Source organism: Aquila chrysaetos, chromosome 4 (genome assembly GCF_900496995.4).
Source record: "Aquila chrysaetos chrysaetos chromosome 4, bAquChr1.4, whole genome shotgun sequence".
Taxonomy (NCBI): Eukaryota; Metazoa; Chordata; class Aves; order Accipitriformes; family Accipitridae; genus Aquila; species Aquila chrysaetos.
This window is the reverse complement of record NC_044007.1, coordinates 16,968,592-17,040,680: the sequence shown is the minus strand read 5'-3', so window position 1 is coordinate 17,040,680 and position 72,089 is coordinate 16,968,592.

Genomic DNA, 72,089 nt, shown 5'->3' with positions numbered 1-72,089 from the left:
AGGCCTGGGAAAAGAGAGGAGTAGGGGGAAGGTATTTTAGTTTTTGTCCTTGATTCTCACCATACTACTCTATTTTTAATTTGCAATAAATTAAATTAATTTTCTGCAAGTTGAGTCTGTTTTGCCCACAACAGTAATTGGTAAGCAATTTCCCTGTCTTTATCTTGACCCATGAGCTTTTTCATCTTATTTTCTCCACCTGTCATGTTGAGAAGGGGAATCAGAGAGAAGCTGGGTGGGTGTTTAGCAGCCAGCTGAGGTCAACCCACCACAATGAGTGAAGTAGATGAGAAACTGCTAAGTCAAACTTAAACTGAAATGATAGAAGTACAAAAAGAAATAAAAGTTACCTAAGGAAATATTTAGTAGTATCTTCTCCCTCAAAAGCATCCCCATTGCATTCATGGAACATTTTCATATTGATTGCTGTGACGGTCGGACAAATTATAGCCAATGTCTCAAACATTCGTTAAAGAACTTTGGTGGAGAAAACGGCCTCTGTAAAAATGCTGGAGTTTTGTGACCAGGACAATGTGGCCGGAGGAGAGGGCCCCCCGGAGGGTGGGACCGCGCTTCTCCAAAGCCACAATTCCTTATCTTAAGTGACCAGGAGAAGGAGCACAGCATATGTGCCTGGAGGAGGAGGCCCCACGGAGGATGGGACTGTGCTTCTATCTTAAGCGGTCATGCTAGCAGAAAAAGAGAGGCAACTCTGCAATGAACCCCCCCCCAAAGCTCTCCGACCGATTCCAGAGAACCCCGGGAATGGGACTGCGCATGTCAAGACCATCGACTAACACGCTATAAAAGAAGGGAGAACGAGTTCTCAGTGCGCGCCCTCCAGAACTGGATCTCTACGCTGGCTGGACCAACGTTGGACCCAGGACTGGTGAAACCCTTTCCTTCTCTCTTTCTTTCTTTCTTTCTCTCTTTCTCTCCCTCCCTCTTTTCCTTCTCTCTTTTCCACAGTCCCTACACCTCATCCTTTTAAACATAAACCGTTGACCAAGTCTGAGACTAGGAGTGGATCTAGCCGCCCCTGGGCTCCTCTCTGAGAAGGAGTCCAGAAAGCAAGGGGGTCTGCTCTGAACCTCGTGACTCAACGGGAGGGCTCTCCTTCTGACACAGTTTCATGTTCCTTTTTCAATTTCATTTTTCTATACTTCCCTTCTCTTCTCAAACAGCAGCTTAACGACATGTTGCAAGGTTCATATCGATAAGTTCACTTGTACTTGGGCAAGGTTATCTAGGTTGAATAAATGTTGATTGTTGTTTGAACTCCCCTGGTGTCGTTTCACCTTAATTCTGACAAAGGAAATCCACGAACCTGAGTCGCTCCCACTCTGGGACGCGACATTGCAAACATGGTACCAGAAGGTAGTATGAAATTCTCCACAAGAAATAAAAATAAAACTGTATTTGGTATTTTTTCTCTTAAAAAATGGATTCTGCTTTCCTGTAAGAAACTAAACTTGTTTTCTTTTCAGAGCAGGGGTACAAAATGCATATAAAGGACAAAGTAGGTCATTATTTAAAAAAAAATTAATAATCCCTTTGGCTTTACCGTCTCATCATCTTTATTATCTCACTGGATTACACCACAGGTTCCCAATGAATTAATATTATGAAAATTTTATCCCATAACCTTTCTTAAATATCAAGTGATTCTACAAAATCTCTTAATATTATAACTGCTCTTTTCACATCCCTATCAGAAATAGTACATTCAAAAGTTTAGTTCAGTCAACTATTGAGAAAGATACCATTTTCTTCATTTCCACGGTTTCTCATCCAAAAACAGTTAGTGAGAAATTTATGCTGATTATCTATCCTAATGACATGTAAGAGCATAATATTTGACATAGGTCAGTAAGCTTCCTTTATAAGAACCATCTATGAGGCATCAAGCACATTTTGACACAATATAAGTGACAGAACAATGTTTTCTTTGCTAATGTCATATTATTCATTTTAATCTTCTGCAAGTTAATCACTTAATGCTAATACAGTACTTCCCTCTCCCTACCAGCTGTGATCTTATGGTCTTTTTACTGTGTATGAGCCCTCCCACACATTCTTGCTAGGGTTCATTTTTCTCATATGTTTTTTTCTACCCTGTAATTGTCAGGGAACTTAGAATTAGATGCTGGTATATTAAGAATTCATTTACTGACCTAGAGGAATCATCTAGTATATCATTCAACATGCAGAAAACAAGTGTGCTGTGAAAGAGTACTACAGTGGAACTGAAGTTCCCTTACAAAAAAAGTCCCCTTTGCCCTGAAGAGAACAAACATTACATATAAGGGATTTATATGAAATGTATGAGTAAGAGATGAATAAGACATGATTATATATGAATAAGAGATTTCTAAGATTTATATGAAAATAACAGCTACATTTAAGAAATCATGAGAATTTATCTAAAACTGTGCTTTGTGGCCTTTCCAATATGTGGGTAAGAATATTTTTAACACGTGTAAGAAATCAGTAAGACTGTGTTCATCTTGAGTGTAGGCAGCAATGTACATATGTTTAATAGCTGCTTCTTCTTACAAGTAAGTCCAGTTACTTTGTCTTTGGCCAGTCAGTTAGACAGTCTGAATTTCTCTAGAAACTCAATTGTTCTATTGGTCAGTAAGTTTTGTCCTATCCAGTCTGGATCTTCCAATGCTGGAAGCTCTCCTCTCAAGTAAGCTACTTTCTCAATTCTAAACAAGCAGTATTTTCACTTCCTAAAAAAATTCTACCCCTAGTTTAATTCAGCTTTCCTACCATAACACTGAATATATTTTTCAATATATTCAGTGGAATATTGATTATTCATGTGTCATATGAAGATATGCATATAATATTCATATATGAATATAACGTATTCAGTGTCAGCATCTGACAATTCTTTGTTGCCTTTCTTCCTTTTCCCTTCCTCTTCCTTTCTTCTCCACTAAAAAGTTAGTGATTAGCATAAAAACATTTATCTGTTTTGTGTAAGAATGAAAAAAAAGCTATCTGTAAGGTACAATGCTTCTTTTTATTTTAAAATTTTACTATCAAAAAAAGAAATCTTCAAAACGTGATTAGTGTAAATCAACAAATGATTCATCAGTTCCTTCTCTTCTTAAGGGAAGCAAAAAGTACTGAAACTTTCAGTAAAGGTCAAGTTCCCCATAGCTTTTCTGTAGAGCTTGCAATCATATAGCTCCAGAAAATATACAAAGAAACATGATTACCAAGCAGAATGAAATTTATATTTTTGTTGGTCCTATCTCCAAGACACAGAATCTCTAAATTGCACTTAACACTAAGAGTCACCAAATCCTTAATATGGTAGGCTACTCTTTCCCTCTTCTGAGACTATTTTTGCTGTTGTCAGTCTGAAGTCTGGTTTAAGTTCCTAACATGTCCTCATAGGTACCTTCATAAAAATATTGTTAGGAGATTACCCTTGGCAAAATAGAAGCTACTGCTACCCAGAATCAGCTGTGATAATCTGTATTGGGTCCATGTGGCAAGGTTTTTGTAGTGGGGGGGCTACAGGGGTGGCTTCTGTGAGAAGCTGCTAGAAGCTTCCCCTATGTCCAATAGAGCCAATGCCAGCCGGCTCCAAGACAGACCCGCCACTGGCCAAGGCCGAGCCCATCAGTGATGGTGGTAGTGCCTCTGGGGTAAGATACTTAAGAAGGGGGAAAAAAAAGTTGCTGCAGCACAGAAACTGCAGCCAGAGAGAGGAGTGTGACCATGTGAGACAAACAACCCTGCAGACCCCCAGGTCAGTGAAGAAGGAGGGGGAGGAGGTGCTCCAGGCGCCGGAGCAGAGATTCCCCTGCAGCCCGTGGGGAAGACCATGGTGAGGCAGGCTGTCCCCCTGCAGTCCATGGAGGTCCACGGTGGAGCAGATGTCCACCTGCAGCCCGTGGAGGACCCCACGCCGGAGCAGGTGGAAGTCCGGAGGAGGCTGTGACCCCGTTAGAAGCCCGCACTGTAGCAAGCTCCGGGCAGAACCTGTGGCCCCATGGAGAGAGGAGCCCACACTGGAGCAGGTATTCTGGCAGGACTTGTGACCCTGCGGAGGACCCACGCTGGAGCAGTCTGTGCCTGAAGGACTGCACGCCATGGAAGGGACCCACGCTGGAGCAGTTTGTGAAGAACTGCAGGCTGTGGGAAGGACCCACGTTGGAGAAGTTCATGTAGGACTGTCTCCTGTTGGAGGGACCCCACGCTGGAGCAGGGGACGAGTGAGGAGTCCTCCACCTGAGGAAGAAGGAGCGACAGAGACAACATGTGATGAACTGACCGCAACCCCCATTCCCCATCCCCCTGCGCCACTGGAGGGGAGGAGGTAGAGTGAACCGGGAGTGGAGTTGTGCCTGGGAAGAAGGGAGGAGTGGGGGGAAGGTGTTTTAAGATTTGGTTTTATTTCTCATTACCCTGCTCTGGTTTGATTGGCAATAAATTAAGTTAATTTTCCCTAAGTCAAGCCTGGTTTGCCAGTGACGGTAATTGGTGAGTGATCTCTCCCTGTCCTTATCTCAACCCATGAGCCTTTCGTTATATTTTCTCTCCCCTGTCCAGCTGAGGGGGGTAGTGATAGAGCAGCTTTGGTAGGCACCTGGCGTCCAGCCAGGGTCAACCCACAGCATAATCACATCAGTTTCTCACACATCTTTATACAGTGGATGTGCTTTATGAAGAAGGTAATGCTAAATTTACAGTATGCTGTGTCATGTGACAGGACATTTGCAAAAACATGTTTTTTCAAAGCTATAATCATATTTTACAGACAGTAAAATGTCTGATGTCCAGTATTAAGCCTTATCAATTTATCTAAAAAAGTGTAGAAATATAAAGATAGATTGTACATCTGAAACTTTCTTATTCGGCAAGTAAAGAAACAATCAACCTATGAAGCAAACCCTTATGCAATTAAGGAAGTTAAGTATGTTTTTATAGTTCCACACATTTTCACAAAGATCCAAAATAAACTTTTTATTACTATATTGTACTAAACATCAAAAGTAAAGATCATTTTTTTAGAACCACAGAATCACTTGAATTCAGTAGATTTAGTTCAATAAAGTTTTAGAAATAGGTGAGAGGTGAGTAGGAAGAAAGCATTTGAATGAACTGGTGAAAAGGGATACTTCAAATTGAGGAAAGCTTTTGTTAGATTAACTCCTCTGATTGGAAAAGAAAAACAGAGAAATCTTCATGGACACCAAGCCCTCTCCCTAGGTACTGCGAACAAAATACTTTGCTGAGGCACTTCTCTGACAGGAATACGTTCTTGGTTTGAGTGGCTTTTGTATAAGCCAGAGATAAACTTACAAGTTTTTTCCACACCACTTTTGGTAGGATCACTTTTCTATAGGTTGTGATCTGTCTTTGATTCCCTTCTGTTCCCTCATGGTTTTCTCACATCTTTATTACTTTTCCATATGTCATTTTAAAGATCAATTATTTTGGTTGAATTTTTTTACTATGGTTTGAGATTATAACTTTTGGGGGGGGGGGGGGCAAAATTAGTTGTGAGCTGCTCTCTGCTATCCATGGCTTCTGTTGTGCTGAACACTTTGTGTTGTTACATTGTGAAACAAATAGGGAAACTGATTGATTTAGGCGGAGAAAAAAAAAAGTGAAGCTGTATTTCAACTGGATCATCTCCAGGTAGGAAGAAATGTCAAGCCTTGTTCTTTGGAAATAAATTAAGATTAATTTTGTTGGTCAATGGTTATTTAGTTTTAGGTAAATAAAAAAAGAATAAAGTCTGGACATCATTCTAATGGATGCTTAAGAACACCAAAGTAAGAGGAAAAAGCTCAGATTTAGAGATTCTGTGCTTGTCCACTTCTTATGCTTTCTCTCTGAGATGAAAAAAAGGTCAGAGGAAGCAAAGAAACTAAAAGACTCCCTAAATCCCAGGAATTAAGTAACAACTTTCAGAAAGAAAAATATTGAAATAAATGGACTGAGAACATGAGGATGCTGAAAAAGGATTGACTTGATCAAAAAGAGATCATGATGCTAGTAAGGATAGTCTGTACAGATGAGTAGCACAGCTTTGTAGCAAGAAATCAAGAGAGAACTCTAACCAATATTGATAATAAAAATATTAAAGATAAAATGAATGACTATTTCTTGTGACAAAGATAGGATTAGAAAGAAATTGCACACATCTACAGTTTACTCCTTCTGGCACGTATAGAAATCAGACACCACAAGTAATCCTACAGAACGAGTAGACAGTCCAATTCTTGGTGATCTGAAAGTGTTAAGTGCTTTGCCTTCATCTTTTGAGCTGCCTTCAGAAATATTTTAAGATCTCCGTGAACTTTATCAGCATTTACAGCAAATAGAGAACTTAGTTCTGTTATCTACACTGAATTTTCACTTGGGGCATGAAAATCAATACTGCCTAGCTTGATTAGATTTGGACTTTAATTAACCTTTTGACTTGTAAGTTACCAGATTTGGAATTAATCCTTATCACACTTTGTATACATTTCTAGGATTAGTATTTTTATTGCTGTTTATTTGTAATGTAGGAATGCCTAAAACTGCACTACATTTCCCTTACAACATTAAGCAGTCTCCTAAAAACAAAAAGAAAAAAAAAAAGACTCCTGTCTCAAAGGGTTTGCAAATTTAATAAAGAGAATGTACTTAAAGCAGTTGTTCAGATGATATAATGTGCATAAACTAGGATGCAAGAAAGTGTGACAATGCTGCTTTATTTTTTCCTTCCTTTTTTTTTTAAGATGTATATTCCTTTTGTAAATCAAATGTAAAGCATTGAGGGGACTGTTGCACATCTTTTGATCCTTCCATAAAGGATCATCCATATAACTGATGAACTATGTTATATATATATAAAAATAGGTATGCATTTTTGTAATGACTACATGGGTCCATGAAATTATTGAAGTATTGACGCAACCAGTGTAATGAAAATTCTTATAAAGAAAAACTGCTCAATTCATGTGTTTTAAACCACATCCAGAACAAAATGTTTTATTGATTTATTAATGACACATAATTAGCAGGCAATCTGTGATTCATTCAGGATCAATATCAGCAATACAACATATAAACCTACATATTAGAAACTTATAAAATGCTAAGAAACACCCCTCTATAACCAATTCCAAAATACTGTAACCTCACACCCATACACATGTACACGCAGAGTTATGTGCACACAGTCTCACAGGCAGCGCAGGCTACAACCACACACGTCCCTTTCCTGGGCGTATGGATTCTCCCACTTGCACACACCTGCTGTGAGAGAATTGTGTGCCCCAGCTTTATGTGCACTTGTGCTGCCCCGCAAGGAGTCCACATGCACCCACAGATGCCAGAATTCAAGCTTGTCACAACATCCGATGGCTCTGGTTGGCCAAGGAAAAGGTCTTGATGCTGTTGGGAGATTTCTAGTAGTGCATAAACAGATTTTGATTACTGCTGTTTTCACTTCTAGGTCTCACCCTCACAAATTTTACAACTTAAAACTTTGCAAATTCTCATGCCTTTTTTACACTTTTTTTTCTATCTCTAGTTCCTCTTCATTACTAAAGTCTCAGTGTAATTCCCAGGCTACTCTTTAAGCTGTCCAATAGTCATCTTCATCTGTAAATTGATCAGTTTGGGCAAAGGCTCTCTCAGGCAGTTTAAGCTGTCCTTTTCATAGCCAGTGTCCACATACCTGTCTTAACAACGGTTATTGCCAGGCCAAGGGTGAGCAGTGCAAGTATCCCACAGTGGTGACTAGTGTTAAATGTAAGAAATCGCTTCAACCTACCTTGCAGGGAAAAGAGACTGAAACTTTAAAGATTCGGTTATGTTCAAAGTCAACTAGAGATTTATTTTAACTTGTAATATTCAACCAACTAATCCAAGAAACATAAAAAAAATGCCACTAGTATTTTGTAGTTATTATTGAAGATAACTCCTGGAAATCAGTCTCAAACAATCAGATTTTGCTTATGCACTGAACTGAGTTGAAGGGGAAGGAATGGCAAGGAGATCAACAGAGCTTCTTCCCATGCCAATTGTTCAGACACAGTCCATGAACTTATCACAACTTCCAAATTTTCTGAGGAATTCTTTAGCCTTCATGTTAGTCATCAGCCATGCTGTAGTAAGAGATGGCTTGAATAAGCTTCATGTGGTTTATCCTAAATCCAAATTGTGTCTAAAGTTCATGTACTCAATTTAATCATCCATGCACTGGGAAAAAACACTTTGGGTTTATTCATCAGTCAGAAATATTACAATAAATAAACCCTAAACTCATTCATAATTCAAGTCTTCATACTGCTTGAGAATGAATAAAGGAAAAATGATCAAAAATTTTTGTTTGTTCATTGATTTTACTGAAAATAATAAAAGCCTTTCAACCTTGTAGAAAATTATTGGTATAGAGATGTTCAAGACAAATCATCAGGCACACAGATAAAGCATTTATTCTGCCTGACATGTACCGCTACTAGCAATAATTTAGGACAGCCCAGAGGTCACACTCAGAGAATCTATAAGGAGCTAAATAAGAACTATTAATCACACAGGAGTGTATTTTTTGACTAATGGCTTCTTTATTTTTTCTCCTTTTATCTGGTTTCAAGTACCCTTCACTCATTCAAATAAATTGTGAGAATATACTAATAAATTATATGGCATGTACAATTGCAGTGTGACTATAATAACAGCTGCCTATCTTTAAAAAAGGGGGTGGTATTGGGAGTAGAATGGGGACTAGTAATCAGATACAGAACCTTTATTAATGCTTACATACACTAGTAGATAGATCTATGTTACAATGAAGTAACAGTAAGAATGGAAGCAAGTTTCATTTACAGAGTTTATTATCTAAGAATGAGATACCAAAGTAAATAAAATAAGTTAATGAATAAGCATGGGTAGACACAGAGAACAGAAAATACTAAAGAAAATATACACAGCTACTTCAGGTACTGGGTGTGGCAGAGACATCTGAAGTAAACCTGAAACTGAATACATAGAAAACAGCTTCTTTTTTATTCCAAAAGTTTGTGAAAAATTTTCTTAAAACATGAAGATGACAGAACGCATTTGGTAGAAGAAAAACATGTATTTCAAAATTTCTACATAACTTAGCTTTCTAAATGTAGAATTTTAGAGTGATCGTTTTAAAACAATATCTAATATACCTTTTAGATAAAGAGCTGTTTCTTTTTCATTCACAATTCAGGTCAACAAAAGTTAAGTTAACACCGAATTAAAGTTCCATAAACTGTGACCTTATGCTGAGATTTCTGTGAAAAGTTCTATGATTGCGTCACCGTTCATTCACAATGCTACAAATCTCATTGCAATTGTCAGTTTTATATAAAGAAAGCTCTGTGATACATTAGAGACTAGATGTCAGTGCTTACAGCAATACTGGCATTACAAGTTTATTTCTTTTCTATCTGTCAGTGTAATTTTTAACTTGTGGTGACTAAATAGTGGTATACTGTTCTGATAAAAACAGCATGAGATTTTTCTTTTCTTCAAGCAAGCTTAAGCAAGTTAAAACAACTGGTATGGCTATATTACATATATGCATAGATTTGGTAGCAACTACAAAATTCTGAACAAATTTTCATGATACAAACTAGTAACTTTTAGTCACCTCCTTCAGGATATTGTCTGACATCAAATGGGTCAGGAGATACAGTAGCATATTCTAAGTGCTGTTGCCTGTAACACTTTATCATCCTGGCTGCAGACAATAAAGGATGATCCAATATGTTGCAACTGACATAAGGAGTTTTCTGGTTGACAGCTAGTCCAAATGTCAGTTGAAACGATGCACTTTCTCTTGTATTGCAAACTGTAAAGCAGTTTCAGTTTCACTCACACAATGTGTTTTAGATTTGTGGCTTGCTAATGTTTGAGAAATATGCTTACAACGGTATATGTGATGTATTGTGGTTTCAAATTCTACATAACCTTAGTTAACCCTGCATGTTCTTCTATCATGTATGGCAATAAATCAAAAGGTAGTGTCCCTGTAAGCTTCTTCTCTTTCCCAAAATAACCTTATTCTTGCTATTATATCCTCCATGGTCTCTCATCCTACTACACTTTTCTCTCTTACTTTCCTCCTCTTCTTCTCTTCTACCTGACACTACACTGCAGTAACTGTACACTTTTTTTTCTTCTGGTCTTCTGAAGCATGTAGCAGAGAATTAATTTTGCTAGGTGTATGAGGGAGAGTTGCTATTGAACACGCTAATGTAAATTAGTCCTATCAAGGTTTTTGTTTTACACAGAAGATTTAGCTTTTTGGCCTATCAAATTTTACACAATTTGACGTGTAGAGTTGAACCTCATAAAAACATACTTTGAGGACTGATTCAGTATCTGAACACTTTCCACCACACATCACCAAGAAATGAAACCTACATTTTAACTACTTTTTGGGGACTACATGTTTGTTATGTCTTAAGATGTCTGTACTTTATCAGCTGATGTGCTCATTCTAATGGAGTAATTATAATGGATAAGGACCAGCGTGTTTGCAAGACATAGGCAGGGTTGGAAAAACAGGGCCTTGTACATCAGAATATAGATGTAACCTTCACATATGAGCCTAGTGTTTTCAACCTCAGTCACAAGACTGATGTATTGCTCTTCCAGTTACCTAGAAATGTATGCATTCTGACACTTTTTAAAGAGCAAATCACCCTTTGATCTTGATCCATTGAGGAATAGCCAGTATTCACTGAGTTACGTCTGTTACAGATACACGACTAACCAAATCCAACAGGTGTTAAAACTCAGATTTATTCTTCAGCAAAAGTTAGTTAGAAGTCCGGTAACATTTTATAAAACCACAGGCTCAATGATGTAAAGAGAATTAATACTACACGGACGACTTAAGAATCCCCAAGATTTAAAGTGATGGCTCAAAATGCGCATATCACTCATCTAAAAGCTGAGGGCTCTCTAACTCGATGAGTTACCTCAGGTGGTGCCCCGACCCGAGGGGGAGTCCCCAGCTGCAGACCCGCTGCTCCGAGGAGGACTGCCAAAGTGTTCTCCGGCAGGACCCCGTTTATACCCCTGTCGAATCTGAGCTGTGGTCATTTAATCCTATTGGCTAGGAGGGTCACCTTCGTGTACCTGGTGAATCTCGATTGGCCAGTTCAAATTTCAACCTGCAGCCTCCAGGGTTTCCTTCCCCTTCTCCCTTCCTGGAGAAGTTTTGTTTTCTGCTGGTGGGATGGGGGGGAATGTACTGCCACAACCTCAAGGATTCTGTTGAGGACTGCCCCTCATATGATGATAATTCTGCCCCCTAAAGTCTCTTCTTGTCTTATGATTATGCCCATGAAACCGTCACAGTGAGAAAGCGGAGAAGAGTTAGCTTTCCCAGTTCAAGTTGCATTTTTTGTATGTACACTCTGAACTGTCGATAATATGATGTCAAAGCAGACAGAAACTTAAGGTTGAGTAGGTGTAAAAGAAATAAATCATAGACAGTTTAAGCTTCATACTGAAACAGGCTCAGTGTCATTAATCATTCAGTCAAGAAACATTAACAAACATTCAAGAGTTGAAGAAATAACCAATGCCAAGCACTGTATGTGTGCCAGACTCTCTGTTATCCATCCTGCAGGAGAAGAATTCTGAAGCAGAACTACTAGTAGAATCCAATGTTTATACAGTAGTTAAAAAGTCTAATTTAAGGTGCCTAACATGATATTTATGTATTTGGTTTGTTTGTTTGTTTGAAGTACAGAATATAGGTTAGATGCACACAAGCACAAGTTAGAGAATGGAATTGTTTGAAAGAGGGAATGCAGTTACTCTGGACCTGGACATGATTCCAGCACAATACAAGGACTACATACTGCATACTACAAGGACCACTAGACATAAAGAAAAAAAAAGAAATTGGAAATAGAAGCTTCCTCATAGTCTGTAAGACTACTAAAATGAAGAGTACTATTAATTCTGAAGGAATTCTTAAAAAGAATATTATGGATGATCTGCTAAAGATAAAACCATTGAAGGGAACATTGAAAAGAAATCATAGTTTAGCTCTCCATTACTTATGATCTGGGACATAACACCTGTTTCACGCAGGCTGAGTGTTTACTTTTTTGATCTACCATCTATGCTGTCATACTGAACCATCCAGTGTAATAATACTTTCCGTGAATGACAGAAAGTTTACTGTGCCACAGTGGAGGCATACAACAAAATTAGAGAGTGACAAGTAGCTCCCTATATCTGTACTGGGTTTGCGTGACAAGGTTTTGTAGCAGGAGGGCTACAGGGGTTGCTTCTGTGAGAAGCTGCTAGAAGCTTCCCCTATGTCCAATAGAGCCAATGCCAGCCGGCTCCAAGACGGACCCACTGCTGGCCAAGGCCGAGCCCATCAGTGATGGTGGTAGTGCCTCTGGGATAAGATACTTAAGAAGGGGGAAAAAAAAGTTGCTGCAGCACAGAAACTGCAGCCAGAGAGAGGAGTGAGACCACGTGAGACAAACAACCCTGCAGACCCCCAGGTCAGTGAAGAAGGAGGGGGAGGAGGTGCTCCAGGTGCCAGAGCAGAGATTCCCCTGCAGCCCGTGGGGAAGACCATGGTGAGGCAGGCTGTCCCCCTGCAGCCCATGGACGTCCACGGTGGAGCAGATGTCCACCTGCAGCCCGTGGAGGACCCCACGCCGGAGCAGGTGGAAGTCCGGAGGAGGCTGTGACCCCGTTAGAAGCCCGCACTGTAGCAGGCTCCTGGCAGAACCTGTGGCCCCATGGAGAGAGGAGCCCACACTGGAGCAGGTATTCTGGCAGGACTTGTGACCCCGCGGAGGACCCACGCTGGAGCAGTCTGTGCCTGAAGGACTGCACGCCATGGAAGGGACCCACGCTGGAGCAGTTTGTGAAGAACTGCAGGCTGTGGGAAGGTCTCACGTTGGAGAAGTTCATGTAGGACTGTCTTCTGTGGGTGGGACCCCATGCTGGAGCAGGGGAAGAAAGCAAAAGAAACTAGAGAGACAGCTGAACAAAATTATAGGCGGAATCAGGACTTAAAAAGTGTCTTAGTCTGTGACTGATCTGAGATAGGACAGTCAGAAATGCATATATTAAAAAATATATATACATGCAATAAAAGAACCAACTCAAGACAATAAAAGGGTAACTACAAGATGGATACGTGTGTTATTAATAGTAATAAAGCAAATAATTAGTAAAAGATCAAGAGGTGAACAAGCTACTAAAGAATCAACCAGCTCTTTAAAGAATGCATGGACTAATGTATGGTAATGGTGGCAAAGGTCATCCTTTGGGTGTGATCTATATACTTATAAGCTCTGCTTCTCATTACTTGGCAACAATTACATAAAAGAGAAAATAGCAAGAACACACTAACGGAAACATTATAGGAGAAACACAGAAAGTATTTAGAGGAGGTACCAGAAAGTTAGTCTAAGTACAAAAATCTATATACAAGCATACAGGTTTATGTAATCAGTACCTAGGGCATTCACTGCCTTTCCTGGTAAGAGGAGACATATTTATAAGAGGCAATGGTATAGCGCTGAACACAGTTTCCTGGCTCACAACTTCCCATCTGCTTTGCAGCCTTCCTGTTACCCTGAAGAACACTCTCCCTAGAACCACTTTTAGTTCCTACTCTTTCTTTCTGTACACTTTCTTTTTTACTTTCTCTCTTTCAAAGCAAAGAACCACAATGAATATTCTTGTGCTGGTAATTCCAGTTGGGGAAAATTCTCTTACTCTCCGACTGTAACTTTGAACTGATGGTTCCTTTTTGAATGGCGACAGTTTCCTCTTTCAAAATATGACAACATTACAAAGTGACCCATTGGCCCCTCTGCTTAGCCTGAATGAGGGCAATTGACCTATTCATCAGTTTCAAACTGCTACTGGTGTTGTCAAATACTACATTCCTTCTGAAGAGTATCTTCCTTGTCTTCTGCAATTGTAAGCTTTTCAGAACACAGACTGAGTAGATCCCTGTACCAATTTTGGTCATTATGACAAAACTTACATGTACTTCCTTGAGGTCAGGATCTTCCTCTAGATAGGCGTTATGCAGTATGAGGGCTAGGTTGATAACAAATGCCAGCCTAATTGCCATATTTTAAGTTTGTGGATCTACATAAAAATGAGCTGATACTTGAAATGTTGCAAGCATTCTTTTATGGCTGGAGTGTTTCTAAAATGCTTTGTTCAAAGTGTGTTCAATGACGGCTGTGATAAGACTTCTGAGCATAGAATAATGTAATGTTCATAGGTATAATCCTTATAATAGCTTTTGTTCCATGAAGTGTCTGGACTTCATTTAAGCGGACATCCTGTCTCTAGGTCAGCCTCAAACATTAGCAATTTCACATGGAGTAATCTGACTTTATAATTTGAACTCTTTAGAAACATAACTCCATCAAGCCCTTATACCATTCTGATTTAAGGTCAAAAGCATTTCTCCAGTGAGTTTGCCCTTTCCTCTAAGGCAGAGCTACATATCTCTTCTGGATGATCAGAGGTACTCTTTATTTGCTCAATATGCTGAGCTATGGAGAAAAATTGCTTAACCAAGGGGAAGGCATCTGTGGCTGTGAAAAACACTGACCTGCCAGTTAGGACTCAGAAAAAAGGAGTGTTAGATCTGGTAGTATTAGACACTCCAAAGGAAAGGTAGCTTGTGTAGTTTCACAGTCATCTAGGTATGAGTTTTAGGCCTTGACCAGTACAGTCTTTAAATTAGGACTTGGGCATTTGTCTTAAAGAAGGGATGGCAGGCACTGGACTAACCTCACATTGGTTAGCCATAATTCCTACTAGCCATGTGAAGCTTCATTGTTCCTCTCTTACAGTCTAACGTCAAATTTTAAACAATCACAGGTACTTTTAGTTAATCTATTTATATTTGAATTAGAAGGGAAGCAGATATGTGTTTGTACAAGTAGGCTTACTGGGAAGCATAAAGAGTTTATCTTAGACCAGGGCCTGTCTCAGCTGTTTCTCCATCTCATTCTTTCTGCTGAGAATGCAGGAAAAACAGCATCAAGCTGAAACATCCTGCCTGCAACTTGCTTAACTGGAGGTGACAAATAACGTCACTGTTACTGTTTGGAATTCCCATTCCTCAGCCTAGAACAAATAAAGATATAGCAGCTACAGTATCAGATCTAATGTCCACCAGCACAATTATCTTGACTCTGTCATTGATCAGGAAAAATTCTCAGGAAAAAGATGTGGCAGGAAAAAAAAAGAGTGAGCTGGCACAAGCACTGGAGTCCTGATTCCAGTACTATTCTACAACCTTTAGAGTGGACAAATAATAAAACATTGCATGTGACATTAAGGTTTTTAAGTACTGATGTGATAGAATGTATGTAAAATAAAACCTGTAGCACCAATGGAAGTTTAGAGAGAGTAAATGTCATTACTTGTACTGTCACCCACTTGTATAGCTTTCGCTGAGATATAAACTGTTAAAAAACCACTTTTCTCCCCCTCTTGTTTGCACGCCTCAGGAAAATGGCAACAGCTTGTTAAAATCATAAGTATCTGAAGCTTGGACACGTGACCATCAAAGGAAGAACCAGCACACCATCCAGGAAAGTCCAGGACAACAATAAAACATGACTAGAGATCTACTGTCAGAAAGTCGAGCTGTCCCAGAGATTCATCAGTAGTTAGTGGTTATTTTACTCTGTGTGTTGCAGTAAAGCAAGCTTAAGCCAACAGTATCCCGCCAAAAAATTGTGTTTTATTTCTCTAAGTTTCCTTTCATTTTCCTAAATATCATTGATATTTTAAAAATATACATACTTATAAGACTGCAGAATAGCATGTGCCCATAAAACAAATAAATTCTAATTTCAGGCTTACACAAGTTCAGTCTGATCTTTTGCTTAAGTTCCCACATTAATAAAATATGCTTGCAGAGCATTTCAGGCTTTCTAATTACATCATCATTGATCAACACCTTTCTAGTTAATGAAAATAATCTGTGATGGTGCTGTATAAGAATGTGAAAGGATGGCACCACAAAGTCAGGCCAAAGATTTAACTTTGTCTCCTTTCTCTGAGAGCACCAGCAGATGTACTTACTAAAAAGTGTAAGAGGACAAATATAAAAGGATACATGCCTCACTGCATCCTTCAACAGCTTGCAATAAGCAATCATCATGCTTAATAATCTTGATGAACTTTTTTCCCATTAATTCCCTTTTAATTTCATTTATATTATTGAGACTTAAGACACTCTAAGCATGTGAAACATGTGTTATGTGAAAAAAACCCCTCTTTTCACTTTATTTTTTTCTCCTATAAATTTCATTGGGTGTGCGCTGGTTCTTGCATTTGAAGAAATACTGATTGTTTCTGATTCAAATTCTCTGTAACCTTCTTGATTTTGCAGACCAGCGTCACATCTCCCTTTTACTCATCTGTTTTTTTTCAGGCTACCCTATTTAATCTTAATCTTTACTTATCCTATACTTCCAGTTATCTCCCTTACCCTTCTCTTTGCCTTTCACAGTTCCATTGTCTCTCTGTCCTTGGGTGACCTTGGGAGATGGGATAATCAGAATTACATTTGATATTCAAGATGTTGATGCATTATGGGCTTATATAGGGAAAGAAGGATTTTTTTTCAGTGTACATAGAGAGCTGCATCGTGGACCCAATTTTCTTCTCACAAGATTATCTCTTTACATTAGAATAAAAGAGAGGAAATTAAATACATGGTAACTATAAGAGTAAGTTCCTACCTGGTTTTTATCAGATCTTGGGGTTTTAAAAGCAGAATTTCCTGTGAAATAGAGCTGACAGCAGGAAGTTAATGGGAAATATAAAAAACAGTCTGGTCTTTTTACTCACAAACAAAATCTATATCATAAACAAAGTAACAGTTACTGACCTTAATGCACCTACAGAAAAACCAGGGACTGTCTGAAGAAATTTCTCCATGGGGTCCATAGTAAAAGAGAATAGCAACATTTAGAAAAAAACTTGTTTCTTATCTAAGGATATATAAATTAAAGAGAGCAAAATGCATCAGATGAATAGAAGTGACTTACAGTTGCTGCAATCTCCAACTTGTGCCAACCTCCAGTGAATTCTCAACAAGTCCATATCTTTCAGAAGAAGTTTCTATTTTCTCTAGAAGTTCATATATGAATACACAATATTCATAAATATTATAAATATAAAAGTATAACATCTTTACATTAGATATTGGTATAATACATCTTGATATATAATACATTACATATATAATTATTATATTATTTTTGTATAGTATTTATTCTATATTTACATAATGTGCTCATGTATATGCACAACATGTTCTTGGGCACTCTTGGCCCAAGAGTGTGGATTCTCATGTAATGCTTTGCTCATAATTTATGTGAAAAGTAGCAGTAAACTTAATATAATGATCAATAAAACTCATTTAACCCTCCAGTACTGACTGTGCAGTGGCAGCTCCACTGCTTTCCAGCTGGTGGAAGTCCCACATGACGATATCTATTCTGATTCAGTGTGTACTTTCTCTTTGTGTGTGTGGTGCCAGAGTTGGTACTGGTATTTGAGTTTTCTCTGCTTAGTGCAGGAGGAAATTGAGATTAAGAAAAATTTCAAAGAGGGTTGGTTATAGTGTTATGCTAGGGATGGATTTCACTGTTCCCAAGGAAAAAGTAGCCCAGCAATCAGAGAAGAGTCAAAAGAAACTAGCTTGACTAGAAGGATGAATTTTATAAGACATTAATTGCATATTTTCATTATTTTTGTTCATGTTTATTTGGGTTTTATGAAGAAATAGATCTTCATTGATGTGATAAACTCACAATACATTTTTTCAGAATTTCCATCCAGTACCTACAAAAGAAAAGGAGGAAAGAAATGAAGAAAGAAGAGGAAAGATGGAAAAGGAAAGGAAAGGAAAGACAGAAAGAAAGAAAGTATGTTTAATGGTGCTGCTGTTTGTGAGTACAGCTACAACATTTACTACGAAAACAGTTGTTGTATATGTTGCATGCTATAAAACCATGCTGACCACAATGTTCTGTTGTAAGTTTCATTTCTGAAGTACTTTAACTTCAAGCTGTCATTGTAAATAAATAAGAAACCTCCCAAAACCAAACTGATAACATTGGTCAGAAGGCTATCAGTTTGGTTTCAGATCAGGTTCTGAGGTTTTCAGCTTGATGCTGGAATACCAAAACCCAAAAGATTTCAATTTTTTTTTTGGTATATTGATTGTGTGTGTGTTTGTTTCCTTGCCAAAAAAAAAAAAAAAAAAAAAAAAAAGACATTAACATAGTAATTTCTTTTGGAAAAGTTTTTAAATTTTTTTTAATGTTTTCCTCTTACTCTGCCCTGTCAGTCATATTCAGAAACTCCCCAAGCCCTCCTAATCAAATCTCTGTGAAAACCTGACCTAAGAAAATTACTTAAAAGTCAATGGAATGTACCAGAAGGCAATTACATTTAATTTCTTTTATATATGTATTATTTTCCTCCTTACCCTTCTGTTTCCCCTCTGATAAGGAATTACACATCACTGCCACTCTATCTGCAAGCTCAGGAGAGCGGTAGCAATAGACCAGTGACAGGCTGAAAGTATGAAGTCTTGTAATACTCAGCCATGACCTTTATGTCCTGGAAAAGGAAGAAGTGCAGCTTTCCAGCTGGACCCAGTACCATCATTGTGAACGCTGATCTCCCTGAGTCCTCCCACACCACAGGGAGAAGCTACAATGGGGTACAGGTTAGGGTAGTGAATTATTTTATAAGACCCATGAAATTTAGCATAAGGTAGCAGGGAAACAGGTTTGCTGGGGGGAGATACAAAAATGTATAAGCAAGAATAATCAAAGCCACTGCTTAAATAGCTTCTCCCATGCACACACCCTCTTGTAAAATACGTGGTATTTGTGAACACATGGGAGCTACACTTTTAAAAGTTATTGGCAGATGTTTTCAGATGGCCTGAAAAACTTATTTAAAGTTCTGTTCCTGATAAATAATAGCCAAAGTCTTTCTTAAGCCTGCACAGATCATTAGGCAACATGGCTAAAACATGCCAAGGTCTGCAAGGGTAGAGAAGGGAATGGTATTTATACTCAGGGCCATCAGGGTCTTTGTTTCCTTACCCAAGAGCTCAGCAGTTACAAGCTTGGGCCAGCCTTTGCAATAAACACAGCAGTAGCCTCAGACTCACCACTGTGGATTGATGTCCTGCCTTCACAGTCTCTTTAAGTAACACGGCTATATCAAACTCAGAAGCTTTTGGTCTTACTGCCAGCTGTTCAGTGTTTGAGATATTATTGAAGCCTTTCTAATGCAAGTGAAAAAATTACAGTGGAGGTTTAAGTCTTTTCAGCAACTTTTTTGTGCATTACTGTATTGGATATCCATATCCAGGTTTTGGCAGCGGGGAGTCTGCAGTGGTGTCTCTGAGGAGAGGCCAAGGCCTGCCCTATGCCGGACACAGCTGGTTCCAGCCAGCTCCAACCAACCTACCGCAGGACAGAGTTGAGCCCATCAGCCAAGCTAGTGGTGCCTCTGTGATAACACATTTAAGAAAGGGCCTAAACACTAGAAAGCACAGAGGAAAAGAAGTGTGAGACAGAACAGTGAAAACACCAGGGTCAGAAAAGAAGCAGGGGGAGGAGGTGCTCCAGGTGCTGGAGCAGAGAGTCCCCTGCAGCCTGAAGGAGAGACCATGGTGGAGCAAGTGTTTCCCTGCAGACCCTGGGGAAGTCCATGGCGGACCAGATATCTACCCTGAAGCCCATGGAGGACCCCATGCTGGAGCAGGTGGATATATCCTGACAGGAACTGTGGCCGGTGGAGAGCCCACTCTGGAGCAGGTTTGTCCTGAAGGACATGGGAAGGACTCGCACTGCAGCAAGGAAAAGTGTGAAGGAACAGCAGAGAGGAACAGTTATGAACTGACCGCATCCCCATCCCTTCTGTGCTGCTCGGGCTGTGGGGGAGGATGCAGATGAGTTGGGAGTGAAGGAGTTATGTGGTGCCTGAGAAAAATTGGGGGCGGGAGTAAGGCGTTGTTTTAATTTGTCTTTATTTTTCACTATGCAGCTGTATTTTAATTGGCAATGAATTACATTAATTTCCCCCAGGTCAAGCCTGTTTTGCCAGGGATGCTAGTTGGTTACTAATCTCCCTGTCTTTATCTTCACACCGAACTTTTTAGTCTTATTTTCTCCCCTTGTCCTCTTGAGGAGGAGTAGTGAGAGAGAGAGCAGCTGGGTGGGCATTTGGTAGCTGGCCCACCTTGTAAGCAAGGCTTAAAAAAGCTCTGACAAATATGGGTTATATGTATCAAGGAAAGCTAAATACTGATTGTAAAATTTTCAGCCTTCACATAACTGTTCCACATTTGCAAAACTCCAGGGAAGAGTGGAAACATATTTTTACAAGAAATGATCTGTAGTCTCTTGAAGTTCAAAGTTATTAATTATTGGCAGATGGCCAAGAAGAGGCAGCATGATCCTTTAATCTGTGGGGGAATCAGATTTTTTATCCCAGCCTTAGTATTCAATGTCTGTAAGTGTGACTGATTTTTTTTCAGATTAGTGGTTAAGTATCTTGAATATTTTTGTTCCTAGTTTTGTGATAAATAAACTTTTTTATAGGTATGATATGGGTCACATTACAAAGGCCAAGAAACAATATTTTTAAAAATAACCTTTCATTCCATAGCATATGTCCCTCTACACTACCTGGAACTGGTAATAAAAGTATCCAAACAATGAGAAGTTAAAACTCAGTAATAGAAATTGCTTTCACTGTCCTTTGAGTTTATTCAAACTTTCCCATCATGCCTTTCTCTCTGGCTTTTACCACAAAATAGTGGAAGTTCAGAGCTTTAGGCATATTCCTGAGCTTCTGCCAATATCCTATTTGTAAGTAATGGCCTCCATTTCCGGTCCCCAGTATTTTTTCCCTATGCCATGAACCTGAAACCGGACAATGGAAACCAGTTGGTCATGTAGACCTACAAAAGACTTTCTGTACGTAAAAAGTACATTTGTTGTAGAACAACATTTTGATTCTGTATGATACATACCAACCCTATATTCCCTGGGAACCTCTAAATCTGTGTTCTCCTCACTTGATTATTTTCCCTATTGTTGTGAATGGAGTTTCGTTATTGTCTTCAAATTTGGCTAAATATGTATAGCACAGTGGAAGTTTATAAAACACTCAAATAAAGGATAAAGTGTTGCTTATTTTGTATTAGCAATTCCAGTAAGAAAGATGTTGACATGTATGTGTGCATTTATATAATACATCTATATAAATGTGTGTAAAGAAAAATGTCCAGATCCATCAGGTGTCTGTCTACTAGATCCTTCAATATGTACTACTCTGTTCTTTGTGGAATACACTGCTCCTACCAGTAGTTTTGATAAAGATTAATTTCTATATGCAAGTATTTTTTCTAAAATATTTGCTTTGTGGATAATTCAATCTAAACAGAAAGGATTTCAGTTTTGCTTACTATATTGTTTCTCTATTTGTATCTTCAATTTTCTAGTATTGCAAAACACACAACAGCATACATTAATCAGGAATAAAGTTTCTGTATTACACTATTTTGCATTTCATTTTACATCTGAATATATTCCAAAGTCACTCAAAGTATCTCTTTCATTGTCCCTAATTACCTTGTGTTCGTCACATTAATATGTTGCTATAGAAACCATTGTGTTACCAAAACCCATGTTCTTTTTATTTCAGTGGTCCTCTATAGCAAAATCTGTTTGGAATGGAAGAGAAGTATTAGATTTGAAAGAGAAAAAAAGAAAGAATTGTCTTATACCTACAGAAAATAATTTTGTAAATGTCATGTTTCACTTTCAGAAGTGATTGGATTAGCCTCAGTTTGGTCTTTTATCTCTGTAGCTGAAATATCCTTCTAATGAACTTCGATTGATAAAAGTGAATTTGATTTATGTTTTGGTAATACTGGAGTAAGACTGCTGATAAAAAGAAGAAAGCAGGAAGCAGTTCAGCTATATCTCTTCTAAGTAATTTTCAAAAGATAAGATACAAGCATCTATACAGTCTGTAAAGTGCACATTTTACTAGTTAATTTGGTTCTAATAACTGAAAAGTTTGATATTTCCCACGTGGTTGTCCCTCTGCATAAATTAAATATAGTAAATCTTTTAGTTACGGAAAACATTTCAGAGCCTGGTTTGCACAATATTGGTATTAAAAAATGGCAGAATAAGAGCTTATTCAGCATGCAGTCACATTTCTATACTATACACCTCTGCAAAGTCTTATAAAATTCTATTACGAGGCTATCAAATTTAATCAGCCAGTCAGTTTTGAGCCAAAGTCTTGCACTCCCTACATCTTAAACCTGTCATACTAATATGAAACAGGCACTAGCTGTTTCCATTTTTGAAATCTTATTTTGATCACATAAATAAGTAAAGCAAAAGATTGCCTCAAGCCAGGATGTTTTTCTTTCCTGTCATTAAAGCAATCAAACCAAAGGAATCTTCCTCCTCTTTACAGTTCTGCCGTTGCAGCTACATTGAAACTACATGAAGATGTGGAAAGGTGCACATGACAGTGTTTCAGTGGAGAGATACAGGCTTTTTAGGAGGAGAGGCTGGGAAGGTGAAGAGGTGGAGTTGCCCTTTATGTGGAACAGCTGGAATGTATGGAGGTCTGCCTCCATGATGCCTCCAGGAGTCAGTCAAGAGGGTATGGGTAAAGACTAGCCAACAGACCAACATGGGTGCTATTGTATTACCTGCTACAGACCTCCTGATCAGGAAGAAGTAGATATGGCCTTCTTCAAACAGCTGGAAGAAGCCTCACATTCACAGGTCCTGGTCCTTATGGGGGACTTTAACCACCCTGACATCTGCTAGATGGGCAATACAGCAGGACTCAGGTAATTTGGAAAATTTTTTGAGTGTATTGAGGACAACTTCCTGGCACAGGTAACTGAAGAACCAGCAAAGAAAAGTGCTCTGCTGGACCTGATACTTATGAACAAGAAAGAACTATTCAAGGATGTGAAAGTCAGGACAGCCATGGCTGTGGTAACCAGGAGATGGTGGAGTTCAGGATCCTAAAAGGAGTTAGCTTAACCTCAGTCCCTGGGAGTATGATGGAGAAAATCCACCTGGAACGCATTTCCAAACACATGAAAGACAAGAAGGTGATCAGGAGTAGTCAGAACGGATTTATGAAAGAGAAATTATGCTTGACCAACCTCAGTGAGGTGACTGGTTTGATAGGCAAGGGAAGAGCAGTTCATGTTATTTACCTCAACTTCAGCAAAGCTTTAGACAAACTCTCTCGTAATATCCTGATAGATAAGCTGACAAAGTATGGTTTAGATAAGTAGACAGTGAGGTGGATTGAAAACTCATTGAACAATCAGGTCCAGAGGGTTGTGATCAGTGGTGAAGGGTTCAGCTGGAGGCCAGTGACTGGTGGTATACCCCAGGGGTCAATATTGGGGCCAATACTGTTGAAACTTCTAATTAATGACCTGGAGGAGGGGATGGAGTGCACCCTCAGCAATTTCACAGATAATACAGAACTGAGGGAACTGGCTGGTACACCAGGGTGTTGTGCTGCCATATAGAGCATCAACCTGCTTGACAGGTTGGAGAAACAGGCAGAGAGGAGTCTCAAAAAGGTCAGCAAGGGGAATTACAAAGTCTTGCACATTGGGAGAAATAATGCCAGGCACCACTATACACTGAATAGAATAACAGCTGTATGTTGGATAACCTCTGGGACAGTCCCTTTTAGATGAAAATAGTAAAACGTTTGCTACTAATGTAAGCGTCTTAACTGCTTCTCCCAGTTGTCCTCCTTGGCTCTGAGGTAGAAAAGGTCTTTTGTGCATTGTGTGCACTGGTGCAACCTAAGTCCTAAAAGAAATACAGTAAAGATGTTGCCATGTCCAAAGTTGTTCATGCCAAACTTAATAGATATGCTAGGCAAGGATGTCAGATCATCTCAACAGACAATGCAAAACATGTAAGATGTGAAACTGACTTCACCCTATTTAGATCAGTGTTTTACTCACTGATGTCTAATTGCAATATATATTTTTAACACAATGCCAGAAGCAAGATTTTACTTGATAATAGGTTTCTCATACTTGGTCAGGAGGAGAGGAGAAGGAATCAGCTGCAAAGTTCCACACAGGTGGAGGAACTTATGGACCTCCTTTCTTCCTCCTTTCCCTGTCCTCTAAGGCTCTTACTTAGACATCTTTCCTATATGCTGTATTAGCACAAAGGTGTAGGAAGCTAGTGACAGTGAGAGATGACAACAGTGTCAAAGTGTATTAAGCTTGGAGGCAGGCAACAGAGCTGAGCTCAAAAGTGCAGCAAGTGGTTTTGGAAGCAATTATCATTCTAATAGCTGATTTGATTGAACTCGATAAAATTACATCCAGTGCATTCAGAGCATTCCTGTGCAGTATGCAATTCTTAGTTAATTATTCAAGGAAGTCCAAACTAAAACAGTCAGGCCACCAAAACGAGAAAGCCTGGGCTGGAAAAGACAGACTATTAGTTTCAACAGCTGTGCAAGACAAGCAGCTATCCTTTTTTCTTTCACTTGAGAAATTTTATATGATGAGCTACTTAAGGATGCAGAGAGGGAACAAACGAGCTAAGAGGAAAAGAAGGAAGAAAAAAATCAGTGTACTAGAATAGCGAAATTGGAAAGTATGTATTATTCTCTGCTAGGCACTGAAGCCTAGGAAACCTAGCAAATAAACTTATACAACAGCTGTTCCTAATCTTAACATTTCTGCTGCTATCCAGACTTAATTTAAAACTACATGTTATCACACACTAAAGCATCCCCACTCATACTTAAAAAATATGTAAATCTGAAGGTGATGCCTCATATCGTGCAATAATGTGTGGTCTGGAGGCAGAGAAGATGAAACTGAAACTCTCTGCATTCTCAAAATGAACCTTAAATCTAACCTGAATATTATGTGAGTCAACCACGAAGAGGATTTATTCTTATATCTGTCAGTTCCTTTGGTCTTATTTTTCAGCCAAGCAAAAGTTTTCCCAGAGTACCTATTTTAAAACAAGTATCTATTTTTTACTTAAAAGGAACAGTTATCAACTGTTTTGGATATCTATGCTCCTTTAAAGTCATACAGCACTAGTTACCACAGCTCTAGGGAAACAAACAATTATTAGCTGATAACACCTCTCAGCTCAGTAATGGTTTGGGAAAAGGAAATTTCATACCCAAGCAAGCTGTGGTAACCACATATTTATGCTAGTATTATTTGATGTTCCCAGTCTTAATTCTGCCTCCATGAGATATTTCTTAGAGATATGAGGGACTGAAGAACTGCTATTGTTGTCAAAATAAAAATTATTTTTTTTTTTTTACATAGTAAGAAATAATTCTTGATTAGTTAATGTTGATTTCTATCTCCTGCAGTATGCTCACTGCTTAACCAGATGCAGTAAGAACACATTTCTGAGAGAAGCATAACTTTCACAAGGAAATAATCTAAAACCTCCAGCATCATGCTGTCGCTTTAGATTCACACAGGAGGAAAAAACTGACTATGAAAAGAAAATTCTTTGGGATGTGTTAAGATTTTCAAAGACAATGCTAGTACCTGGAAGAAGAATATGGCCTGGTCTAACCCAGTTCCTATCTTTCTTTCTTTCTCTGCCAGAGCAGTGGTCCAAAATCTTTCTAAACTCACCTTTACACCAGCTTTGATCGGTATCCTGGTTCAACCAAAATAAACAACAATAATGTAACTCAAAAATTAAGACATTCTCAGAAGTGGAAGAAAGCCATGATTTAAAACCATTTTCTCCTGGACTTAAAACAGGGCTTCAGAATAAGGCTTCCTATGTTTCATGTTAGGCCCTAACACCACAGCTGTGGATTGATTCTTATTCTTGTCTGTGGGGTGATCACCTAACCCATTCCAGGACTTAAAATGACCCAGTTACTGATACATTCTGCCAGAAAGGTAATGCCTCCTCAACATCTCTCAAGCGGCAATGCTTCAGTGTGCTTTATAGTGAGATACTGGGTAAAAAGGAATACACTTAAAACCAGCAAGATTTCTAAGAATTTAAGGTTTTCCCTGCTATAGTTTGAATTTACCCCATCTAATAGCATGTCTTGGTTTTTTTCAGTAGAAGGTCAAGACTGTCAGACTGATATTGGTGGGAACTTTAATGTGTTCTTATTTTGGTTTCTTTATTTAAATTGCTTTCTAGTAAGGAATGGATAGGGAATGGGGGGCTAAATTCTGAACTGTTCTTCCATAGCTCAGTGATCAACTAACTAGTAACAGCTTGTAAATAATGTAGTCTTCAGCTTATAATGGCTGTAATTTATGTCCAATTATCCTATCTTTTCCATCCTGTGTAAATAGCATTGACAGTATAAATTAAAAATTGTTCTTGGCTCCAGACAGAGAGACTGAAATATCAGACTGTGAATCATATCAGTGAGTTTGAAATGTAAATGTCATGGAAAGCACTGGATGGTCATTCTCTGAAATGCTCCTGAGTAATTTCCAACGTCTTCACAGGGAATTGTGTGTCCATCATACCAGAGACTGATGCAAGTGTAAGTGATGTGGATGACCACCTCTCCACATATTCAGAACCTACGATGAAAAAGTGAACCTGAGTTTTGCTCTAGAGGAAATGCAGGATTCTCATCTGTCACCTGCATGCTCAAGATATACACAATGGGTCTAATTCTATCTGACACTTTGCTGCAGCCTGCTTTGAAAACTCTCGGATAGCCTTTCCTATCTTTAATCCCCTGTTAATTGCTCATAAGTATTTTTGAGACATTATTCACTTGCTGTTGTCCTCTGTATGTGTGACCCAGTCATGTGCCAGCATATCAGATTTCTCCACTAAAAGCAAACAAAGATTAATATGTAGTAATATTTATCTAAGTTTCATTAGCAGTAATTTCTACAGAATTACTACAACAATAATGTATCTGTAGGATGCCCTCTCATTTACTTACATTAAGTCTGTTCTTGTTCCTTAAATTTAAATAAATGACTGATCTTGTTATCCAAAGGACCATTATGTTCTGCATAATAATGTTGTATTTTAAATAATCATGTATTTTGTATTAGCTACATTTCTTTTGTGTCTGTCATAGTATTTTCTCTTTTTCTTATTCCCCAACTAATTTTTCGTTTTAAAAAAGCCCAAATCTCTTTTGAATATTCTTGAATTTTCTAGAAATATTTTCTCAAAGCAAACACGGTTAAAAAATAGTTATTTATTATTCCCATGATCCAGTTACAGATATTTTGACAGCAGATCAAATTACCAATAAGTGGATTAGATGGAAGTCATTATATGTAAAATAGGAAAGTTGCTCCGTAATACAATAAGAAATAAATAAAATTCAATATATGACAAAGTTATTTCAGAGACAATTGCTGAATTCTGAAAATAAACTTTACTTAAATATATATAATTATATATTACATTTTTATGGGATAGTTAAAGAAATATGTATCAAAATCTCTTCTTTCCTCACAGCCAATTCTGCAAAAACACTCAGTAAGATTTTTCTATTTATTGATTTCTCTATGAATATTTGATATATGCCAAACATTCAGAAGAAAAGTCTAGAACTTAAATACAATCTTCAGTACTGCTGTGTATGACTTTTTGTAATACATAAATGCATTGCACTATTGCCTACTCCGAACATTTCCTTTTAACTGCTTCTTATAGCATCAATGAGGAAAGAGAAAGAGTGACTTGGGTTTTTCCAATAGTTCCACTTTATCCTTCCAAAAGTGAATTGGCCGCTTGTGTGTATTGTATAAATAAGGAGATAAAGTAGAAAGACTGATTTCCAAAGAGAACTCCACATTTTCACTTGCCTTTTTGTTACCGCAAGTAATTATGTTTGCAAATAATGGTGGATGTTCTCAAGCACTTAGATGTCTAAATACCAGATTGGGCCCACCAAAGAAGTAATTAGACTCAAATGTACAATAAAATGAGCCCTCAATTAATTACAGATTTAAAAATACAAACACAAATGTGGAAACAGAGCTACAACACTATTGAAAATGAGAGAGAAAAAAAAGAAATCCTTATACGGTAAACCGCATATTCCATTATTTCTGTCTAACCACAATACTTTTATTTAGACATTCCACTTAACAGCAAATAACCACAAATCCCTATCCCAAGATTCTTCCAGGAAAAAAATAATTCTGCGTATTAAAATAATAAAGCATAAAACATAAATAGTCTTGGCATTCCCATAGGACCATGCAAGATTCTAACTAGAAACAATTGCAATTTTCCCACAGTTCTCAGCAAAGTGGTCAAGTGATTAGATTCAGAAGTTGCATGTGATATTTTTATTGCCCTGTACCTGTGAAGTTACTGGCACTTCCCCAGAGTGGTTGTGAAAAAGTTTCCATTCCAACTCAATGATATTTTATTCTTGATTCATATGATTACTAGACAAAGGATAAGAAAGAGAATTATCAAACCACCATACATGTCTCCCATGCTGTTGTTTTCTATCTGTAGGGACAACTAAATCAGCACCATTTTCTGAGATTTTTAAGGAAGCACAGTACCTGAATTAGAATCCTTATACCTATAACAGGGCTTATCTCCACAGGTTTCTCCTTTGATCTGTAAAGGTTTCTCCTGTATATCATCCACTTTATTCTCAGAATCACCTACTATATGAGCCAACACATTAATCTGCCTGCCAATGTTTCAGATGTTTCTTCTTCTGTAATCACTTTGCAAGAAAATGTTGCAGTTTCTCATTTCTGGAGATGAATTTCTCAGGCTGTTCTACTGTTGAATGATCATGAACTTGCCATGTGAGCAGACAATGTTAACTTCTTTGAATATCATACTTTAAGGAAGTTATTATAAATTTCTTGTTGTTTTACAGCATCCTGGTTACCACATTTACTTCCTAGCAACAGAATAATATTTCCTAGTGAAATGAAATCATCATCAGGATTGGCAACATTTGGATGACAGAAAGCTGATCTGAAAAAAGATTTAAGATAGCAGTATCAAGCAGACTAAAAGATTTTAGGATCAGAAGTCACATTGGCTTCCTATTGCTTATTTTTGAAAAACTTCCGTTACTTGCTCATGATTTTACTTTGGCTCCAGGCTTATTTCACTGATTTTCCTCTGATCATTCGCTGAGATTGCTGTCCCGCTACACCCACCACTTCCTCTAACAGTTTAAAAGTGTGATGTGAAAACAGAAAGGAATTTTTGAAAAAAAAAGGTTTTCCATTAAATAGCACTGAAATGTCAACTGTAACTTTTTGCGGCAATATGTCTGTTTTAACAAAAATGTCACTAGAATACTTCACAGGTCTGGAGTCAACTCTTAGAGCAGAAACAGAGGAGACAAGACTCCTTACTCTAGAAGAAGCAGCAACCTAATGTTTAGAGCTAACATCAATGTATTCATGTGGGTGTGGGCATTCTGCCCACTTTATCACTGGCAGCTCCCATCAGCCCAGCGTTTGCCCCTGGCACACCAGCCATGGAGCAGGAAGGAAGCCCCTGGCTGCAGCGCTGTGTTCCCACCCCTCTCACATTACACAGCTGGAGATGTGGGGGCTATTTAGTCCTCACCTTCCAGGACTGGCTCCGGAGCATGCAGCTGTGCAGCCCTCCGCACTGCAGATGTGGACACTTCTGGTGGAAGCACTCCATTTGGAGGGGCTTTGAACTTGCTCCTATTGTATGCCAGAAAAATGGCTTAACCACAGAGCTAGTGACTGAGGGGAAGAAGAAGGAGTGGAGGAGGCAGTCTCATTTGCTTGTTTGTTTTTTGGGGTGCCATTGAAAAAAACAAAGAATTTTCTGTGATACCAGGTATGGTTTTGGGTTTTGTTTTTGGTTGTTTGGTGGGGGTTTTTTTCCCCATGACATAGCATTCCTGTTATCTAGCCAGCTGTAATTCATATGAAAGACATACTGACAGCCAGTACTTCCCAGACATTCAAATCCAAAAAATAACACCTCATGCAGTATAATCCACTGAAAACATATCCTTGAGTTTATGAAACATTTATACACTGCCATATTCTCACACTGAACAAGGAATTGCTGTACCGGATTTGGATGATAGATACCATATGTAGAGATCTGTCTACAGCCATCTTAACTTCCTAAAACTATCCTGTCTTACCTGCTTGCTCTCTGTAGTGAGGTACAGCTGATGGATTCAGTTGGCAAATGTGTTTCTATTCACCAGGTGATGGCTGCACTCAATTAGGAGATTGCCCTAGTGCCTGCAAGAGCAATTTGTAAGGTATATAAGCTTTGATCCCAATACAGAAATCAGAAGTACATTTTCCACTGTATTCAAGGGGCTTTAGATAGAGTGTTCATTGCTGACAGAGGATCTGGCACAATGAATTCAAATGGAAATGGAAAGTACAACAGGGCCTGGTTAGAAATATGTGAATAACCTGTGGAAAATGCAAAACGTTCCAACTAACTGTGCCAGTAAGCCAGATGCTGAACTTGGAATAAATTTAATTATTACTAACCAAAAGAAGAAACGAAGGGAGAGTAATGCCATTGATCCAACAAGGCACTTTAAAAATTCAACATAATTTTCTATTCAAGTTTTTCCAAGAAGTTTTTATAAATAAACACTATTATTATTTATATACTGTGAAAATTATTCCCCTTCCTCTTCTTTTCACCTGACCTAATACTTTAAGGTTGTGTCAATGCAAGACCAAAGCTTCTCACTTGGAAAACTGTGCTGAAACACGAAGGCTTTGTGCTTCAAGGGCACATTGATGCAGAAGTCTAGTGCAGTACTGATGCTGAGATAAAGGCATTTGCTGAGGTCATCCACCTTGGTACAATGTTATCCTATAAATAGGGAAACATGATTAATTTACTTATGTCTGAAGTAGCTGATAACCTGTAACTATAGACATAAGCAGAACTATGTCTCTGATGCCACCTGTTGCTGAACATTGACTGCAATTATTATAAGATGGTGGTACTAAAAACAATGTTTGATGTATTTTTTAACTGTAAGACCAACCACTTCAACAAAATGTCGTTTTTTCAGAATTAACTGGTAAAAGCAACCTTCCTAAGACACTGGTTGTTTTATATGTATGCATGTATATTTTGTGTGTGGAACATCCATATTACACCATCACTGAAACTTTCATCTTACTACAAACCTATAAACAGTTATTTTTCCAGGGACATCATTTTCAAATCTCAGTAACAGCCAAGGAAAAGGTTGAATCTGGTATTTACTTGGAACAGTGGACATAAATTGTTATTCACAGTCCTTTATGTTTATATGTATATAATTATATATGTACATAACTATATATGTATATATGTGTATATATGTGCACATATGTGTAAATTTATACACATATTAATTATTTAATTATAAATTTAAACCTAGTGGAAAGTATAAAGCTGATCTGGTACAACTCAAAACAGTAGAGAAGTACAAGCTCTAGTTATCCAGGATGATGCTCTTGTAATCCACTCCAATTTTGGTGCTCTATAGTTTGTTTCCACATTAACTGCCGGTCCCAGCAGTACCCTGTATAAAGCAGCTTAGCTATTGCTCCTCTAAGCCAGGGCTACAGCATTGTCCACTCTCCAACTACTTTGATATGGTACCTCAAAGGAAGTCCTATGCTGTAGGACTGAAGAGGATATAGAGTTTGGAGGGAAAGCTAGTAACAGATGGGGGAAAGAGAAGAAGGCATAGCAACAGGAGAAGCAAGAGGAAGAACTATCCACCCTTAAGAATAACTTCTTTTTTTTTTCTTCTCATTTTTTGTATGGCAACATTTAATTTGCCAATCTTTCTGAGAAGTCTTGAGCTAAGCCTGTGTGAACTAATGGAAACAAAATAATTTGTTTCAAATGTATTTTAACCTTCAGGCATGGAGTATTTTGATTAAAATTAGTACTTATTGTCACTGACATAATGGTTATCGTTAGGAATGGAACAGTAATATCAGTCTGACTACAATCCTGTTGTGCTAGAAAAGTCAGTGCTTTTTTGTAGAAAATATTACTTAAAACTATAAGAAAAATATCCCTTGCAGAGAACAACTAATTCCTTACTCTTTAGACAACAGGCAATGGATAGCTAAGACAGATAACGAGTATCATACAACCAGATCTTTGAAATAAGTTTTATGCTTAGTTTTACTGAATCTATAGCAATGGACAGTTGCTTTGTAGCTGCATCACAAGCGTCTTGCAAAAACATTTAAAAAGGACCAGCATAATAGCTCTTTGGATGTTTGCTTACATGCTTCTGAGAAGATATGGAAAAATGCACAGTGCTGCTTCTCAGGAAATGGAAAATAAAGGACAGCTTCTGTCAGAGAGGGGAAAGAGTCTATAGCTATATACTGTATAAGTGAGAATATGCACTGATTAGGTTATTCAAGGTCTTAGGACTGAAAACTAATGAAAATGAAAAACTATATGCTTCCTAGGCCAAGCTACTGAAGTCTTTTTCTTTACTGTCCTGTTTTTCTTGATTTAAACAGTGAGCTTTACCTAGACCAAGCCGATTTTCTGTACAATAGTGAAACACATTTGTGAGTATAGATTTGTCCTGGGAAAGCCTGCTGCAGTATTAACAGCTATATTTTTAGGGACTGAAATACCCAAAGGAATTCTTAAACAGAGCTAAAATCTTGTCATATGCCCTTTGGCATGCCAACATCAACAATATATTTCTAGTTTACAGTAGTGCTGAGCCTGATTCCTGGGCTCAAGCCAAAAGTTTTAGGTGTTTTAGCTCAATGTGTATTTGTTCATATTCTTGGTTATTTTCTTCTACATCTTATACAACAAGTGAAAAGCCTGTACATACATTTGCCTAGTCAGAAGAGAGTAAAATCCAAAGAGAAATAAATTCAAGTTAGAAATGACTGATAAAGCGAAAAACAAATTACTTGGCAGGGTTGCTATAGGTATTTTTCACTTTTGCTTTTTATAAATAAAGGAAAGCTTGCCAAGTGGACAGCGTTAAAAGGAAAAGGAGGGGTAGATGTCCTTGGAGAACTGAGGAATGTCTCCACAACATGCTTTCTGCCATGTGAAACTTGCATGCAACAATCAAGAAAATGTCATAACATGAATAGCTTTTAAAGCATCATTTGCTGCCGGCATGTTCTGTGATGTTGAAAGTCTCATGCACCGCAGTTGTGATTCAAGAGGCTGATGGTCTCAAGGTTTCTCAGGCTTCCATGGCTAGGAGAGTGATGGCAGTACGAGGACAGAAAGACACTTACTATTGTTCTTAGATGCTATTTTACACCAAGGTTTCCTGCAGGCATTACCTCCTTGTCTCTTTGCTATGCTTCTGCCAGCTCCTACATTCCCATCACAGTGCTGCAGTTTTTCTCTAGCTTTTCAAGATGTAGTGTGAAATGCAGGAGATCAGCTAGCTGATGAGCTACATGGGCATGGGAACTTTCAGAGCAGGAAAGATATAGCACTGTGCCACAGACACAAAGCATTTGTTTCTCTCCAGTTGAAGTCCCACAATGCATTTTCCCTATATTTGTGTACCCAGGAGGGATATGTGGCCACTAGTTCATGAAATAGCACAGCTGCAAATATTCCCCCTCCTTAGTCCCTCTGGTGTACTTCCGAAATTAACTTTCTTTGAGAATCAATCATACTCCTAGCAAACTCAGAGCACAATAGACTTTGTTTAACTCTGCTTAAATTTGGGTAATGCTGTGCAGCATTTTGGATTCCTCTTGGAATCAGTGTTTATTCCTGTCTCATTTTGCTTAAAAGCAGATGTGGATTCTTCTTTATATAACCATTTTTCATTATACTTCACCGTGGATAAATTTGTAGTAGCTCCACTTATTTCAGTTAGGGTAAGGAAGAGGAATATTCAACCTTTAGTTTAAAATTAAATTTGTTTCCTGTTGTATTCAATGTCATTCTAAATTATGCAGAATTTTAGCTGAATATCAAAGGTGAGTTGTCAGGTTCTTGTGGCATGAACTGTGTTTTCTGTCCTATCCATAAAATATTTAACACAATGGAGGTCAGTGATCCTAACTGCACCCTGAGGCACTATCAGGACACAAAAACTAACTAATAGTATGAGTCACGTTTAAAATCTTTCTGTAGTCAATAAAAATACTCATACTAACTTCAAGAACTCTTGCTTAGACTCTTGTTTTTCATTAGAGATGCCTAATTTTTACATTGACTTATATTCACTTAAAAGTACTGTGTGCAGTGCTTCTGGCTGTTTCACATTTTTCTCTCCTTACTGATCCTGCATTTGTCTGCAGATCATATTGTATGTTAATAAATAGTGCTGAAATGCTAACAAATACAACATAACCTCCTTTGGCCTCCCCTTTTTCCATTGTGTAATTTGATTTAATTATATAGTTTTAAAACCAAAGTCAAGTAAAGTAATAGTTCAATATGATAATCCTTCAACAAATGTAAAAAATTGACTAGGACTGGCTTTCCTATGATTGTTTTCAATTGTATATTGTGCAGATTGGCTCCAACCTTCCATCTAAATGGCTTGCTGCAGAAGATGTCCATATTATAAAGTGTGATTGATTTGCTTTTAATGGCTGCAGTTTGTTTTGTGTGACTGTTAAATCAGGCCATGAAACAAGGTTTAACTTTCTGATATAAAACATCCTTTAAAAGAAAATTAATACAGTCTAAAATGAAACCAGATTAGATGCCAGCTCAGAATTTAGTTTGTCAAGGGGGGGAGCTTACCGTGATAAAGTTTAGCAGTATTCCACCAAAGCACCATATATTAAAACATTTGGGATCCAAAGATCCGACAAAAGTAGATAGCTCTCTCATTTACTCCAGTAGAAATCCAAGCACTTTGAATGTTATGCTGACCCTCTTTTAAAGACTTTGAAAGTACAAAATATGGTGGGCTTTCATCTCATATGAAGCCTAAATCATAGGAGCACTCTTGTCTAGATGGGAAAGGAACTAGAAAGAGAAAATATGGTTCCCCAAATCCTTTGCCCTTTTACAGTTCACTTATTGCTCATACACAGAATAAGCTTCTCAAACTTTGTTCATTAGCAATATATATAGAATGCATGGTCTGGTAATATTCAGATTTTCTCCTTTTCATCCTGAAAATCTGTTGCTCTGCTCTCTCAGTATCCCCATAGACAGAAGGTGGTAACATATCCCCTCTATATTCCTTTTTATTTTGAGAGTGGAAAGAAAGAAAGGAAGAAAAAAGGCACACCTAACTTACAGTTATGTCCATTTTGAAAGGGAAGAAACATTTTTGATTTTTCTACTCTGTGACTGAGCAAGTTTGAGAGAAGACTATGAATGGCAAATTCTTTGGTGTGAGGTCTTAATCTCTCTTGAATGTCCTCTACTAAGCCTCCTTCCAGTCTGGATATCCAGCCTTTGGAGAAGACACTGATATTTTCCCAAAGGAGTGCTGGAGTCTGGAGATGTAGGTTTTGATATTTGCCCCAACTGGATTATAACAGAAGAGTAGCTGGTTAGTGGGTCTTGAACTGAAAAATAATACAGATTAAATATTGTGATGTTTTGCCTAAGGAAGAAATTTATTTGGAGTCATATGGTCCACAGGGGAGACCTGAGCATAATTCAACTCTGGTTCTCATCAACTTCTCATAAACCTCAGAGTATTTTACTCTCTCCCGGGTTGAGTCCAGAATATACTACTTGTAAACAAAATCCATTTGTTTAATTTTCCTTCTAGTAGCTGGTATAGTGCTATGTTTTGGGATCAGTATGAGAAGAATGTTGATAACACAATGATGTTTTCAGTTGTTGCTAAGTAATGTTTAGACTAAGTCAAGGGTTTTTCAGCCCACTGGGTGTGGGGCGAAGTAAGTGAGCAGCTGCGTGGTGCTTAGTTGCTGGCTGGGGTTAAACCACGACAAGCCAAAAGACATCTTTAGGCCAGTTGTTGTCCTAAGCAAATTAGGACAGATTAAGATTTTTTTCAGACCCAAATGTGGTCCTGCTCTTAAATGACTTTCAGTCTCATAGCCTTAGCAAATAGCAGCTCATTAATCCTCACTGCATTTCTTGCAAATGAAATGTTGCTTAAGAGATTATGTAGCTTACTTAATGCTATACAAAAAGTCTATATCAGAGATAAAATGGGAATTCAAATTTCCTTTACCCCTGGTATCCAGTGGGAAAACTGGAGTTTATTTTTTCTAATTTTAAAATTTTAAATTTAGTGATATCTTTATTTGTATTATAATAATAACTTTTATTAGGGTTGTTTTATTACAATAATAGCATTTTATTTAAATCTAACTTTTTCACAGAAATAGTTTTAACAACATCTGAATATCATGAAAAGGGGTGAAACAAAATTAATTAAGCATTCAATGTTTTATGAAATGTGATAAGACCTAATTTAAATTAAAAATTTATAATAAAATTAAAAAATCTTATTGTAATCAAAATGTTATGTATTATCCACAATGAAATATATTTTTGTTCATCTTTTTCATATATGAAAGAGATTTTTTAGTTTATTTTTTGTTCCATTTAAAGATGTGACTAAATTAAAAATCTCAAAGTTTGCCATGTAAAGGGAAAATAATTTTCTGTCAGGCTTAATGAATATCTATTAGACCCAGAATGTTTTTTTCACATTTCAGCATGAAAAGTTGTATTTTAAATTCATAAATGTATGTATTATAAAGAAGAAAAAGTGCACTGTTGCAGGTCTATAACAGGAATTCATGGACTGCTAGTTTCTGAAATCAGAATATATAGTATAGTGTTTCATGTAATCATTATAGAAATCTATAAAGTCACAAAAAGTGTATGCAGCCAATCATTGCTATTGAATTGGTGGTGGGGGAACAACTAAAGAAAGCTTTTAACCTTCTCAAATACGATTCTCACAAGGCAAAAAAAGCTGTCAATAAATAAATGTTTAGCAAGGATATATTGATTTAACTCTACGAAGGCAGGCAAAAAAGCTGTCAATAAATAAATGTTTAGCAAGGATATATTGATTTTAACAAGAAAAAGGAGAAAATAGTAAATGAAAGATAGGACTCATTTTTTTTTTTTTTTTTTTTTTTTTGGATGATGGCAAGCAAGCATTTTCCTCTTCAGTTCCTATGGCCAATACATAATTATTAGGACAGTCTCCATTGATGAACATCACATGGGTTCAGACATCAAGTTTAAGTAAGGCAAAGCAACAATTTGAAGCTAGGTTACTTGTGTTCTAAATCATGAACTAAACTCTGTATTATGACCGTTCTGGGGTAGTGATGGTTTGGCAAGGAGGGAGGGGTGTGGCATTACAGAAGTAGTATTTTTCTTTCCATTGCTTGTCTTAATTTCAGTGCAAAGCAACACCCTTGAAACCATATTATTTTCACCACAGGCTTTTATTATTACAAATGGAACTGTTAGGGTTTGTTCATTTCTATTAGATAGTATTTTTTTTTTTTTCTAGATGTTTAGTCATGCAAAGTTTATTGAGGTTGTGAGGGCTTAATATTGCCCATTCAAGGGATATCAATGACTGGATCTGATATCAGTTGCAGTTTTTTAAAATGAAGTTTCTCTCATAAATCTAATTTAACTGACATCAAAATCAAGACTTTGGTATCTATAAAGAAAATCATTGTCCATAGTTGGACTGAATTACAAATTACAATCACATTTTCAAAATCACATTCTCTAAACCACTTTAATAGCTATTAAATCTTTATTTAAAGCTTAAATAATATATGAAGAAGAATAATATATGTGGTCTGTGACTCTTTTACAAAATTTGAATATAATATTAAATCCTTCTTTAGATGGTAGCAAAATAAGCAAATCCTGTGTAGAGCCCTGTAAAATTATGCAGTAATGTTATAACACTATTCAAAACAGTTTACAGATAAAGTTATCTTCTTGGATATTTCCTACATAAATGAACATTTCTTTTTTCCTCAGAACCAGAATAAGCTTTATCCAAAAGCAATTGAATGAAATGATGAACTGATCCCAAAGCCTGCGCAGTTTGTCAGAGCGCCACTGACTGCAGTGAAAGTGTGACAAATAGTAACAACCTGAGGACCTGTCAAACACATACTCAGCCAAGTTCACTGTCACTTGTAAAGTATGGGGTGAAGTACCAGCTTCTTTCAAAGCTAAAAGGAAGAGGGAACATCACCATTATCTGAACAGAATGGATGTAAGCGTTACAACAGTTCAGTGGTCATTCACAGCATGCATTGGTTAGGCTCTGAAACTTCATGCCATGGGACATTGTTCAAGTTAAATACTTTACATAATTCAAACAGCAGCTGGATAGTTTCATGAAAAAAAAAAAAAATGTTGAGAGGGCTATGAACTACTAGATATCAATTCTAGCTCAGGGAGTACCTGAGATGCCTAACTCTGAAAGCTAGCAGAATATTCTAAGGAAGTACTACTTTATGCTTGCCTCATTGCTATACTTTTCCTTACACACTGTCACGACCTGTGCTGGACAGACCAGGCAGGGGTTGTGGTGAGTTTGGAATTCCCTTGGGCTAAATTAAGGTGAAGTGACACCAAACAATCAGTCGAACATTTTATTCATAGCAGAAGCAGCCTGTACTTGGAAGGTGTAACAGTAGGTGGTGGGGTCTCTCACAACAAGAACGGGCATGAAACTACCTCAGTAAACCATGTAACCTGTGGCAACCATATACATCAATTCAGGGAAGAAGGAGAGGCCTCCCATTGAGTCATGAGGTTCAGAGCAGACCCCCTTGCTTTCTAGACTCCTTCTCAGAGAGGACCCTAGGGGTGACTGGATCCACTCTTAGTCCCAGACTTGGTCAATGGTTTACGTCTAAAGGAAAGAGGTGTAGGGATTATGAAAAAGGAGAGCGAGAGCAAGACAGAGAGAGAGAGAGGAAAAGAAAAGAGAAAGATTTCACTGGTCCTGGGTCCAGCGTTGGTCCAGCCAGCCTAGAGGTCCAGTTCCAGTGGGTGTGTACGCACATGGGGCTCCTCATGTCTACATCTTTTATAGCCCAGTTCCCGCCTTTCCTCATGTCAATCACACCTCTCTTGGTCGCCTGCACACCGCCCGTAAGGACTGATGTAACTCCTGACCTTGTGCACAGGTGCCGTTCGGGGGTGGTGGTTCTGAAGGGTCCCTCAGACGGCCATGAGCCCCTTCCTCAAATAAACTTTGTATGACCTTTGGCCATACATGGTGAGCTGCCCCGCTCAGTGTATCAGAACAGGGAAGTGCGCTCCCTCCAGCACGTCCTCCACACCGGTTCATTGTTATGCAAGGTTCGTTGCTAGGCAGAACTTGCCCACCAGTATGTTTGAGACATTAACTCTTTCAGTCTTTCACACACATCCATTAATGGACAGTGCTGGAGATGGCATAGTGATCTAGCTTAAGACTTAACTTAACTTCACCCTATATGAGTGTTCTTATTTTCTTATGACCCAAGAGTGCTTTAAAATTCCTAATACATGCGCTGGCTAGATTTCAGAACAGAGTACAGCTCTGGCACACAGTTCACTTCTGCTTGCCAGTCCCTGGTTTTCACAGAGGAGAAAGGCAGAGGCAGCATCCAATAGTGCCAGCCAACTCTTCTTACAGCCTGAGTAGGGATACAGAGTCCCAGCATGTACCTCCTAGTGAAGTTAGACAAAATTAGACCTAGTCCATAAAAGTTTGTCTTGATGAGTCACAGGATCGCATGGAGTCACAGAGTGGTTGAGGCTGTCAGGCACCTCTGCAGAGCATCTGGTCCAACCCTTCTGCTCAAAGTAGTGTCAGTGAGAGCAGATTGCTTAAGGCCATGTCCAATCAGGTTTTGAACATCTCCAAGGATGGAGACTCAACAACTTCTCTCGGCAAACCTGTTCCACTGCTTGATCTTTCTCACAATAAAAAAGTTTTTTCTTATACTTAAATGCAATTTCCTGTCTTTCAGTTTTTACTCATTTGCTCTTGCTCTGGCACTGGGCACTACTCAGAAGACTCTGGCTCCATCTTCTTTGCTCCACTCATTAGTTTTATATATACATGGATAAGAGCCCCCTGAGCCTTCTCTTATCCAAGCTGAGCAGTCCCAGCTCTCTCAGCCCCTCCTCACATGAAGAATGCTCCAGTCCCTTAATCATCTTTATGTTCCCTTCCTGAACTCACTCCAGGATGTCCTGCCGTTCTTGTACTGGGGAGCCCAGCACAAGTCCCACTGGATACAGCACTTCTGATGCTGAGGAGGCGGGGGGAGGATCACCTCCTTCAACCTGCCTAATGCATCCCAAGAAGCTGTTGGCGTTCTTTGCTGCCAAAACACATTGCTGGCTCCTGGTCCACTTGTCCACCAGGACCTCCACTTTTCTGTAGAGACTCTTTCCAGTCTGTTGCTCCCAGCATGAACTGGTGCTACCAGGTGCAGAACTTTGCATTTTCCTTCCCTTGAATTTAATGAGATTCCTGTTGGCTCATTTGTCCATTGAAGGTTGAGAGATATGAGAGAATCTGAATACAGATAATCTTTGCAAATATAAAATAACACATATGATTAAGATTTATTTAAGACTGAAGTTAATGTGGGTGTAAGAGTCCATGTATATAGACTGTCTATTAATAAATTTAGGAAATAATACATTTATTCCAGAACAACCTTCCCATAGAGTACTGAAACTTACTGAATTTTCACCTATAGTATGATAAATATATAAGCTACATTCTGTCTTGTGGTTGTCAGAATTAACAGAAAGATGGATATAATATGCAGATCCTTTTCATTCTTTATGTACTATGAGACCACAATTTGTTTTATCTTCACTCTAGCCAAAGATACTATAACTTTTTTTTCCACCTCAGTATCCAGTCTAAGGCTTTGATCTGATTTTATTCTACATTTGTCTGATATACATTTCCTAAGAAGCACCGCAACTAACTACTGTTCTTGTGGGTAAAAGTTCAGCTAAATACAAATATACAAATATGAGCCCAAATTCTAAAAAAAAAAAACAATAAAAAAAATTAAATTAGTTATCCTATTAATAATACCAGTATTGTAGTGAACGGTGTTAATGAATCTGTTAAACAACCTTGGTTAATTTGCACCAGTATCTACCATGTTAGTAGACATTCTAGCACTGATAGCAGAAAAGAGAGTAACTCATCAAAGGCTCTCAACTTTAAAACCTCTAGAGAGCATTGCACTGTTATTTTAAAGCACTGATTCTTTACTTCATTTTTCTCACACTCTTGTCAACAGAGTCTGGAATCTGAAACAACATGATTTTTAAGACTTTACCTTTATTGGCAAAAAGTGGTGACGAGTTTCAGAATATATAGATAGATATTTCTTTAAGTTGCCATCTTGCTTTTTTCTAAGTCTTGATCGATCACTGTTCATTGGCAAGTTGTTCAGGTATTGTATAAATAGACATTCAGCTCAAAATTTTTATGAGAGCTTCTGTACCCATGAATTTATTTTAAAGTCCAAACTTGTCTGTTGTGGGAAAAATTGAGGTATGTAGGTTTGCACAGATTTTATGCCCATGATACAATTTAGTGCATTCTTTGTCTGACACCTGCGAGGAGAGAATCCTCTTGCAACATCTCAATTTAGTTACTTTTTTTGTAAGGGAATTATGCACCTTATTTGGGAAATCTTGTGCTACTGGACAAAAATAGCAATCAAATGTTCCTTTGAGTATATAAATTTAAAAACAACAGTGCTCATTCTTGAAAAATCTAACTAGTGCTATTAAGTTATTTTTTTCTTTACCATGAAAAGCACTGCAGGATCAAATAATTTCCTTTCAGTACATGCAGTTCAGCCAAGATATGTTCTCCTGTTCATCATCAGCACAAAACATCAGTGGATATGAATCACTGAATTAAATCTTATTAAATTCTAAGAGCTTTTCTTCCAATAACACTTACACTGCAGTTCTTAATGCATAATCCAAAAGAAGTAGAATAATTGAATTGGTTTAGAGTGTCAGATACTTTGAAACTATCTAAACATCACTAACGTTGTCAAGATTTTGAAATTAAAGAAGGTTTCTAGTTTCCCTTGGGATAAAAAAACTTTAAAAATAAGTTTGCCTCCTGATTTTTTTAAATGTATCTGTGTTTGTGAACAGTTTCCAATGCAGAGCTTATAACCTCATTTCAAAACAAATTCACAGATTAAAAACCACATAAGTACATAATGTTCCCATACATCATTCTATACATTAAAAAAAAAGCATCAAATATTTTAATTTGATAATAATATTTAATATGTTTCCAAAGTAGATGATATGAAACAGTCATCTACAATAGGCAAAGAACTCAACTCAATCCCCCACAGGGTTTCTTTTCAGTTCTAAACCACCAATAAACAAAAAAGTGAAACCACTACATATAATATTTACTGTTCTCTCTCTTTTTTCTTTGCTATAGATCACTTTACTAAGTAAGTGGCTTATACCAAACCATTCTTTGGTGTCTTCTGAAGAGCTCAGGGAGAGATCCAAAAAACATTTATATGCAAAATACAAAGTACTTGGGATCTATACATGAAAGTCCAAAAACTGATCAGCAATTCCCAGCTAACTACTTAGGTGCCTAACAGTCTGCAGGCAACCAAAGTTGTGCCAGAAAAAATGTTAATGCCCAAAGTTTGGCATTGTACATATTTAGAGGCTCTGCCATCTTGGCTGAACCAAGCAGCTCAGGACCCCATCCAGCCTTAAGTTGTTTATGATTCACAAAACCAGTATCGCTGGGCTTCAGGCCCCAGGGGAGCTAAATTGATATGCACATTCTTTGCACATTTAATACTCTCTTATAGCATAAATCATAGTTACAGTGATTTTCATTAAAAACACAGTCCTTGGAGGAAGGGTTGCTGCCTACCTTTTCAACAGTAACTTAGAGGTTAGCACAGATGGCCACAAAGAGCGTGGTCCAAGTTCTTGGCCATCTTTACCCTACAGAGCTAAAGCTTTTACTTCAGAGAAGATCTGCTGTAACCATCATGTGGTTTACAAAATTGGAACAGAGACATTTCCCATGTTCCCATTGAAGCTGTGCCACTCTTCAGTTAAAACTGTAAGTAAAATTCAATAACTGTAAGGAAAAGATCCATAACTTTGAAGCCTAGAAGGTACTGCATTTCTTTGCAAGCTTCTGTCAACACAAAGAGCAGTGACTGGGACCATCTCTTGTGGGCTCTGGGCTTCAGTTCCACACATACAGATTCAAGTAGGTTATTATTGCTGAGTAACTCTCAGGTTTTAGGCATTAAACTAGAAAATAAGGGATTAAAAATAATAACTCACAGTAACTAATTACAAGTAAGAATGGGCTTTTGAAAAACTGATACCTTTAACAGGGAAGTTCTTGCTCAAAAACTAGCAAGAAACTGCTGCATAGTAATGGCAGAGGTAAAAACTCATGCACCATTTCTCAATGCATTTCTTAATTGGGAAAATTTGGTTCACATAACATAAACATAAACACAGAGGTTAATCACATAAATATTGTGGCAATGAAACCTGGATCTCTGCTTCAAATGTCTTTTTGATTATATTTGTACTATTTTTTTATTACATTCAAGATATCCACTAGCATGCAAAATGTTCATGCAATGATTTAGTAAAATAGTCACACAGATATCTCTGTGTGAAACATAATTGTGGTACATCATATCAGATAATCTATGGCCTGGAATTCCCTCTGCTAGGAATTTTTTTATGATCCACCTCTACGTTGTAGGCACCTAGAAGTGAGCCAGTCTTCAAGACTCCTTTCTTAGTCCATGCAGAGAAATAGGCTACTTACAATCAGATTCATCACATTTTGCTACTGATGTCTAAATTGAGGCAGAAGTACCGCACTGCAAAAAATACCTGTTTCTCACAAGCAACTCTAATCTGAATCATACTGGAATGATAAGCTCTTTGCAGATGAATTTGAGCCCAGCCATCTAGTTTGTCTCACAGGTGTGGACAAAAATGTATTGGTATCTTCCATGTAAAAGTCTTTGTAGCGTCCTATAGTTCTTGTGCAATTTAATCCTCTGACTGCAAAGAATAAGCTATCTTTTTCAGACAGCTTGTAGCAAAACAATGAGGTGGGATTTGTACAGTATTTACACCTACATGTTTAAGGAGCTTTTTTTCATATGGGATCTTGGATTTGTCCTTACCTAAAATTAAAATACTATATGAGCACTCACTGTTTACTCTTGCACTGAGATTTTAAGGTCTTACAAACTACCCTCTGTTCTTGGAAGATAATATTGTTCAGTATGTTTTTCTTTTTCAGTGTTTAGCAATCTTATGACATGGGCTGGTAACCTGGGGAGTGCTTTGCCTGACAATCAAATATTCAATGTATTGTCATAAGCAGGCTGCAAACCTCATTGTAAGAAAACACATCCTTCCAGCAACTGTTGCTAACATAGATCATCATAAACATTTTTCCAGTTAAGAAGAGAAGACCCGGGTTTGTTAACAAGGCTCCTCACCATGCCTTTCTTCTGTACATTGCCTTCAGAAAGCCCTTTGACAACTAGTGAACAAAACATGTTTCCTGAAGCAGAAAATCTTAATCACCAGCATTTGTCCTGTTGGAATATTGCCACTGTAGCCAGCAGGAAAGGAAGCTGTAAGCTTATCATGGAGACTAGGGACTGGAAGTATGCCTCTGCCCCATGGCTTGTGATGTGGAAAGAAATTATGACATTTTATTAAAAAAAAAAAAAAAGTATGCAGTACATCAACACGACAACATGTATAGCCCAACCAGAAGACAAAGCTGATAATCCTAGAATGAAGACTGAACCATAGAAAAACATTTATTTACACAAGTTGAAGTTATCTAACCTGGAAACTAACACCAGATGGCATAAATGTTCTCCAGAGATCACCTGTTCTTCTCTCTGCAAATCAAATGCCAAGGCAAAAATGACTGTTAGCTTTTCTATCCTCAGAGATATCACTCATCACTGCCCTACAACACACCATTTTTCTTTTATAGTATTGGATACAGGACAAATAAATGCAATTTTCATGCCTGAATATAGCAGTGAATTCCTGCCATGGCAAGATCTAACAATCAAACAATTGTACAGAGATGAATAGAAAATGATGTCTGTCTAGTACGCTGACCACATCACAAAACTGTTAAAAAATGGAAAAACATCTGAACAAATTAATATTGATTTTTTCATGTTCCTCTTAAAACCAAATGTGCTCAGCACTTGTTGAGAGTACACTTGGGTAAAAAAAGAAAAAGTGAAATTCAGAAGTTGATTTCTTTAAGGACTTCATTTCAGCTGATTTTGAAGAAGCTGTTATAAAATAAAGGGAAAAGATCCAGTATTACATTATACATTGACAAGGAACTATAATTTCTTTTCTCATTCTGTTGCCACTGAGGAATAACTTCATTAAGTTTTAAATATTATGATTTGACTGGGTTAATCTGACTAAATGTTGGTGACTGCAATGTTAAAATCACCTGACGTCCCTCACTGCTGGCAAAGAGCTAATCAGTGTGGAAGCTAAGGTGTAATTCACCTCATTCTAAATTAAAACTCTACATCTGGTCAACAGACTTAAATCTAAACCCCAGTGAATATATTGAGTAGATCTCTGTTATCTATAATGGGAAACTAGACAACTAATTCCAAAGGAAGGCACCTGCTTTATTGATACCCAGGTTTGAGTGAAATGAATCCCATCCAGAGGTGAATCTGAATTCATATACCTTTTCCATGTCATGAGAAAATAATTGAAATAATTGCATTATAGCGACTGCATATTATTTCCTTCTTTCAGCATTTATGTCTTTTGTGTTACCATTTTCAAAAAATGTCTGAGGGAAGATAATATTAGGAGCCAAATGTAAGCAGCAGAACATTCTTGATTTTCTGAAGGCCTAATCCTGCAAAGTGCATGGATATCCAAACCATTTCAGGGACATTCACTGATTTTTTTCCAGCTTTGAAGATCATTCCACTTCTGCTTGTGTAACTGACTCTTAACTAGGGATTTATTTACCCTTCCTAATTTTAGGCAGTCAAGTATAAAAATTTTGGACATAAATCCTTATTTAGTCACCTAAATACCATTTTAAGCATTAATTTAGTGATTTACTTACTGCAGTGAAAAGGCATCTTACTTGGACAAGCCTGAAAACTGGTCCTTTAATGCCAATGGAGCAGCAAACTGGAGTCAGCTGTTTATGAAACAATAAGGCAACTGACAGAGGCTCTGCTTTTTCAGAGGAAAAACAGCCAAGCCACTGCACTAAGAAATTCCCTTTATTAATTCTTTTAAGAAGCCAATGATCTTAAGTACATGAGATTTTTATTACAGTATTTTTAAAGAATTTATTGAAAACTGAAACGCTGTGCTGCTCTTTGGCTTTTTTTTTTGCTGTTAGTTTATCTTTAATTGAATATAAATCCATTAGCTAGCAAGGGAATTGAGAACACAAAATATAGCAAATGTGCCCTGACTTCAAACATCTGTTAGGGATTGTTTTATAGTGTTCCAATGAAAAACTCCATGGGTTTGAGGAAAAGACACCTTCCACATAAACAGCTTTTTTACTGTATTTGTAGCTGAAAGGATGATAGGACTGATTCTGCAATGTGATGTTGACAGACGCACACTGGTCAAATTTCTCAGGGCCCCGAGGACACTAACAATCCTTCTTGGCCCTGCCCAGCCCCACCTGGGGCGTCCCCCCACCCTGCCCCATCAACACTGTAGGAGTGCCAGTTTCTAGCCCTGTCCCTGTCTCCTGGATGGACCTCTTGGCCCTACCCTATAGATCCTCTCCTGGCCCCTTCTCCTTTTGCCCCCAGCTCGGCTCCTGGAGGGGTCCCAGACCTGGCTGATCACTTGCCATGTCAGGGGCTGCCAATGGACCCTGTTACCCGTCCCCGGCTCCGGCCCCCATCTTCAGCCTCTGCAGGACTGTGCATCAATGGCGAGAGCACAGCCTGTGCGGTGTCACCCTCAGCACCTGGCTTGAACCCCTCATGGGGCAGCTTGTCCCTCAGTTCCTCATCACACTCACTATTGAGGATGTCTGTGACATGGGGACACACTCCTCCACATGAGGCATTAATACTCCTTTGGATCTTTCAAGCAATGCCATGTTTGATTAATTTTGGCACAAAAATCATGTTTTTAAGTAAAAACATTTAATAGTAATGTTTCTGACACTTTCTGAAAAGAAAAACAAGCAGGCAAAACAACGATGGTTCATTTAACCATGTGTAAGAGGCTGAATTGTTATCTCGAACCATTTGCCTCAAAGATTGTGAGGTATGAGGGACTGGGCTGTCATCAAGGAACTGTGAACTGCTCATCCAGAGCCCTTTGTCTCCAAGATGGCCGGTTTAAGCGGGACACTCCTCTGTCCATAAGGACGATTACCAGGCCATTGAGGCATTCAGGGGAGGAAACTGGGCTGGAGCTGATAAGATATTGGTTTCTGGTATCGATCACGCGAAGGTCGTGTGTGATGAATGAAACCTGCAGCGCATGACATCATCGAAATATGCCCTATAAAGAACCCCTAGAAACAAGTGGTGAAGGGGGGCCTTTTCTTCCTCACCAAAGAATTGAAGATTGAGGACCAACGGGACGCCGCTGGATCCGTGCTGGTGACCATCCTTGCAACTCGCACCACCGACTGCTGGCCTGAGGACCGACGGGACGCCGCTGGACCCATGCTGGTGACCTTCCTTGACCGACTGCTGGCCTGAGGACCAACGGGACGCCGCTGGATCCGTGCTGGTGACCATCCTTGCAACTCTCACCACCGACTACTTGCCTGAGGACCGACGGGACGCCGCTGGATCCATGGTGGTGACTATCCTTGCAACTCTATCCCGACTGCTTGCTTAATTTCTACCTTTTCTTCCATTCTATCCTATCGCTACCATTTTCCGCTTTTGATACTTTTGATAATAAAAACTCTTTTGACTATACGGCATTTGACCTCGTTTGTGTCTTAATCTCGCTCTTGGGATCATATCGAAACCTTCCCCGACATTGGATCGGGACATTTAAATTTTTGCTATTACAATGAAATGCAATTACAGCTCAGGTTTCAGTTTTTACTTGTCGTTCACAGCAACGGAATTCACAGTGGTAAAACTTGTTTGTTATAGAGATGACAGTGCTTTAGAATAGTATCTTTTCCAGCTAAAATAGCTAAATTTTTTAAATCCTTTTCACACTAAATTAATTCCTTTTTGTCTGTTAATAAACATGTCCATATTTTATAAAAAAAAAAAAAAAGCAAAATTATATCTTAGGAAACTCAATTTAATTACTGGGTTTCTTCTTACTAATATTCTACATATCCATACTTTCTGCCACTGACGGATATAAAAAGATTGTTGCTATGTATGTGATAAATATCTGCTGGTGTTTCCGATGCACCTGGAAAAGAGGTGGAAAAGAAGAAGTTATTAGGCAGTTGAAGGCTCTTTTGATTAAATGCAAATCCATTATCTTATTCAACCTCCCAGCCTTTTATGTAGGTATGCAAGCTATCAAAATGCAGACAATCCAGGTCCATAGCATAGCCACTACTGTAAATAATATAATTTCCCTGGCTCCAAGATATAATGAGTTACAATAAGAATGTCACAAAAGGAAGGGTAATCTGGTGCTAAGAAAGATGTTATCAGGTGGAGATGTCTTCCAGTCTCCTGATCAGTCAAAGCTAAAGCAGCTTTGTGTTATTGTTGCCCATTAATTTACAACTGATTTTTTTCTATTCTAAGAAATAAAACAAAGTATCAGGAAAAGAATTTGAGGTTACCTGTAACTAATTCTTCCTTGGATGGTCAGCCTGTCAGACAGTTCTTCTGCTGAAATTGTTAACTGTTTTGAAGGAAGGCCTTGGTGGCATTTAAACAGAAGAAAAGTAAGATCCAAAAAGCAGCCTTACAGAAGACTCAGTAAAGCAGGGCTGAAGAGGGAGGACCAAGAAGCAAAGGAAAAATAACTCACTAAGCTAAGGATTTTCTGCTTCTCCGCCCAAAACCTGTACAAACCATCAAACATACAAAACATATTGTAGGAAAACATGAGTGGATATGTGTAAAATCTGATTACAGTCCAGTGCTAGGCTTTCATTGGTTGAATGGATTTGAGACAGATTCTAGCATTTCTGTAAACATGAAGGTAAAGGAAAATGTAAATGTCTGAGGATTTGCTTGCTATTTCAGTATAAAGTTCCATTCTTTTCTTGTTCAGTTTCCTTTTGTGAATTATTTCCTCACTCTTTTTTTTTCCAAGTTAAAATATTTTCCTTGCAGACAAAACTTTATCCTGTATTGTTATCAGACTTCTGCTCAGAACAAGGCAGAATAAGCATACCAGTTTGGAGGATGATGAATGCAGAAGGAAATCTAGAAGAGGGCAAAAAGCTCCATAATAAGGTGAAAACGTATAGAAGAATAATAGCTATAAATATGGTTCTCTTTTAAGCAATATTGAATAAAAATACTGGCTTAGTTGCAATAGCAAATCTATACAGCCATACGTTTAGAAACTAAGAACACCTTATAAACAAGACTCTGAAGAGACATTTAGATAGTGACAGAGATTAATGCAAAGAAATCAGATTGTAAATCAGCCTCTAAGAAAACCACACCACCACCATATTATAAGTAGCATTTCTTTCTCCTTTTGTCCCACTGATTAAGTGTTGCATACAGATCTCATCAATTATTAAACACAGACCACCTGCAGTTGTAGACTTGCATTGGGTGAGTCTTTAATGGCAATTAAAACTATTTGATGATGCAGGTAACTGTGTTCTTGGATCTTATAATCTTGTTGAACCAAATGTTATAAGATCATTGGATCTATCTCCAGTTTAACCAATAGTTGATGTAACAAATTGTGAGAACACCTAAGAGAAGTTAGTCATCAAATCATCAACCATGTGAGGAACCAATTGCTGAACAGAATTCTGGAACTTCAAGGCATCCTCAGTACTTGCCGTGGTTGGTTTGGAAACTACATGTTCTGTACTGTGCCTGTATTTTCTTTATGGCAATATCTGACCATATCAAAGACATCAATGAATTTTATTAGCACTGCTCCTTTTTAATAGATATTATAATAGTTCTTGGGAAGTTTTGATTTTTTGTTTTGTTTTGTTTGTTTTGTAATAGACAATGGAGACAAAAAGTTTAACAAGCTGTCCAAAATTACACAGGAAACCCATCCAGGCTTGGAGAGATAGATCTCTTGAGGTTATGTCCTTCATTGTCTAACAACAAATCTATTCATCTTTGCAATTATTGTAGATTTACTAAAGATTAAGAGTAAGATTCTTAAAAAAATAATATCGCAGTCTTACTTATGTTTCTAATTCCACTTTTTCTGCTTATACTGTGTTTTCTACTGCTATTTCTTCTTCTACTGGCAAAGAAAATGCAGAAGCCAAAAAGGAGACTTTTAAAAGAATAGGTAAAGCCTTACCCTGGTGCTCCTCCTGAAGCCAAAGAAATTTTATTACATATTTTTATAGGAACAGAATTGGGCAAATGATGAATGTTTTTGAAAATGTCACTTACAGCCTTTATCAAATCTACAGTGACCCTGGTGAGAAAAATACTAAAACATAATATTGATTAAAAAAACCCAAACAAACAAACAAGCAAATAATAGTAAAAAAAAGAAGCATCATTTCAAGATCTTCATGACACAAATTCACAGACCAGAGTCAAACATTATTTTACAGAGTTTTTACACTGTGTATAAGGAAATTGTCAATATTTGGAAAGACTCACACATTCCAAGTGAAATGGTCCAAGAAAGGTAGCTTGCTTTAATGGTCAACAAGGAATGAAAAGCTGTAATTCCAAGATGATAATTAAGTGATAGTATTTATCCTGCTGTAGAGTTCTTCCATACCTAAGAGTCTGTCACAAAACACAGCCTTGATATTTTAAACTGTATTTCCTCTATGCAATTCACAGTTAAAGTACTTCCTGCTTGCTCTCCTGTTTCTTTATGAACTCTCAAAATATGTCTTTAAACTTATATCCCTATTATATATTTGTTCAGGTATTTGAAATGTCTAATAATTTCACAGCTTTTCTGGAATGTTCTGGAATCCTGATTTAAACATCAGATACGTAACACAAAATTAATGGATTTCTGAAGTCATTACAAAAAAAAAAAGATCTTGTACCTTGACAATACAGAATTAATTTAAAATTTTGATTCTTTGTTGTTGTTGCTATTGTTGTTTTCCTCAAGTAAAAGGCTTGGGAATTTAATCTTCATTAAAATATTGAAAGACTATTGACTTCATTATATACTACTTCCAGGAAAAAAATGCCTTTGAGTCTATTTGTATGTTGTCAGGCCAAGAATAATAGGGCAGGAGTCACCAGAATTTTAACAGACTCAGAAAAGAACACAAGGAAATTAATCCTTTTTGTTACAGAATTGTTGTAAAAACAAAATAAAAATGTACCTTTTCCATAGTTTTTATTTCTTAAAACTGAAAACTTTTTCAATGACACATAATCATAGCATTCAGGCTGAATGAAGTAAAATTGCTTTCAAGTCACTGAAACTGCATTAGTGGTGAATTTGTCTCCTTGTATCTTTCTTTAACTAACATGTTGCTATTCTATATTAGTTTCTGTTAATCTAAAAATAAATTATTTCACAAAAGATTTAGATAACTTTTTATTGCTGAAAAGAAAAGGTAACCTATTGAAACACTCTCTGGTTTTTAATATATACATGCACACATTTTACAGTGGTTAGGAGTGTATTAAAACTGCCTCTTCTATTTATTCATATAAAATAAAATGTATTTATTTCTTTTGGAATACCACTTCAAATAACAACATAACAGTGGTAACATCCATAGCATGCTTGTGGTCACACACAAATAAACCTTCATCATTTTTATTGTCAGTAGATATAGTTTGGAAGTCTTAATGATAATTTAGTTACTAGCTTGGGTTATACTATTAGTTAACTGCTTGCTTTGAGATTTTTTTTTTCTTTCTCTCTCCTTTTTGCCCCAGAGATCTTTACATCAAGCAGGAAAATCTACAATCCAAATGTAAGTAATGATTTCAGATACAATTCACTGAATAAAACTTGCCATCCAGGCTTAAGGGGAAAAACCTGTATTCTGCCAATCAACAATTTTTTCTTTCTCTTTTTAAATCTACATTTGCATTTGTGTTATAAAGATTTCAACAAACCTAGCAAATAACTGGAAACACAAAGTTTTATTGTTGTCAATAATACCAGTCTATTTTCTCCCTTCTGTTTGCTTTGAGACATTGATCTTCACCTGTACTATCCTCTATTGCTTTGTTCAAGCTCTGGTGACTTTGTTAGCTTTTTTGTTATTCCCTTGATGTTGATTTTTCTTTTAGCTGTTTTTTTCTTTGCTGGACTTGATAGTTTCTTCTCCCACCAAAAAATCTCAGACATCTCCTCAGGCTCCAGTATCCTAATTAAAACTCTGTATTGATGTACTACTTAGTTTGGTTTAGTAGTATATCAATAAAGTAGAGAGCAGGTTGGAAGGCAAAGTCTCCCAGAGCATTCTGAGGTATTTTGTATTGATTTAAATTACTTTCCACAGAGTAACTTTGTACTTCATCCAGTGCAGGTAATATTATACTCTCTCTGGAGCCATTAGCATGATGTTGATTTCAAATACTACGGTCAAAATTCTGGTCACTCTTGCAATGGGAGACTGCAGGGATGAAAAACGTAAAGGCAATCCTGTCTCTTTTTTCCCTTTTTTGAGGCAGCCAAAATCTTATAAACAGGGAAAGTCTCCTTACAACATGGAAAAGACCCACAACCTCCCCACTTGTTAAGGGGTGCCAAGAGTATGGTTCCAAGATTAGTGGTGGATTACTCACTTTATTATAGTGATCAATGTGGTATGCATTCCTCTAAGATCTGAGTGAAGTGATGGAAACAACTCTGAACAGGTAGTGGCATACTGCAGATGTTCAAACTCCTAGCAGCATCAGTAGATGCTGATGGTCAGAGTTTCGCTTCCGATTTCCTCTTCCTTTCTTCCAAGACTTTGCTCCAGGAGAAGGTTATGTGTCCCTAAAGCACTTCCAGGTTTCTTGTGATGGTTACTTACTCCCCCTTTTTCAGTCCCTTCCTCTGAAGAAGGAGGGAACAGAACCACCTTGGGAGCAGTTTAACAGTCTGCACAGAAGAGAAGATGTACTTGCCCTGAGGCTTAGAATTCCACTGAATCAATGGTGCACAAGCCAGGTTCGGAGAAGCTTCCATCTCATTGCTTTTTCCAAATGAGATGAGGACAAGCTGTTAGATCTGGATGCTGGTACCGGCAGTTCAGGAATTCAGACCCCAGCAACAGTGTCAGCTCTGTGTATGGGTCAGCATCTTTCTGAATCCTCTCTTCTTTTTTCCTGCTCATCTCCACTGCAGATGGTGTTCCATAGCAGATACAAACAGCAGTATGAGACCAAATTTAGGGAAGAGAGAGATTTCTGGTGCATAGCAAGAGAAGATGGGAGCCTCTGTGACTACAGACATCCTAAGACCTGGGATTAGAGAAGTTAAAGTATGGGAAGGACTATGATCATTTTACTGCAGTGACTATATTCCTCCTTACATTAAGAAAAGGGTTTGAATATAGGAAAAAAGACAATAACCTTCCCATAATGTCCACCTTGTCATGCATCCAGTCATTCTGCCTGCAAGCAGAACTGCCATAATTCTTGCACAACTCTGAAATCTGCCACCCCGTTTACTGACTCTGAATATTTACTTCTGTTTCTTCTACCCATCAACCTATTTATCAATCCACCCATCCATTCACCTTTTCACCTTTCTTGGGAAGCCCTCACTACCTATCACACCACAAACTGTGACTAAAATCTGTTTAGAGTGGACTTGATATCACACTCAGATAGTTCTGGCAGTTTAGATAATGTCCAGTTAGGAATTCTGTTACAGAAATTATCACTCTTCCATCTGGTTTATATGGGTTGTTTTGAGACAGAGGAGAAGGAAAAATGTTGGGATGGCATGGGCTAAATACAGTCCTTGTTCAGTCTGTGCCTTATATTGCAGAGTAGAATGACCTAAATAACGGATACTTATAACAGTACTATTCTGACAGTTCTTTTAGCCTAAATCAATTGAGGGGAGGATGCTGCATTCAGTCTATCATCAGCCTGGTTTGGAAAGATTTAGATGAACCAGTTCTAGAGGTCTGTTTTGAGGGGGTGTAATCATGTCAGAGGGGTAATTTTTGCTTGATGGGAAAGTCCTTTCCTACATCCATCTTCTCAGCAGAAGAAACTCCAGCAATATATACCCTCTCCCCTCTTTTCATCCAAGTTTGACTCTTTCCTTTAATCTATCCTTTTCCACTCCATTCTTGATATCTGGGGCAGAAAAGCACAGTTCTGCCTATACCACTGAAGACTATTAAACCAGCCCTGAGATGTGGTATAAAACATTCCCAGCTACGTATCAAGTGACTGCATTTTATTCTGGGCAGAGCTTTGTTTTTGTCATTTTCAGTCCTGTGTACAAAGGAAGGAAAAGAGGCCTGAGGCACAGAGTAGTTTCACCAACACTGGTGTCTCTCCACAGTCAGTAATATCTAGCAAAATAAATGCAGTTCTTCAAACAAAGGAAGTAGGAGCTGGAACTTCATTTTCCCTCTAAGTAAGTGTTCCACCAAGCACTTCAACATAGTCTGGATTAATATAGGCTACCTACAGAGCCATAAGCAGTAAAATGAATTCAGACATATATTACAACTAAATGTTCTATCCTTATGGGTCATTTGTATCTTACCTAGCAGAGCCTAAAGAGTGAAATATTTGTGGGTGATTATATGCGGTGGCCTCATTTGCGAGTGATTTAGTTGTGTTATGTTGAGGGAAAAGGGGGAGCTGAGATATTACTGAAGATAATCTCTCATCTTTTCACATTCCTCTTTCTCATTTAGCAACATCAATTCTAAATCTGAATAGACAGAAAGTCACATTCAGCAAGATGATATTTAGACTCTGGGGACTAGGAACAGCTCAGTGATCCTTTTCCATCACTACAGTCAACGCTTCTCAGACTGGTACTGACCCCAAAGCCTGTTGGCACCTTAACTCCTTGTCAAGACCAGGACTTTCAAGCCAAGCACACATCACAAAGCTGCCATGTAGCTAGTGTTCATGCTGAAAGTCTCACCAGACAAACAACTGAAGGAATTTGGAGGCTTTCTTAACTTTAGTTGTTCTCTTCAAGTGCAGATAAGGTAAACTATGCTTATTTTTCAGCTATTTGGTAATTAAGCTGTTACTGGAATATGATCTTTCCATGAACTTTGGGTTCATTACTAAAATTGTAAGGATGCTTTTATAAATACCACATGATTCCACATAACAAAGGTTACACTTCTAAACATCTCTTCTGCCGGTACTTTTTCCACACTGAAAGTGTATTTATGGAAGCACAGTTCAGCAAAATGTATGAAATACAGATTTGACTAGGACACCAATTGGATTAGGAGCTCAGCTGGATACCTTGTACCGCATATTTATGGTTATGATGAAGCTAAACAGAGTGTCTAGTTAGGGACTGAGTGATTCCAAAATTTATTCCACTATCTGTAGTTTAAGGTTCCCAGTCATGAATGACTTATTGTCCTGTGTAAGGTCAATTTCCTCAGTAGTGAGGACACCCAGGGGAAAACTGTAATATAGTGGGGCTATTTATAATGTTGACACAGTCATTTGTAAAAGTAATCTCTCCTTATATAGTAATAACAAAGAGGATTCTACTGAAGTAAATGCACTGAAAATTTAATAACAATAACAAGGCTTAAAAACAAATCCGAGTGACTCCCTGCGTAAAGCCACTCATTTAATTTTTCACAAAATTAAAGGATATACAAACAGTCCAGCCAGTGGATTTGCTGAATATTTCTGACCACTTAATTTTAAATAATTCATTACTTAAGTAGTAGAAAAAAAGTCCAAATCTTTTGGATATGATTCACCACCTTTGGTTGAATTAAGTTTTTCCTCTCTAAAATGTTTCATTGTTAGACTAGTTAGGAGATAGACTATATTTCAGGTTGACCATGGATAACATCATTCAATCACAGTGATCTCATCAGGGAGAAGAACTCAACATCATTAATTAACTGAACCTGTTTCACACATTAGTCTCTTCTCACTTTTCCAGTGTTTAAAAAACAGATACTATGATGTGTCCACCAAGGTGAATATACTAAATTATGTTAAATGTTCTGTATGGTCTTGGGAGAATAATGAACAAATTAGTCTTTAATGTCTACTGGATTTCCCAAACACAAACTCTTATTCAGATCTAAGCTTACCTGTATGGCCTGTGCTGTATTTATGTATTCATTTTATTTATTCAAAGAAGGACATCACACAAAATTGACCAGAAGACTGTATGCAAAATTTCTTTTTTGCAAAAGGTGTTAGAAGAAAAATCTGAAATAAAAGTGAGAAGGCAGAGGGCTGGAAAAATTTTATACCTGCTAGCAGGATGCCTTGGAAGTAAAACACAGGTTGAATATAGGATTCTGGTTATGCTTTGAAGAGCTTAAAAATAAAACAGAGCTTCAATTGTTCCTGAAAGTATAACAGATTATTAGAGGACTAAAATGCCACAGATACTAGAATTCTGTACTGGTAGGCAGAGATGTGTTTAGGAGCAATAAAAAAGACTATGTACCTTATACGTACATCAAAATTTGCCTACAGATTTCATGCAAGAAAAAAGTATGATGCATATTAACAGAGTTTTTACTATTTACATTCAATATAAAATAACAGATATTAAAGAAACTGCATCTATGTACGTGTGTGTGTATATACATGTAAGGATATATGTATATATGCACGTGAATATACATCATGACTAAAAATTCTTGCATTGTAAACAACATTGCAAATGAGAGAGTAAGCAAAACTTTGTGGTCACCAAAAATCATAAACCAAGTTAAACCTTCTGTTGTAACATCTGAGCCATGGTGGGTTCTTCAAATGTGGTACTACCTGTTGCCAAGAGACCTGTTTTGTAGTTTCCACAGACATATGTCTTAGTAACCCATTTTTTCTTCCTTAAAGGACTCAGCCATATTATTCTTTCCCTATTCCTATTCAAAGACAGTGATGCAAGAATGGCCAATTTTTTCTTGACAGGGTTTTGACCAGCAAGAATACTTCACATTAAAATGAGGAGACAACAAAATCTCAGTTTAATTGCACTGACATTGTAACAGCTCCCTGGCAGCTGCTGTGCAACCATCAATGTAGAGCATGGATGTAATTAAGGTATAGGTTAGTGGTGTTACCAGTGTTAATAACTCCTTCAGAGCCTATGTAATGTAACTGTACATGTATCTCTGCAAACATTCTTTGAAATCAAATTACTAACAACATGAAAAATGTTTATGCAACATTAATATGTGGTAGATGTTGTTCAGTGTTTTGTGAAAACAAAGCACAAAAGAAGCCTTATTACTTCCATATATAAATATTTTATACACACACTCCATTTAGTCTTGTTAAAACTCCAATTTGAAGTCCTCAAGTTTGATGTAGAGAAGAAAAGAAAAAATTAAATGATTCCTTCCCTCTGCCATCTATGTCCTAAAATCCATGACTTCATGTCTGTTCTGAGGAAAACAAGAAAAAAAAAAATCTTCTCAAGTTTCCATTGTTTTTCTTCTATTTCCCACAAATATTTGGGCTAACAACTTGCAGATTATGTATTGTTCCAGTGCAAATGGATCCTTGAAAATCAGAGCTTGAAATGGAATTTGTTTCAGGCTTTTATATGTAGTTGTGGGAAAATAAAAAAGTAGCGTTTTTTACAGTTATGCAGTTGAGAGGGATGAGAAACTTGGAGTCTATTGGAGACAAGATGATCCGTTCTCTAAATTTTAATTTGTTTTTAGAAACAGGTATTAAATTTTAGAACAGTCAGATCATGGGCAACAGTAATTGAAAATGGTCCAAAACTAAAACTATAGGCTTTTTTTTTTAACCAAGCAACACTTCAATCCTTTCCTCTAAGACTTTCATATGACAAAAAACTCAGTTATTTGAGACATTTCACTTCTGCACTCTCATACTTCTTTCTCCTCTCACTTTAAACTGACGCAAGTGCCAGAAACACAGCTAAAGTTAACTAAAGCTTGATTTCACTCACCTGCCTTTCCTCAGTGCTGTCTACAAAATGGATTTAGATGAATTAATCTAACGAGAAGAGAAAGGTATTGATTAATAAGAAATTGACATAAATGCACTCATTACTTAACTTGCTTGGATGGAAACCATTATGTTCATCAAAGGGATAACCAAAATACAAAAGCACATCTTTAAACTATTTTCTCAATGGTTCTTAAAATTATACTTTCCATTCATTAGCTTCTAATCCAGCAATATTTCAGTTGGCAAACTGTGGGCTGGGCTATATTCTGTCTCTACTTGCACCTGACAAAATGCTCCTGACCACAATGAAGTTACATTTACCTTAGATGAAATTTAAGATGAAGCTTTCACCTTGCTTAACACTGAGTATATCCAATTGTATACAATCCCTAGTCCTTGTCTTTTTTGGTAGCTCTTCCAGTGCAGAAGATAGATGTTCATCAAAGCTTTTGAATTTTACATTAAGGGGATTTATCTGAAGCACCACATTTGTCACAACTTCTAAATTCCTCAGCATAAAAAAGGCCCATTACTCATATCCAGCTTACACAATGGGCAACATGATGGTTGGCCTAAGGCAGCCCTAACCACCATGAAGCCTGAAACGTCATGCTAGACTTGCATTTCTTCCTCACTTAATGGTGATGATGACGCCTGCAATGTCATGCCATTTTCTTGAGTTATGACTAAAACCTGATTTTATACAGTCTGTTGGATATTAAACTTTAGAAAGTTCTAGAGAACTAGGTTGATTCTTACAGACTTTGTGCTGCTTTTTGCATCCAAACTGATTACTAGACATTTTCTGAAAACAGAGTAGACTAGTTTTAGATCCCTCTTAAAAAAATTCCTCATCCCATGTTCATCTTTCCTGTTTCTTTCTCAACCAAAAAAAAAAAAAAAAAAGTATTATCAGTTGGCAATCAGAGGGGACTGAGAAAGCATTCATATCTAATTTGATTTTGGTTCTTGTTGCAAAAGGGCATCAGTCAGAGAAAGGCAAGGAGCTGTACCACAGACAACCCCATGATCATTGCTTTTTGGTGCAGTTGTGAGCCTCTCTCAACATCATGCTGCAAGACCACATGAGCTGGTTCCCTGAGGCTTTTCTTCTTGCATTCTTAGTCAACGGTCTGTGGCAGTATATCCCCCTGCCGTCCCACCAGCAGGAAACAAAACTTCTCCAGGAAGAGAGAAGAGGAAGGAAACCCTAGAGGCTGCAGGTTGAAATTTGAACTGGCCAATCGAGATGCGCCAGGTACACCGAGGTGACTCTTCTAGCCAATAGTATTAAATGACCACAGGTCAGATTCGACAAGGGTATAAACGGGGTCCTGCCGGAGGACATGTTGGCAGTCCTCCTCGGAGCAGCGGGTCTGCAGTCAGGGACTCCCCCTCGGGTCGGGGCACCACCCAAGGTAACTCCTCAAGGGAGAGAGCCCTCAGCTTTTAGATGAGTGATATGCACATTTTGAGCCATCACTTTAAATCTTGGGGATTCTTAAGTCGGACGTGTAGTATTAATTCACCTTACATCGAGCCTGTGGTTTTATAAGATGTTACCGGACTTCTAACTAACTTTTGCTGAAGAATAAATCTGAGTTTTAACACTTGTTGGATTTGGTTAGTCTTGCATCTGTAACACGGTCATGTGAAGATGAAGAAACAGTTTGTGTAATGTATCTTGGTGTTACAGTCATTTGACATGAATGGACTTGAAGGATAGATGATTGATGGCAATTTTAATGACTGTTTATATGATGAGCCCAAGGACAGAATGTGAAGTGTTAGCACTGAAACTGAGGGGAGAAGACTCTGTTACAGGATCTCAGAAAGCGTAGCAATCTTTGGTTCAACCACAAAGTCTTCCCCTAAAAAGATCAATTACTTGTGCAGATTTATGAGACCATATTTCCTTAACTGCAGGGGACATTGAATACTTCCATCCAACCACAAGGGTGCTGAGGAAAACAGTACTATGAATCTCACTTTTCTGCCCTTTTGTACTGGGCCGTCCCACCGAACCTGGAAAAAGAAAACCAAGGGTTTTTTTTGTTACGTTGGGTTTTTTTAACAGCTTCAAGACATTAATTGACAAATTGATTCCAATGACTCCATTGCACAACTCTTATTGGCTTCATCAAGATCAGACCTAATTTATTGTGTGAAGTGACACTCAAGATATATATGTGCTGAACTGAAAGACAGGAAATGTCTAAGATGCATTATCTGGGAAGCGTGAGAAGGGATTTATGAGAGAAGAGAGGATGAAGAAAGGAAAAAGCTAACCGACTTGAGTATCTATTCTACTCATAAAGACCAGTCTGTGCTTTAGAGATCTAAGTGTGCGCATACTGGGAGATGAAGGAAAGGTTGCTTAAACATAAAATATTCCATTTAGCCACTTTAATTTTTATGGAACAATGTGGTCCCAAAGAGCAAATGAAATTTAAAAAAAACCCCAAACTTGTGACACTGCTAAGCACTTTACTAAAGTAGCCAAAATATTTTAAGTTTGCAAATATACTTAAGAAGAAAAAGAAAGAAGCGCAAATACAGGACCAGGAAGCAGACTGTCACTTCTAGTGCAAACTTTGCCATGTTTTCCTAAGGCTCCACACCACATCACTTGCCACAAAGTTTCTGTATGTACACCAGGGATAAGAGAGAAAACATGCCTTTAGTTGTGTTTATCTAACATGAAAGTAGAGGCTTCATACTTGTAAAATGTAATTATTTTGGAAATACAAAGTGCTGTTATTCTCATTTATACTTCTGTGGTAATGTGTGCCTTTATAAATGCTGAAAAATGGTTAATATATTGGCCATAAGAAATTTATAATGTCTGCTATCACAACTGATCTGTCACAATTGCATTTGGAAGAAATAGGATGCGCTTCAGCAATTCTAAAAATTAGACAGGTAATACCATCTGATTATACAAAAGGGACACAAAGGGATTCTCTTCCTTAATGGATTTTTCAGTGTAAGCTTCATTTAGTAACCTAATGCTATTACTTAAAAATAAATAATTGTTTTGTCTTTCTTTGTGTGTTTCTGATTCTCATAAGACCCTTCCGCTGTTCAGAAAGTAAGCTTTTCTTGTCCTCATGGGTCACACAAACAAGCAGACTCTGTCTGAGATTTTTATGATCCTGCTGCTTTGTGCATATTTCCTGTGGCAGACAAGTCATGCTACAGTGACAAAGCAGGGTGTCAGCATGACCTTGCTGTCTTATACAAGCTATAAGTGAGAGCTACCATGAGACAGCCTTGGATATGACTTGGAGATTGTTGTAGTGAATTACTTAAAGCATTAGGCTGTATGTGCCGCATGGTACTAAATAACAGAAACAAATGTTTCTTCATGTAAACATTTGGCATTTGGATTTTGCAACAAATTAATCATTAAATTGCAGATAACTGGAAGGTAATTTGCCTTCTTCCATTTGTATTGTTAGGACTAGAACTTCTCCAGTAGTCCCTGGTGGGCTTTACCGAGCAAAACTGATGCTGACCTTGACAGGATCACAGGAGATAAGTGTTAAGATGGAAAGTCTGCATCCTGATTTATTTAAGGAACATGTGACAAAGGTAACAAAAATATACTGAAGAAAAAACAGAAGAGAGGGCAAAAAGAATAGATCTCTGATTGCATTTGGTAGATATTTTTGGCTGCAGACTGAGACAATGTTACAGTATGTGTTGTTGCCCAAAGGCTGTTGATAGTAAATGTGTGTCATAAGGTTAGTCTGTCCCCTGTGGACATACAAATAGACTCATGATCAAAGAAGAATGTGTGCCTGTTTCATACCACTTAAAGCAGAGTGGGATTTCAATAACCTTTTGAATAGCAGTTTTGGAGTAACTGAGCCTTTTTTATATCAAGAAGTGTATGTGACTATCCAGGAAAAAACAGTAACTCAGCTATCTTGAACAGGCATCAGCACACATTGCAGAGATTTCCATAGTTCTCTGAATGGTGCATATCCCCAAGACTGATGAACTAAGGCAAGTGAAAGGGTCAGAGGTGCTAGACCTTACTCTAAATCTCAGAGAATTATTCCATTGCCTCTGCCTTATTACAAAATTCCCTTGTGCAGAAACATAACCCTTTGTTCACATGCAGCCGGCCAATCTGAACAGCTAGGTTTCTTGTTCTTTGGGCAGATCAGTCACACATGCTTCAGCAGTGGGAGAGAAAGACACCTAAATTCCTGAAAGAACTGTAGCTCCTTGATGCCTCACATTAAAACCTCAGTGGCATTGAAATTAGCCCAATATACAACTGAAAGGATCATTTTAGTTCAGAAGTAGAAGGAGTCATATCTGATGTTGTATGGTACCCTATTGAGAAAGTATTCTGAACATAAAATGGAAATTACCCCACAGCCCCAGGATGGTCCAGACCCACCAGCTGCTAGCTAGCAGGACACTGCCTTCACCATCCCACTTTGAGAGAGACTCAACTAAAAGCAACTTTAAAAAAAATCCTCTTATGATAAAATCCATATTATAATAAAAGAAAAGAAAGAATAAGAAAAGAAAAGAAAAGAAAAGAAAAGAAAAGAAAAAAAAGAAAAGAAAAGAAAAGAAAAGAAAAGAAAAGAAAAGAAAAGAAAAGAAAAGAAAAGAAAAGAAAAGAAAAGAAAGGAAAGGAAAAGAAAGGAAAGGAAAAGAAAAGAAAGGAAAAGAAAAGAAAGGAAAAGAAAAGAAAAGAAAGGAAAGGAAAAGGAAAAGAAAGGAAAAGAAAAGAAAAAGAAAAGAAAAGAAAAGAAAAGAAAAGAAAAGAAAAGAAAAGAAAAGAAAAGAAAAGAAAAGAAAAAGATATTTCTGGGGCATGAGAGAGAATGAACAAGAATTTTCATCTGATGATAGAAAGCTATATGTTAGCAAGTAGCAGAGCCCAACAGGAGTGCATTTGTACAATAACATGGTGCTGAGGACCCAATGTCTACACTACAGGTATTTGAGGAGTTTTACTTCAAGGTTGCTTTAGTTTGGCCGGAAAGAAAATTAGCTGTTGAGGGCGTCAGGTGGGCTCATACTCTAGTTTAGGAGGCGTCCATTTCATGCACTTTGAGACTATTCTGCAAAGGGAGACAAAAACTTGGAAACAAGGAGATTCATTTCAAAAGCACATGTGAACCAAAATGCTTGTATAGATTCACTCTTGACTTTTTAAACTCTGAAAGTGAGAGGAAGGCTACTCATAGAATCACAGAATCACAGAATGTTTGAGGTTAAAGGGGACCTCTGGAGGTCATCTGGTCCAACATCCCTGCTCAAAAAGGGCCACCTAGCACAGGCTGCCCAAGACCATGTCCAGATAGCTTTTGAATATCTCCAACAATTGAGACACCACAACCTCTCTGGGCAAAATGTATAAAAAAGGGTTTTCTGATGTTCAGAGGGAACCTCTCATGTTTCAGTTTGTGCCCATTGCTTCTTGTTCTGTCACTGGACACCACTGAAAGGAGCCTGGCTCAGCCTTCTTTGTAGCCTTCCTTCAGATATTTTTATACATTGGTAAGATTGCCCCCTTGAGCCTTCTCTTCTCCAGGCTAAATGGTCCCAGCTTTCTCAGCCTATCTTCATAAAAGAGATGCTCCAGTCCCTTAACCATCTTCATGGCCCTTCATGGTTGGACTCTTTTCAGTATGTCCATATCTCTTATACTGGATAGCCCAGAACTGGCCATGGTACTCCAGGTGTGGCCTCACCAGTACTGAATAGAGGGGAAGGATCCCCTCTCTCAGCCTGCTGGCAACAATTCTCCTAATACATCCCAGCATACTATTAGCCTTCTTTGCTGCAAAGACACATTACTGGCTCATGGTCAACTTGGTGTCCACCAGGACCCTGAGGTCCTTTTCTGCAAAGCTGCTTTCCAGCTGGGTGGCCCTCAGCATATATTGGTGCATGGGGTTGTTCCTCCCTAGGTGCAGGACTTTGTACTTCCCCTTGCTGAACTTCATGAGGTTCGTGTCAGCCCGTTTCTCCAGCCTGTTGAGGTTCGTCTGTATGGCAGCATGACCCTCTGGTGTATCAGTTTTGCATCATCAGTGAACTCGTTGAGGACATACTCTGCCCCATTATCCAGATCAATAATGAGGCTAATAAAGAGGATCAGACCCAGTATTGACTCCTGGTGTACACTGGTGACAAGCTTCCAACTAGAATTCGTGCCACTGGTCCTGGTCCTGGCCATTCAGCCAGTTTTCAATTCACCACACTTTCTGCTCATCCAGCCCATACCTCATCAACTTCCTATGAGGATCTTACAGGAGACAGTGTCAAAAGCCTTATTGAAGTCTAAGTAGACAATATTGACTGCTGTCCCCTCGTCTAGAAAGCCAGTCATTTCATCTTAGAAGTTTATCAGGTTGTTCTCCATAGCAAGGTGACAGAAATGAGAACTAAAAAATAGTAGGGGAGAAAAGGTATATAATATAATGTACAACATTATCACAAGGAATACATTTAAACTCGACATTGGAAGAGGTTTTTGTGTTAACAGAAACTCTAGTGAAGCTGCCTATTACATATAGTGGCTTCAAAAGACTTACAGTATGCCTAGAAACGGCCTGTTTCAAAATCTGCCAGATAAAAATTAATGCTAAAATTTCAATATATTCAGCTTTCAAATAGTCAACACTGCAGTCTTAGGTGATAAGTCCCAGCAAGGCTGTAGAAAGAAAAAAATCTTATTTTTCTTTTTCTTTTTCTTTTTTTCTTTTTTTTTTTTTTTTTTTAATAATAATAAGCTTGAAAGTGTGGTTGCAGGCAGGGAGTAGAAATCCCAGCTCTGTCTCAAAAAATAGTCCCCAGGTACTGCATTCCCATGCTTACAATCTGCAGATTAAATGTTCTTAGGCATAAAAACATGGCTACAGTTCATAGAGATTGATGCCAACTACCTGAATATTCAGCTAGTGTGATGGAAAATATGCAGCCTCCTCCACACTCCTCCCTGTCGCCTCACTGTCCTTTATCCCCCACAACCTTCTGTTCCCTCTCTTTCAATAGCTCCTCTCACTATAATTCTGCTTCCAATTCTTATTTGGGTTATCTTTGGCTTTATTTTCACATAAAACTCCAGCATAAGGAGTAGAGGTGCAGTGAAGGATAAATCTGTTGCAGAACATGTAACTCAAGGCCATTGAAGGATGTGACATATTTTCTTTTTGTTTCAGTTGTTCTACCGTCTTTCAAGGTGGTGTAGTTTATCTAAGGACTGTATGCCTACAAATGAAATAGTTAAACTGTTCTTATTTTATACCTCATTATTAAAAATTATTTATTTTATAAAATTGTTCTTCACTGACTGTAGGGTGCCACCTATTGAATTATAATCTAATAAAAAATAGCTTCAACTGTGTATAGTTTATGAGAATACAAATTGGTACAGTGGCAGGAAGAAATACCTTGGCTCTGCTTTTTTAAGCTATGAGCAATGATGTTCTAATGCTAGCCCAGAAGTGTCTACATAGCTCATCATTATTGTGTTGAAAAGCTGAGGGTAATAGCAGAGCCTTCGTGTCAGTAAATAGAACAATGATTTCACAGACAAGTTCATCATAAATTATAACTGTTCAGTTTATATCATATGAACTTAAAGATATACAGAGAGATTGAGTTGAAAAAATACAGTAAAGAAAAAAATTTTATGTTGCTAGTGGAGAACTGTGGAGGTCGAGTGACCTGCCACTGCCTGCCTCTGCTCCTATGTGGTTGTGTGCCAGAGTTTACAGAACTGCAAGAAATGAACTCTGGAGGGAAAAAAAGATTAAAAAAATTGTTGAAAACATTAGTGGAGTCAACATTCTACTTTAAAAGGAATTATTTTTTTCTACTAAAAGTGGACATATGACAAGTAATAAGCAAGTTATATGCATTTGGCTGGGGATCGACCTTGACAAGCAAAGAATATCATTCACCAACTTTTTTGAAGAAATAAATCTTATGCCTGCTGATGTCTTAGTACTTTTTGTGTCCAACTGCCTTGTGTGATATGAGGATTATGTCGGGGTGTAGTGGAGGCTAAATTTGTCAAGGATTGCATGATCCAAAAGCCACAGAAAGCAATGAGATGGTTCCTTTTCACTTCGGCTGGCCTTGGATCAGGCTTAGGGTGGTTATTGCTTCATTCTGTGGATGTGGCAGGGCTTCAGAATTCCGTAACTTGCATGTGCTGTCAGGCCATTTTGTACTGAACTGGGAAACCAGCTAAAAGGATATATCTCTTTATGCCACTTGCACACGTTAGATGGTTCCAGTTTTTTGCAGACAATACTTGCTCAAGTTCTTACTATGCTGCAGTGAGTAATAGTGCAAGCTGGTAGGATTAACATTCACAAATTTTCTGAACACTTAATAAGGAGACAAACTGTAATGTTGAGCATGAAGAACATAAGTACTTCTGTCTAACAGCAGCACATTTCTATTTGCAAAAAGGAAGCTTCTTTTTGTAATTGAGAATTCACTGCTGTGTGAATCTGCCTTTTCAATGGTGTTCATAAATGCAAAATTACTGACAATAGCTCCTCACAAATGTATACTTAGGCTGTGTAATTATAATTTATATTTTATTTCTGCAGTTTCATTTCTTGAAGAAGGCTTTTTTCAACAAAAACAAAAAACAATCATCATTCTATTCAGTTTTTGCAAGTAATTTTACAATGTTTTTTAAGCTGAGCTCTCAGCACTTCATTGTCTCTCTTTAATTACGCCATAGTCAACAGTACTGTACATGGTCTTTACTGAACAATTGTCTGATCATTCCCAGAAAACACTGGAAACGTTTGGGCTGCAACCATTGGCCAACATTTCCAAACCTGGATGTCTGCAGTTAAGTCTTTAAATCCATATTAAGGCTGATAGATAAATATGACCTAACTTTCATTCCTCTAGCTCTATTCGGTTGATTCATGGCCACTGACTGTCTTTGAAAAGCAGGCCAAATTTATGTAGATGTATCAATATGGATTTAAAAAATCTAATTTCAGATGCTTAGCTGTGGCTTAAAAGATTGTGCCGTGGTTCCCAATTTTAATGTGGGCATTATTATAACTGTCTTTTGGAGACAGGTCTACTTCTACTAAAATCAGTGGGACCTGTGCCAGTATCCAGTTGGGGCAGGATTTGGCAAGTTATAAGGAAAATGTTTAATTGTAAAAAATAAGGAATTGGAAACTATGGTACAATTTGTGGTGTTCTAAGGATGCAGATAGATAATTTTTGCTTTTTATGTGTTTGTAATAAGAGAATAGATATTCTATTAAACTTTTGTGTGAGCCATTCTTTGGCAAGATGTCAGTGAATGAGTCTTCATTTGTAATCCTCTGTATTAATATACACCCTTTTACGATTCAATCTGACAGCTACTCCAAATTCATAGATTGCCCTGCTAGAGGCTTCCAAGGTCATAGTCCTTCAAAGCAGTGTTTGTCAAATTGCTCTGACACACCTCCTGCTGGCAAGCCTACTCGCAGGGTGTTAATATTCCATTACAGGGCCACATGACCTTGAAAATTGATTGCAGACTGCAGTAGAAATGTCAAAAAGCTCAGGTAGACAAAGCTAACTGGTGATGATGGCATGGAATCTGGTAGGAGCAGTAGAAAGTTTCTTCAGCAGAAGCAGACATTGCACATACATTTCTAAATTTTCTCATAGGATGTTTAAAGAGCATTAAACTTTGTGGCACAATATGAGAACCATACATTTTTGTAATATGACCATGAAAGCTCCCCGTGAGGTTTATAAGTGCCTACAGAATTGTACCTAGAGAGAAAATGCTTTCAATGAGAGCAAAGAGTGTGCTAAAAATGAAACCTTTGATTTTAACAGTAACTAATGTTGTCAGGAAAATAGTCCAGTATATCAGACTTGATTTTATTTTCAAAACTACCAGTATAGATCAATGCTTAAGTATGTTTCAGTTAAAGCATCATGCAGATGCAAGTCAGATCAGTATCAGATCTTATTCATTTAACATTCAGATACAAAGGAGTTCTGAAATTGTAACTGGAATTGAATAAGCTGTTGCATATAAAAGCAAAGACACATTTTGGACTTAAAATTTTGGTAAGCACTAATTTAATCTGGGAATTCAAGTGAACTTGGAAATACTCTGTCTGCAGTTTATGCATCTTACAATGCACGTAGGCAATCCAAATGTGGTCACGCAGTTTCTTGTTGCTCTAAGACCCTCAAAAGTGATGGTTTCCAGAGTTTGAAATGCATGCTTGTTTCAACAAGACGGAAAATTAATCAAGTGAGATCAAAGTGGTAAAGTGAATATTTATGCAACAAAACACATGCTTAAAAAGTGAATCATCAGCTAAAACAAATACAATTGCTTGTGGGTATATTTCATAGTAGAGGCATAATCAATATGACAACCCAAGTTAGACCCTGTGTTAACCATAACTTCAGAAGTGTCTTTGAACATTCTTTGTTAGGCTATATAGCACATCATTTGACTTAGGCTGCTTTTGATTACATCAATGCAAACAACACAAGGTTTAAATCTCACCAGCAGATTTATAATTATTTGGTAAAACAAATAAAATTGCCAAAAAGTTTTTTTTTTGCTTTTACTTTTCATTATTTTTTAAAATAAGCTCAAAGGTAAGTACTTTTCTTCAAATATAAACTGACAATCCACCTCTCATTTTATTAATTTATGTTCATACAGTAAGTTTTTCTCCCTCAGTCTTGCATTCTCTCTTCTGTTTGGTTTTTTTTTTTACCCCGAGCTCAACACCTACAGTTTCTTAGACTTCAATGCACACCTGCTAAACTCCTGGAGTAAGGAAAGTAACTTTGTATGAGAAAATGTCAGGAAAGTCAGAATCTGAAATTTATTAACCAAGATATGGCAAATGTAAATGTCGGTTTGCATAACTCTGGGTACCTGGGGTTGCAATAGATTTTTCAACTGTCTGGGCAATGAAAAGTGAACTTTTATTTCAATGACAATGAAATAACGCTATACCTGATATAAGAAAATACTATCTAGCTAGCAGGCATTTTTGAAACAAATTAGTTTATACTTACTTACGCCCCAATGTTTTCATATTAAAAGTAAAGTTAATGTATATAAAACACACAAATACATATTTATCATGTTTTATCATTCATATGTTACTTATTTGCACAAACAAAGATGAAGATATATGTGTCAGCATGTGTTCAGATCAAATATATTCTCAAATCGTATCTGTAAACCACTAAATACTGCTGAATGAGAACCTCAGAACAACTCAGGCTCAGGAGAGCTTAATGCACATCAGTAGAGACGAAAGAAACAGTCAAAGAGTAACTTCTCTCCACAGCTAGCACAGAGAGAAAAAACAGATATTAAAAATTTATTAAAAAAATGAACTCTACATTTTGTAGTTTAAAACCCTCTTTCTGTTTTAGCACAAAATAAAACAAACAAGCAAACAAAAACCCAACCCCAAACCAGATCTAAAGCACAGTGTAGTATCTATCAATACTGTATTTTTGGGTCTATGTTCATGGTTTGGAGAGTTATCTCCACTTACAGAGAAAAGAGACTAATTCAGAGCAAAACATCCCTTTTGTGTGGTGCTGTAGTTTAACCCCAGCCAGCAACTAAGCACCACGCAACAGCTTGCTCACTTGCCCCCCACTCAGTTGGATGGGGGAGAGAATCAGAAAAAAAAAGGTAAAACTCATGAGTTGAGATAAGAACAGCTTAATAGAAGAGAAATGAAGAAAGTAATAACAATAATATAAATTGATATTATAATACAATAATGAATTGACAATAATAATAATAATAAAAGGATCGGAATATATAAAAGAAGTGATGGACAATGCAATTGCTTACCACTCGCCAACTGATGCCCAGTTAGTTCCCGAGCAGCAATCCCCCCAGGCCAACTCCCCCCAGTTTATATACCGGGCATGACGTCACATGGTATGGAATACCCCTTTGGCCAGTTTGGGTCAACTGCCCTGGCTGTGTCCCCTCCCAACTTCTTGTGCCCCTCCAGCCTTCTTGCTGGCTGGGCATGAGGAGCTGACAAACCCTTGGCTTAGTCTAAACATTACTTAGTAACAACTGAAAACATCAGTGTGTTATTAACATTCTTCTCATACTGAATCCAAAACATAACACTATAGCAACTACTAGAAAGAAAATTAACTCTATTCCAGCTGAAACCAGGATATGTGGTCACTTCAGTGAGTGTCAGTACGGTTTCAGTTATGGAAACATTAGTCTTTCCTGCCATGGAATGTAAAATTGGGCTATGGTAGAGGAGCACAATGCAGCTGACTGCTTAGAGGTGAGTTTCAACTCAATGGAATTAGTGAAGTCAAGCATGGAAAAAAAAAAAACAAACTGAAAAACAATAGCAACAATAAATGTGGTCACTATTTTTTTCTGTCTCACCTCATATGTTACATTTGATAAACAATAGAAGTGGGAACCATTCACATTCTCTGTCTACCTCCTCCTTTGTCTCTTATGCTGTGACAGACTGAAAGAGTCTCAAACATTGTGGTAGGGCAAGTTCTGCCTAACAGGGAACCCTGCATAACAACAAACACAGGTGAAAAGAAGCTGATCAGCACAGGACATCAGCAACAGGACAGGGAGGGCGTGCCAGAGGATGCGCAGCTCCCTGTTCTGATATGACGAGCAGGGCAGCTCACCATGCATGGCCAAAGATCAAACAATGGTCATGTCTGCAGGGGAGGAGAAGTTACTCCCCAAACGACCCCCAAGCCCACCGACCCATTTCCTGAAGGTTCTGAAAGCACAAACCACACATGACACCCAATTAGCCTAATGAGTTCGAGTGCCCGCCCAAAGGAGGGGCAAGGAGATGATAAAAGGACACAAACCGAAGCCCCACAAGCGCGTGCCCACTGGAACTGGACCTCTAGGCTGACTGAACCAACACTGGACCCAGGACTGGTGAAATCTTTCTCTTTTCTTTTCCTCTTTCTTTCTGCTTTTTCATAGTCCCTACACCTCATCCCTTTAGGCATAAAACTGTTGACCAAGTCTGGGACCAGGAACGGATCCAGCCGCCCCTAGGCTCCTCTCTGAGAAGGAGTCTAGAAAGCAAGGGGGTCTGCTCTGAACCTCGTGACTCAATGGCAGGGCTCTCCTTCTTCCCTGAATTGATGTATATGGTTACCACACGTTACACGGTTTTCTGAGGTAGTTTCATGCAAATTCCTGTTGTGAGACCCTGCCACCTAATGTTACACCTTCTAAGTTGAGTTTGCTTCTGCCATGAATAAAATGTTCAACTGATCATGTGGTGTTGTTTTACCTTAATTTAGCCCGAGGGAATTCCAAACTCACCATGATCCCTCCCTGGCCTGTCCAGCATGGTTTGTGATACATGCACAAGCACATGCACATCATTTACTATTTTGTAAATGCATGGTAGATTTTTCCATAGACAAGTTTTTTATTTCACAGCTATATTTACTTGTTGAAAGTAGAATGATCATGAAAAAATGTTCTAAATATGATACGTATGATATAAGTAAAAAATATATCAGGTTATGTGCTGCTTTCCTAATTACTGTCCTTTGATTGCTGCTATGAATTTCATCATCCTGATAATGGCAGTGATCATCCTATTATTCACCTTTTGGTGCTTGGCCTTTTATTCACTTTTACTGCTGTTGCCATAATTCCACTTCAACAAAGAGAGAAATAGTGAAACTAGGAGTGTAGTCCTCACTGAAA